Here is a 65,205-nt window from a genome sequence, read left to right on the forward strand (position 1 = left end):
GGCGGCGTCGCCTCCTTGTGTTGTAACCCAGGAGATCGACCACACTCAGACTCCATTTTTCAGTTTTGGGGGATGTTTTATTACCTGCGCAGGGACTGCAGCCAACCTACACAGAGGAGAACTGTAGCCCCGAGCTCAGGGGGAGGGTTGCTTATATAGGGCAGGGGTCATTCAAGAGTTTTGCAGAGCACGCAAGCTGCTTGTACAGAAGCGGAGGCAGTTAGCGATAAGCAGGAGGGAACGGAGGGGGGAGGGAGCTGAGGCGAAAGGGAACCGGGTGAACTGGGTCAGCATACATCTGTCCTGCTATTCATTCCATTATCCAAGTTTTAAAAACTAACAAATTCGAGACAGATATCAGCGGTAAGTCAGGTGCAATACACACATGTTGAACAGTTACAGTTTTATGGGGTAAAGGGAGCTTCAGTTTCTCCCTATCAGTTTCTTTACAGAGCATGCAGGACACTCTGGCCTTGGGGCCGTTTCTGTCCTCCCTTTTCTTGAAGGATGTTGCTTTTCAAATTCCCAGTGAAGGTCAAACTCTAGTTAATTTTTATGGGGCTAAAGCCCTCTATAACATTCCCCATTGTTCGTCTTGCTGTCTCTGAGGTTGTTAATTAGGGCAGCTTAAAGACAAGTTGGATTCTAAGGACAGTGAGCTACAACACTTGCTTCTCCTGAGCGGAGATGGGTGTTATCTTGGCCCTTGCCCCACCATTTTCCCAGGTGTCTGCGGGCCAGGCATGTTGCCCCGCACTTCCCAGGAGACCGTCTCCAGCCACACCTGGGTTCCCTGGAGGCCTGGACTCTGAGCTGCACACCAGCAGTCCAAACACAGGGAGTGAATAGGCTCTGACGCTCCCTCAGGGCTAGCGGGACACATCCGGTGACCCTGAAATCCGCTCTCAGGATCAACAGCTCGGGCCAAATGCTTGGGCCCCTTCTTGTACCCTACGTCCTCCAAGAAAAGCGGCAGTCGGTAGAAACCAGGTAATTTTGCAGTGCGGAGAGTTGAGTGCTTAGATAAGCCAAACAAAAGACATCCCTTTTCTTGTCCCTCTGCCTGTCTGTCTCGTGGTCCAGAGGTACACATGAAGCAGTGTGTTATTCACAGCAGTTGCACAAGGTGACTGGGGAACATTTAACAATTCATATCACTCTGAAATGTATGTATTTGTCTGTCTCAGTGGAACAGGATGAAGCACAATGCTGATTCTTTGCATTGGCAACCGGACAGCTATTGAATACTAGATTATGAATACTTTTCTACAAAAATAAGATTTAATTAAATTTTAACAAATTTCTATTTCTTTAAATAACACTTTGAACCCAATAACAAAAAGACAAACCAATTTGGGTAAAGAATCGGGTAAAGAATTGAACAGACATTTCTCTAATAAAGACTTACAAATGGCTAATCAGCACACAAAAAGATGCTCAACATCATTAGTCATTAGGGAAATGCAAATCAAAACCACAATGATATACCACTTCATACCTATCAGGATGGCTATAATAAAAAAGAGAGTCAATGCTAAGTGTTGACGAGGGAGTGGAGAAACTGGAATCCTCATACACTGCCAGTGTAAATGAAAAATGATGTAGGCACTTTGGAAAACAGTGTGGCAGTTCCTCAAAAGTTAAACATAGAGTTACCGTATGAGCCAGCAATTCCATCCCTAGGTATACCCAAGAGAAGTGAACACACGTCTACTAAAAAATTTGTACATGAATATTTATAGCAGCATTATTCATAATAGCCAAAAAGTGGGGGGAAATTGTCCATCAAGTCATGAATAGATAAACAAAATGTGAGATACACATACAATGGGTACAAGAGAATCTACACTGGAATATTATTTGGCAATAAAAAGAATTGAAGTGCATTGATACATGCTACATGCTATGATGTGGATGACCTTTGAAAACATGCTGAGTGAAAGAAGCCACACAGTGCATGACTCCATTGATATGAAATGTCCAGAACAGACAGATCTATAGAGACAGAAAGTGGGTTAGCAGTTGCCAGAGGCTGCAGATGAGGCCATAGAGCATTGTTAAAGGGTAGGCAGTTTCTTTTTGGGGTGATGGAAATGTTCGAAGTTTGATTATGGTGATTGTTACACAACTCTGTAAATATACTGTAAAACAGTGAACTGTATACTTTATTTATTTACTTTTACTGATTTTTTTTTTTTTTTTATCCTCACCCAAGGACATTTTTTTTCATTTTTTTGTTTAGATAGAGTGGGAGGGAGAGAGAGAGAAATATCGACGTGAAAGGGACACATTGAGTGGCTGCCACCAGCACAACCAACCAGGGCCGGGGACAAACTGCAACCGAGGTATGCGCCCTTAGCGGGAACCGAACCCGGGTCTTTGAGGACCACAGGCCGACGCTCTAACCGCTGAGCCAAACTGGCCAGGGCTTTACTGATTATTTTAGAGAGAGGAAGGGAGAGAGAGATGGAAACATCAATGTGAGAGAGGCATGGATTGGCTGCCTCCTGCATACCCCCCATCAGGGATCAAGCCTGCAATCTGGGCATGTGCCCTGACAGGGAATTGAACTGGGAACCTCTCAGTCCATGGAACCATGCTCAATCCACTGGGCCACACAAGCTGGGCTGAACTGTACACTTTACATGGGTGAAATGTAGTTCAGCTAGTGTGGCTCAGTGGTTGAGTGTTGACACATGCACCAAGAGGTCACCGGTTTAATTCCCGGTCAGGACACATGCCCAGGTTGTGGGCCAGATCCCCAGTGCAGGGCATGCAGGAGGCAGCCAATCGATATTTTCTGTCATGGATGTTTTTATCTCTCTCTCCCTCTCACTTCCTCTCTCTCTAAAATCAATAAGGGAAAAAAATTTTAATGGGTGAAATATATGGTATGTGACCTCTAATCAATAAGACTGTTTACAAAAATTAACAGCCTGATTTATTTAAGCCAAAGTTGAAGTTCCTAAACAGGCCTTTGTAATCCCTTATCCTGACCTTTACAGGAAAAGGAGGGGAGATGATGGACCTGGAGGAGGTGAGAAAGACAAAACCCGAAATCTTTGAGGCTGTCCCAACTCATGGGGATACCAGGTGCCTGGGGTGGAGTGTCATCCAATACCTTGACTGGGGCTGGTTGCTGGGTGGCCACTGGCCAACTGTAAAGCCAAACACATGACGTTGGGTAGTGTTAAAGGTGACAGAGCCAGCCAATGGCTCAAGGACAACAACACTGCCATTGAAAGGTGTGGCAGCAGCCACCAGCCACACGGAGAGATGTCTAAGGTCTGATGCAGCCAGTCTGCCTGGAGCAGCCAAAGACCATGCAAGCAGGTCTCCTTTGCTGTGGGACGAGCACACAGAGGTGTCCCTCACAGTCCCACAGGTCCGTGCAAGGTGGCATTGTGCTGTCAAGTCAGGGACAGTGGGCTGGGCCATGTGGGCTCTACCAGGAGGTTGATTTCAGGGGTCACCCAGAGCATACCTGTGAAAGACCAGAGACCAGTGGCCAGTTTGTAGATCTTGGGACCCCAAAGAGTCTTTAATCTTCCAGCTGAAGTGGTAGACCAGTGGTAGACCACCGGTGGTAGACCAGACACCTGGGACATTGGCAACAGCCCAGTGACTCCCCTGGACTTCAGCTTAGCTAAATGTTGGGGGAAAAGGGCCCAGGCCTGTAGGAAGAGGGAATCCTGCTCAACCAGAGACTGCTTCAGACAGTAAGGGATAAGTTTCCCCCAAAGGGAGGTCTGCCCCTCTGCAAACAGGTGACACTAAGGCCAGGGTGGCGGCACTCCAGAGAGCTGTTTCACTGGATCACCAGCTGGCACCTCCTCCTTAGTTTGGGGATTTCAGGCTGAATGAGAAAGCAAGGGGTCAGGGGCATCTTGGAGAGCTGGTCCTAAGCCCAGTGCTTTAGCTGGGAGATGGTGTTGCTGTCCAGGGACCTGCCTCCAGATCTCAGAGGCCAGACCCTCAGGTTTCCTCCAGGGACTTTGTGCTGCTTTTGCTCTTGCCTGATGACGTGCAGCTGTGGGGTGAGCACCTCCAGACACGAGGTGCACCTTGTGGGACCAGCATATGCCACCCTAGAAGCTCTGGCCACTCTGAGTACAAGCCCTGCTCTTCATCCTGGTGCTTTTCTTGCAGGACCACAACTCAGCTTGACACTGGAGTCACCAATGAGCTCCTGCTGAAGAGGGAGGAGTGCAGGATGGGGAGTGAGGCACCCAGGGCCATAGGCCCAGCTAGCAGCAAAGCTTGCAGCACACCAGCCACCTTCCCCCCCTGCCATTCAGGGCAGCGGGCCTTACTGGTGGTCACGCCCTTGGGCACCTTGACCTGTTTGGTTGCCTATGTGACCAGCTCTGTAAACTGCTCAGTGGCCTGAAGTCTGAGCATTCTGCAGGCATTTTCAGACTGCTTCAGGCACATGGCAACACCTCTCCCAACATCATTCTTTGAAAGTGCACACATCCCTTGCAAGCACATTTCACTGGAGAAAACATATTTGTTGTCGGTTTTCTGCCTCTGCCCAGTGACCTCCATGAAGGCTGAGATTTTGTCCATTACTCAGGGCGGAGTCCTCAGCACTATGAATTATCTGAATCGGTACCTTATTCCCAGGTTTAAGTACTCAGATTCCTAAGCCCGCATCCACTTCCAGCCGGGGCCCCGCCCCTCGGCCCGCCCCGCCCCCCGCCGTTCGGCCCGCCCCGCCCCTCGGCCCGCCCCGGCCCGCCCCTCGGCCCGCCCCGCCTCGCCCCGCCCCGCCCCGCCCCCGGCCTCTCTGGTCCCCTCTGCGCGGTCTGAGCCTCTAGCTGTGAGAACGCGCGGGGACAGCCCGGGACGGCGCGATGGAGTCGAGTGGCGGCGACGCGGAAGCTCCGCGCCGCGGCCCGCGGGTGCTGGTGGTAGGCGGCGGCATCGCCGGCCTGAGTGCGGCGCAGAGGCTCTGTCGCCACCCGGCCGCCCCGCACCTGCGGGTTCTGGAGGCCACAGCGCACCCCGGAGGCCGCATCCGCTCGGAGCGCAGCTTCGGTAACGGCCTCGCCCATAACTCCTTCCTTCCCGGAGTTCATCCCCGGGTCCCAACCGGCGCCCCCCGTCCTCTGCCGCCTTCTGGCCCGTCCTGCCCGCCCTGCGCCAGGTTAGCCAGGGGCTAACCGACCCGGAAGCCTTATCCGCCCCTGAATGAATCCCTGCCGCGCCCCAGTTAATCAAAGTGCAATGTTCCCCGAAACTCTCCCTAGCTGGCAGGGCTGTCCCTTGCGGGAAGTTAACCCTTGACTGTACTCGCTGCAGCCAGGCCTGGCTTCTGCTCCCAGGGCATCCCTCCAGTGTCCTCCCCAAGCAGGTGCAGGGCAGCACGCCCCCTCCTCAGGTGTTCCCTTAAACTAGGTCTGACCAGGCCCTCCGGTGAGGGACTGTGGTCCTTGGGCTGGTTTTCAGAACATATTTGGGAAAGGCAGATCTGGCTGTGGCTCAGGAGAAGAGCTCAGGGGTTATCTCTGGGGGGACAGAACCTCAAGGTGGCATCTCTCTCTCCTCCCAGGTGGTGTGGTGGAGATAGGCGCTCATTGGATCCATGGGCCCTCCCAGGGAAACCCTGTCTTCCAGCTGGCTGCCAAGTACCAGCTGCTGGGGGACAAGGAGCTGTCAGAGGAGAACCAGCTGATCGAGACTGGAGGTCACGTGGTCCTGCCCTCCGTGTCCTATGCCAGCTCCGGGGGAAGTGTGAACCCTGAGCTGGTGATGGAGATGGGCAATCTGTTCTACAGCCTCATAGATAAGTCCCGTGAGTTCCTGCATGAGGCTGAGGCCCCCGTGCCCAGTGTTGGGGAGTACCTCAAGAAGGAGATCAGTCAGCATGTGGCCAGCTGGACAGAGGATGAGAAGACCAAAAAGCTCAAGCTGGCCATCCTGAATAACTTCTTCAACATAGAGTGCTGTGTGAGTGGCACCCACAGCATGGACCTGGTGGCCCTCCAACCCTTCGGGGAGTACACCGTGCTGCCGGGGCTGGACTGCACCTTTCCTGGGTATGTGTGTGCTGTGCCTACTCAGTCAGCCTTCCATGCTCCTCAGGCCCCTCCAATGACCTCAAGTGGAGCTTTGGGAGGCAGGGCAGTGGTGGGAGGGACAAGGGGCCTTTTGTCTTCTCTTTTTAGAGAGTTGGTCATTTGTTTCCCTGGTTTTTCTCATTTAAGAAAAAGGAAATACTTATTTTCAAGAAAAAGTGATAAAAGGAAATGCATCTTGTAATGCTTTCTTCCTCCCATGTTTATGAGGCCCCTTATGTGCTAAGCACTGTATGAAGGGCCCTTCCCTGGAGCAGGGTGGCTGTCCCCCCACCAGGCACTAGTGAGACATCCCAGGGCTATTCCGGTGGGCTCTCCCAGGTGTCCCCCCAGGCTCCTGCGCAGGGGAGGACCTTTGTGACTGAATGCTCACAACCAGACCACTGGGCAGACAGGAGGGGCCCTTGTTCACACCTTGGGAGCTTTGAGTCCATTGCTCATTTAATCCTCCCATTAGCCAGGAGGCAGGTATTAACATTCCTGTGGTGGATCAGAAACCACAGGGTGGATCCTGGCACGAGGCCTCCCCTGCCCTCCTTGTTCCCTTCCCAGCCTCCTTCCGCTGAGCCTGAGCCTGAGCGGGGACCAGCGCTGCTGCAGCTCCTTGGAGGGCTCTTCCAGGGTCTCACCTCCAGGCTGGTCCTCTAATCAACACTAACATCCTGTCTCTCCCAGGGGCTACCAAGGACTCACAAACTGCATAGTGGCCTCGTTACCCCAGGATGTGATGGTTTTTAACAAGCCAGTGAAGACTATTCACTGGAATGGGTCCTTCCAAGAAGCTGGGTCTCCTGGGGAGACGTTTCCAGTATTGGTGGAGTGTGAGGATGGAGGCAGCTTCCCAGCACATCACGTGGTCCTTACCGTGCCCTTAGGTAGGTCACTTTCCAGTCCGGTTTTTCATTGCGGCCCACCGAGGCTGTGAGTCCTGATGGCCAGCCTCTTGTGGGTCCTGAGAGGCACAGTGTGTTGGGAGGCCTCTTGCTGACTCTTCTGATGGGGTCAGTGTGGGTTCCTGTGGTTGTTGATTCCCATTTAGGAGATATATGTGGTGTGAGTCGAGTCCATTATGAATTCCAGGTTTTCTTAAAGAACGTCTGGACACCTTCTTCGAGCCGCCTCTGCCTGCTGAGAAGGCAGAAGCCATCAGGAAACTAGGCTTTGGGACCAATAATAAGGTCTTCCTGGAGTTTGAGGAGCCCTTCTGGGAGCCAGGCTGCGAGTACATGCAGGTGGTGTGGGAGGACACATCGCCCCTGGAGACCAGCGCCGCCCCGCTGCAGGACGCCTGGGTCAAGAAGCTGATTGGCTTTTTAGTCCTGCCTGCCTTCGAGTACGTATACTCTCTGTTTCTCTGGGGAAGCCTCAGGCATGAGTGCTGAGAGGGGCTGGCCCCCGGCCTCGCTTTGGCTGAGGGTCTAGCATGTGTCTGGAGGGTTTAAAGGTAGGGCATCAATGGGAACAATGCCGGGCCACCTGCTCCAGGCCCGGCTCTGCAGCCTGTGCTCTGTGCTGAGGACATCAGTGGAATGATGGTCCTGAGTGACCCTGGTGGTTGTCATGGGACATTCTGCGGCCCAAGACAGTGGCTTTCACACTTTGTACTTTCAGGACCCACAACCCCCTTTTGTTTTCTTTATTGATTTTAGAGAGAGAGGAAGGGAGAGGGAGAGAGAGATAGAAACATTGATGAGAGAGAACATCAACTGGCCGCCTCCTGCATGCCCCCCACTGGGGATTGGGCCCACAACCTGGACATGTGCCCTGACCAGGAATTGAACCAGCGACCTCTTGGGACATGAGTCAACACTAAACTGCTGAGCCACACTGGCTGGCCCCCCCTCCCCTTTTTTACAAGAATTTTTAAAAACCCTCATCCCAGGATATGTTTTCATTGATTTTTAGAGAGAGAGGAAGGGGGAAAGACAGAGAGAGAGAAACATGATGTGAGAAACATCGATCTGCTGCCTCCTATACCCGCCCTGACCAGGGATTGAACCCACAAGCTGGGTATGTGCCCTGACCGGAATTGAACCCACAGCCTTCTGGTATTTGAGATGATGCTCCAACCACTGAGCAACTCAGCCAGGGCAGGACCTCCTTAAAAGGTATCTAGGATCCTGAAGAGCTTTTGTTTCTGTGGGTTGTATCTACACATTTACCACATTCGAAATTTCAAAATATTTATTCTTTATGATGATAGTAAACCTCTTCCATGTTAGCATAAATAATATTTTTTAATAATAAATAACTATATTTCACCCTAGCTGGTTTGGCTCAGCAGTTAGAGCGTTGGCCTGAGGTCCAGAGAGACCCGGGTTCGGTTCCCGCTAAGGGCACGTACCTCGGTTGCAGTTTGTCCCCGGCCCTGGTTGGTCGTGCAGGTGGCAGTCACTCGATGTGTCCCTTCCATGTCGATCTTTCTCTCTCTCTCTCTCTCTCTCTTCCTCTCTCTCCCTCCCACTTTATCTGAACAAAAAATGAAAAAAATGTCCTCGGGTGAAGATAAAAAAATAAAAACATAACTATATTCCTAAAACAAAACAGTGAGAAGACAACCACTGCTCTGCTTTGCAGATGGCTGAGTGTCTCGGGTGCAGTCCATTCCGGTCGAAGTGGTGCGGAAGGTCTGGACTTGCACACACCTGTGGGGAAGGCGTGGCGTTTAAATGCCTTCAGATAGTTGTGGGTCTTTGACTCGGCACCAACACCCAGCCGTCGTGTACTGAAGGTCGGCTGCCGTGTGAGGTCAGCAGCCCCAGCTGCGGACTTTCACTCCGTCCCACTGAAACCGTCGGCCTCACACGGGATCTCTCGCCTGTCTGTGCTTTGGGTCGTTCTGAAATGATGGTCATGCAAGGTTCCAGATAGCGACGCATTTCACCGCACAGTATCAAAAATTAATTGTCACCACTGATCTCAGAAAAGTCTCAGTATTGGGACCCTATCCAGTTGTTGGTGGCCGATATAGGTTTTCTAAAACGCTAATTTGTGCTTGAAAGCTTAAATTTTATCACCTGTAGTAAGTACTTGTAGTCGTTTACCTGGTGACAGACTCTTTGCTCGTTTTCAAGAAAACATCTGCCCACGCCTGGGCCGAATGCCACAGTTTGTCAGTCAGTTGTTCTAAACCGTGTCCATGAGAGATGTGGCCTGTTCAGCCGGCAGCTCAACCCACCGCACGGGGACCTCTGGCAGGACGGCCGTCGCACATCCCCCCGCGGCAGAAATGCTTTATGCTGTTTTTCATTTTGTCACATGGAACATTAGAAAGACAAGTACTCCAGAGTCATTTTGTTTTTAATCCTCACCTGAGGATATTTTTCCTTTGATTTTTAGATAGAATGGAAGGGAGGGAGGGAGGATGGGAGAAACATCTATGTGAGAGACACACATTGATTGGTTGCTCCCATATGACCCTGACCGAGGTTGGGGATCAAACCTGCAACCCAGTTAGGTGTCCTTGACTGGAATTGAACCCGTGACACTTTGGTCTACAGGCTGATGCTCTAACCACTGAGCCAAACCGGCCAGGGCCAGAGTCAACATTTAATACAATTAATAACTTACTGCCTCACCAAGGACACTCTCAAGTGACTTTGGCACTTTTTTTACCGCACGTGTGTGGTGGGGAACGTTGCTGTACTGGCCGTCATGGCCTCGGTGCTGCCTCGGGTCAGCAGTGTCCCCACTGCTGCTCTTGCAAGTGGACACAGAGGTGCTGTCCAGTGTGATAAAAAGGCCCCCAGCAGTTTATGGCCCACACTTGCAGCACCCTCACCTGAGGACTGCCCCCTGGGGACACTGTGTGTGGGTGTGGTTGGCTCCCTGTACCAGGGCTGGGTCCTCGCTAAGAGACCCTGTGACAGGCGCAGGGCCCAACATGGGTTGTCTCTGTGGTATATTCTCCATGTAGGTCTGCCCACGTCCTCTGCGGGTTCATCGCTGGACTTGAGTCTGAGTTCATGGAGACACTGTCGGACGAGGAGGTACTTCTGTCTCTGACCCGCATGCTTCGCCGGGCGACAGGTACTGACCACCCACGGCCAGGGCTCTACTTGTGCTCCTTGTTGGCTGATCTCGAAACAGGAACCAGACTTCCTAACAGTGAAGAACTGAGTTTGCCTCTATGAACCTTCAGGGACTACACTTCCTTATATTGGTGGGGTCACTTATCTGAGTTCTTGTTTCTGAGGAACTGAAATGGCTTTGCGTACACTTTCCACTTTTTTTCTAAAATATGCCACCAAAATAAATACAGCTGTCCGTAATCAGGACTTTATAGATGAGGACGTGGAGGCTCAGACAAAGCAGGGACCACCACGGTCACGTGGGGTGAGGGCAGAGTCGCTGTGCAGTGGTGGTGTCCCCAGTTGGGCAGAGCAGATAGGACAGGGAGAGCCTCTTATTCATATGCTCCATGGCTTGGCTTTCTTCCCGGGTAGTTTCTTTCATTTTAAACTGTTCAGTCTTGAAAATGAAGGCCCCATTGCAGATATGCAGACAGGAGTCCTGGCTTCATGTGGGGGCATCTCTGTTTCAGGGAACCCACAGCTTCCTGCGCCCAAGAGTGTGCTGAGGTCTCGCTGGCACAGTGCCCCGTACTGCAGGGGCTCCTACAGCTACGTGGCTGTGGGCAGCACTGGGGACGACATTGAACTGCTGGCTCAGCCCCTCCCTGCGGACAGAGAGAAGGCCCAGGTATGATGTGGCCTCTGGGCGGGAAGGCACCTGGGGTCCCGCTGCAGGTCCACGTCCCTGGGAGCCACTGGAACACAAGGGAGTGTGGGTGGGGCTGGGACCCCTGAGACTCAGAATCCCTTCTCTTTTTAAAATTAAGAATAATTTTTAAATGCATGATTTTTATCAGAATTATACATTCACATAGCTTAAAGCATCAAAGAATTCTGTAGCCGTCTAACACAATAGCAAAGTGCAGGGGACTGGTGGAGGGTGCTCCAGACTGTTCTAGCTGACTCTGTCTAAAGAACAGGTTCTGCCAGCACTTTTTATAAAACATTTAATTGTGGAAAACGTCACAGGTCTACAAAAGTAGGCAGCATCTCTGGTTTCCTGGAGTGTGGCTCCTCCTCCCCACTCATGCTGCTGTTCAGCTTGTCCCACGGTTGACTTTTTAAAAAAATTCTCACCTGAGGACATTTTCCCACTTTTGTTCAGATAGAATGGGAGGGGGAGAGAGGGAGAGAGAGAGAAACATTCTTGTGAAAGGGACAGCTGCCTCCTGCACGACCCCAACCAAGGCCGAGGACGAATTGCAACCGAGGTACATGCCCTTGACCGGAATCAACCTATGACTCATTGGTCTGCGGGCTAACGCTCTAACCGCCAGGCCAAACCGGCCAGGGCGACTTTTTAAAAAAAAGCAAAACATGTTTTTATTGATTTTTTAGAGAGGGGGGGGAGAGAGATAGAAACATCGATGCTAGAGAGAAACATCAACCGGCTGCCTCCTGCACGCCCCCCACTGGGGATCTAGCTGGCAACCTGAGCACGTGCCCTGACCGGGAATTGAACCAGGGCCTCTCAGTCCATGGGATGTCGCTCAGCCTACTGAGTCACACTGGCTGGGCTACAGTTGACATTTTATTTGCACATATTTCATCTCTAAAAGGTAAAGGAAACTTCTTAAAATATGTAACCAAAACACTGTCATCACACTTGAAATGAACAATTTAATAATTAAAGTAAACACATTACCCAACACTCAGTGTTGAGTTTTCCAAGTACTGTGTTATCACTTTTCAGTTTGCCTGACTGATAGCGTTACTTCTGGAATTTCTAATTCTGGCAATACTGCCTGGCTTCTCACACTGATACACAGGTTTTAGGTTTCTTCCACCCAGCGCTCTGATGGGGACTTTTGGTGAGATCGCTACTCATGTTTACTTTACTTTGTCTGCTCTGGACACTACCCACACCTGAGCTGCCACAGTGGTTTCTCTCTCTGCCCCTTTGCAAATGTCAGTGTGTGGATATGTGTGCACGTGTCTGTGAGTGAGTATGTGGATGTGTGTGCACGCGTCTGAGCAAGTGTGTGGATGTGTGTTTGTACAAGTGAGTGTGACTGCATGTGTGTCTGTGTGTGAATGTGAGTCTGTGAGTGTGAGTATGAGTGTGTGTACATGTGAGTGTGTGAGCGTGTGCAGGGCTGTTTTCTGTGCAGTTCTTTGCCTGGGCTCTGCTAGCTGTCATCTCTCCCTTCCTTCCCGGGCACTGGTGACTGTCAGCTTCAGCTTCTGAGACAAAGCTGGAGCCTGTTCCCACCTGCCTCACACCCCTGCTGCCCGGCACCCCTCCCACCCTGCACCCCACCTGTCCCTGTTACTCCTGCCCTGAACCCTGACTCGCTCATGCCCTGTCTACCCCATGCCCTCTGTGCCCACCTGGGCCTCACCCAGGTGCTGTCTTCCACCATTATCATCTGGCGCTCCCTGTGCCTCCCTCCTGTTCTGGACCCTATTTCCTGTGCTCTGCATCATCACTTGGTTTGCTCCTTTGCTTTGTTGGAGCGTTTAATCCAGCAGCTTCCTGAGAAAGGGGTGTGTGGAAGGTGAACTTAGAGAAAGTTGGCCTGTGTGAAAATGCCTTTTTTCTGCTCTTACACTTCAGGTGTCCTGATCTCTATGTGATACACCAGCCCAACACCTAGTGGTGGAAACGACAGATTCTGTAGGTGGGCACTGTGGGGTGGCTTGTGTCCGCCCCGTGGTGTCTGGGATCTCAGCGGGAAGACTTGATCTGCTGAGGGTGACTCAGGTCCAGGGTTGGGGTCATCTGAGGCTCCTTCTCTCCCATGGCTGCCCTGGGTTGGGATGACCCGAAAGCTGAGCTTGCAGCATGGTGGCCCCAGGGCTCCAGCACAGGCATCTCAGTGGAGTGGGGGGCTGCGTCACCTTATGTGATCAAGCTTGGGAGTCAGAAGGCACCATCCAGGGGCAGGACACAGACCTTGTCTTTCTATGGGAGGAGTCTCGGCAGGTGTCCACTCACTTCACATGACTTGCCCTGAGCCCCTCAGTCAGCTGGGAAGTTCTTGTGAATTATCTCATCTTCTCTCTGCTTTTTTTCCTTTTTTAAAATCCTCATCCTTCACCTGAGGACATTTTTGCATTTATCTTCAGATTGAGCGGGAGGGAGAAGGGAGGAAGAGAGAGAGAAACATCGATGTGAGAGAGACACATTGAGTGGTTGCTACCCACACGACACCAACCAGGGCCAGGGACAAACTGCAACTGAGGTACATGCCCTTAGTGGGAACCGAACCCGGGACTCTTCGGTCCGCGGGCTGACGCTCTAACTGCTGAGCCAAACCGGCCAGGGCTGCTTTTTTTTCTTTTCGTTCTTTTTAAGATTTCTGTCGTTTGGATGGTGGACTTCTGGACTGGTCCTCGGAATGTTCTTATCATTTTCTCTCCTAATTTCTATCTCTGTTTTTTTGGTCTGCATGTTGGGGGATGTTCTCAATGATGTCTCCTAGACCCTTTGTCACATTTTCCATTGTGTGATACGTTTAATCCCTAGCGCTTGCTGTCTGAGGCTGGTTTCTGTGCGAGCACCTGCTCTTGTTTTGTGGCCACACTGGTGTGGGGTTAGGTGAAGAACAAAGCCACACTTTACCATCAGCTCTGTAGCTACAGCTGGAAGGTGTGTGGCTTGCAGCTTGACCCCTGGCACCCCATTCTAACCCCACCGTTTTCTGCAGCTCCAGGTACTGTTTGCAGGAGAAGCCACACATCGGACTTTTTACTCGACCACACACGGGGCTCTACTGTCTGGCTGGAGGGAGGCCGACCGGCTCATCGCTCTGTGGGACTCCCAGGCACAGTTGCATGGGTCCAGCCTCTGAGCTGGCTCCCTTCTCACTTGCCAGGGGAGGCTGCCACCATCCTTTCCTCTGTTCAGCCTGGCTGGAGACTTGGGAAGTGTTGTAACAGGGGTCAATGCTCTCATTTTCCACGATTGTCCCTGGATCTGGCCAGGGCTGAGCTGGAACTGAGTGGGAAGTCTTCCTGGAGAAGTGAGACACAGGAGCAGCCGGCTGCTGAAGCTGATGGCTTCCACATAAAGGTCTTGAAGCCTCTGTGTTCAGAGTTGTCCTTACACCTCAGGGCTGCAGCATCTCTGCCTTCTGCCTTCGATTTGCCCCAGGCCCAGGCCCAGGTCATTGCAGAGCTCTGTGCTCCTGGTAGTGGCCTACCTATCCCTGGGTCCTCTGGATTCTGGGTGCTGTGATTGTCTCTTGTCCTGGGCATCTTCAGGTGTTTCCAAGGGCCAGCGAGTGGGGAGACAGGAGGCACAAGAGGCACCCCATCCTGAGGATTTCTGGAGAAAGTGAACAAACAAACGAGTGCAGAGGGACAGAGTAGCCAGGTGTGTCAGGGTGAGCTAGGGGAGCGTGTTGGGGGAGCGCTGGGTGGTGTTGGGGTGAGTGTGTTGGCATAGCACCTTATCCTTCCTGTTTTGAGTCAAATTGCCCCTCCAAGGGGGTCTTCCCTGCCCCCTGCCCCCTGCCCCAGTCCACTGCTTTGTGTTACTGGAGTGGTTTTGCTTGGACAGCTGCCAGTCAGAAATCTGGGAGAGGAGTCCAGACTTCAACAGGATTTTGTTTTAGTTTTATGGTCCTAGGGCTATGAAACAATGCAGCTCTGGTCAGATGCACAGATCTGTATTTTTGACACCCACAGTTTCATCAAGCCATGCGCCTTGGAGAGACATTTCTGTATTTCCAGAGGCGAAGGCAGGGCACAGGCTGCCCTCTGGGTGATAGGCGGATGAAACCACCTAGCAGACCTTATCTCCGGTGGTGGACACTTGTCTCGGCCCCAGGAACAACGTTTAACGCTGAGTGTTAGGAAGTTTAAGACCATCAAGACCACCGCAATGATGTTTTTGTGCTGAGAATCTGAGCATGTTGAATTTTAGGAGCTCGTTTCAAAAATTCCACCAGGGTAATAGTCTTATTGCCCAGTGTGCCTTTGAGTAGTTGCTGAGACTTTGGACTGAGGACTTCAGACTTATTGTATAACTGCAGTCAGTATTTGCAGAGGGTTTATTTGTTACACTAAAACCCGGAGTACTTGAAAAAGAAAAGGAGGATAAGTAAATTTAAAATACTGGAAATTTTTTTTTTCTCACCTGAGGACATTTTTTCCACTTTTTGTTCAGATAGAGTGGGAGGGAGGGAGAGAGAGAGAGGTTGCCACCCCCACGACCCCCGGCTGGGGTCAAACCACAGTCGAGGTACTGCCCTGAGCAGGAACCGAACCCTGATCTCTCTGGACCACAGGTCGACACTCTAACCGCTGAGCCAAATCCACCAGGCAAAATGCTTGATTTTTTAACCAAATGTGTAAATAGGGACCAAACCTGACTGCAGAAGTTTCTTATCAGCTCGAAGCCCCGCCCCAGCTCGCTCCGCCCCGCCCCGCCCCGCCCCTGGCATCCGCTGGACTCCACCCGCCGTTGGAGGCAACTTTTTGCACATGCGCGGGCCGCGGCGGAACATTGGAGTGCCGGAACCTTTGGCCGGGGTTACTGGCCCAGCGGAGAGGTCCGTAGACGGAGCGGTCCCGCTGCGCGGCGCGCGAGTACGCGGCGCCATGAAGCTGATTCCACTGGCGCTGTGCAGCGCTGCCCGGGCAGCTTGGCGGGAGAGCTTTCCCTTGGGCGGTCGCGATGTGGCGCGCTGGTTCCCGGGCCACATGGCCAAAGGTGAGGTCCGGGCGGGACAGGGCAGGAGAGAGCAGGGGGCAGCGGGAGGGCGCGGAGTTCCCGGCGCCCAGCAACTCTCAGGTCACCCGCGAGCGCGTCGGGGATGCGGCAACCGGGATGACCCGGGATGACCTGATCCCTGATTCCTAGCACGGCCTTTCTGCCACTTTAGTCCCGAAGCCTCGGTTTTCACATCTGTTTTCAAAAAGAAGCAATATTCCTGCAAACTGTTGGAGGACTAAAGGAACTAGGGGTAGTGAAGTACTTTCCCAGTGTTTTCACTGCAGCACCTTAAAGCGTAGAGTCACTTCTTGTCTCTGCCTAAACCTCTCTGGGAGTTTCTTAGTGTTTATCTGTCAACATTTGGCCCTAAGAGACGTCTAGGACCAGCCCAGCCTTCGTCCATATCGTGGTTGCCACTGTCCTTCCTGATCCAGCCCTCGGAGTCCCTCAGATTCACCCTACATAGTGACCCAGTGCTCGCCAGGCCAGGCTCCTGCCCAATGCTGTGCGCGTGTTCCAGGGGGGCACGCGCGGGGGGCGCGGGGGACCAAGGGGCGAGGTGAGATGTTTGAAGTCGTGCGGTAGTGACAGGGCTGGCTGTGTGTGGGGAGGCTGAGCGGTGGTTGTCACCATCACTGGGCGGAACACTGTGAGGACAGTGCTTTGTTACTTTTACTGTGTGTTCCTAGTTAGGGGTGAGTCGGGTGCGGTGTGAGTGGAGACGTCCAGGGTGAGTGGCTCAGGTCGGTTCTTACAGCAGCAGCATCTCCACACACAGTATCAGGGCTCAAGAAGGAGTTGGTTATTTGGCTATATCTATTTTATAACCCAGACCAAGACCCATGGAGGTTGAATCCTCCACCCTGAATCACCAAAGTGTCAGGTGGTGGAGACAAAAGTCTGGCTGCCCCTTACCCAGGGCCCTGGTGTTGAACTTGGAGAGACCCAGCAGATGGTTATCAGTTCTCATTACTTGGAGCATATCGCTCAGATACATTCTTTTTATGGTGATTGTGGTGGTGTGTCAGCTTAAATGTTCTAGCGCTCTTGCAGGGCCATGGACCCCTTGCCTTAGGTGTTGTGTTTTCCAGGGCTGAAGAAGATGCAGAGCAGCCTGAAGCTGGTGGACTGTATCATCGAGGTCCATGATGCCCGGATATCCTTTGCTGGTTGTGATATTGGAATTTATAATAAATACATATTTGGCCTTTGTTCTCATTCCTGGCATGGAGCCCCTAAAACCCTTGGAATTTCCTACGCATAGGAGAGATAAAGGAGTCTTTTGTTATGTTAACGAAGTGACTTTTGAAAAGCCCCTCTGGATGGGGCTGGTGCCAGGAAACCCACCTGATACCGAGGGATGGAACTTTCAGTTCGACCCCCTAACTTCCAAGAGGGGATGGGGCTGGAGGTTGAATTGCTCTCCAGTGGCCAATGATTTCATCAGTCTTACCTGTTTGTAATGAAGCTGCCGTAAAACTGGGAGAAGACAGGGTTCAGAGAGCTTCTGGGTTGGTGAACACATGGAGATTTGGGGAGAGTGGTGCTCCCAGAGAAGACATGGAAGTTCTGTGTCCCTTCCCCAGACCTCCGTCTTGTGCATCTCTTGCATCTATTTGTCCTGAATGTATATATCCTTTTACAGTAAACCAGTAATCTAGTGAGTGAAATGTTTCTCTGAGTTCTGTGAGCCACTCTAGCAAATTAATTGACTCTAAGGAGGTACATTGGAATCTCCAATTTACAGCAAGTCGGTCAGAAGCACAGGTGACAATCTGGACTTGTGACTGGAGTCTGAAGGGGGGTTGGGGACACAGTCTTGTGGGACTGAGCCCTTAACCTGTGGGGTGTGATGCCATTTCCAGGTAGATGGTATAAAAATTGAGTTAAACTGTGGGTCACCCAGCTGGTGTTGGAGAACTGCTTGTAGTGTGGGGACTCCCCTCCCTCCCACATCGGAATTGGGTGCAGAATTGTAGTGGTGCAGGGAACACCCTTCTTCATGAATCAAGCAGTGCTCAAGGCTACAGGAAGCATTCCTGGTTTCTTACCTTGTTTCCATCCACGTCCCTGCTCTGGTCCAGTCAGCCACCACAGTGGCCAGTAAGCTCATCTGTCAGTTACTGGCATTTAAAGCAGTGGTTCCCATCCCTCCTTACACATTAGAATTCCCCCAGGAGGCTCTTAAAAAGTACTAGACTGGGCTCCTTTCCAGACCAGTTAATCAGAATCCCTGCTGTAGGGTCAGGCCCTGTGCTTTCTGAAATTCCCCATTGATACATAGGTAGCATAATCTGTTTCAGGCCTCTGCCTAGGGTGCTCTAGGTAGGATATGACACCCTGATTTCCACCTGTGCCTGGGGCACAAATCAGCAAGATGTGATGATCTTGTTTACTAACGAGTTTACTTTTCAGACCCTGTGTTTTTTCTGTTTGAGCTACATTTAGATTCTACTTATATGATGAAGGGTTTGGTTTGAGAGTTATTACCATCTCTAGATTGGAGGACAGGGGACCGTTTTCAGCATTTCAAAGGCTTGTTGGAACTTCTGTAATACCTGGGTATCAATGGAGTTTCTTTATTGTAGGTAAACATCAGTTCATACAATATCTCATGCTGGTCAGAAGTGTTTACTGGCAATTGTATGTTTAATTATAATAAAACCTGTAGTTATTAATCAGTACACTGTGACGGGAAGACATCTCCTTTGGTCTCCAGCACTGCCTTCTTATCTAGGGTGTGGCAAGAAGTTGGTTAACCTCTGAGGGAAGAATGTGGTTTATGAGAAGTCTCTTTGTTGTGTGGGTGAGGACACAGTGACTGATTGGGTGTCTAGACCCGGGGCACACCAGACTGGGTCAGAGATGAAGCACCAGGAAGGGACTGAGTGCCCAGGGATAAACATAAAGGCCTCCTGTCCTGCCTGTGTCCCACAGGTAGAAGAAGGGTCTGGCGATTGTAGTAAAGAGGCAGAACCTTCAGTGACGGTCTTCGTGGAGGGGACCCTGTGTCCTCTGTGGTCATCAGTGATGGCAGTGGTATTTTGAGATGCGCTTATTAGGACTTCATGGGTGGCAGTTTTTTGAGTGATCAGATCATTCATTTTGAACTTGCATACCTTGACAACCAAACACCGGTCTGGTTACAAAACCTCCCACTGAGCTTTTGTTTTTATCACCATCATTCCTGTTTGAGAAGCTACGTGAGAGCCACTGCCCTGCCTGTCGCCTCTCCTCTGCTGGTAGTGTCAGTGGCTCTGTGGCTATAGGGGAGGGCAGCACAGGGGTTGGTGTCACAGCTCCAGGAACGTGCGGCTGGGTGTGCGCTGCCCCTGAGACTCAGTGTCAGTTCCTTCTAAAAGTTTCTCTCTGAGGTGGTGCGTCTGGGCAACAGGACAAAATATGTTAATTGGCTAGTGAAAGCTCTGAAGAATTTTTGCCTTAATTTTGCCACATCCCACTTTCAGGCCGCAATCCTCTGTTTCAGGAAACCCTGGGGATTAAGCCTCACTTGCTCATCCTCAACAAGATGGACTTGGCGGATCTGAAGGAGCAGCAGGTGAAGTCCCTGTCGCCACGTCGGCACCGGGCTTGCTCGGCTCCCATAGTCAGTGCTGAGACAGACCGAGTTTGCTCACCAGGCGGCTCACTTTGGCACTCCACCCTTTGCACGCTTCCTCCGATGTTTACTTTGTGGTCCAAATCATTCCCAGGGGAGTTGCCAGAATGTGCTGCTAGAGCCCACTGCCCACATGTGACTCAGGACTAGGAATGTGGCTCCTGTGGCTTTAGAATTGACTTTCACATTATTTCATTTTAATTAGTTAAGATTTCAGTGGCTGAATGAGGCTGTTGGCCACAGGCCTGGACAGCGCTTGCCTGGAGGTCTGTGGTTGCTGCCTTCCCCTCAAGGGAACTCCACCAACTCCACTGCCTCTAACATCCCCGCGCCTGGCCTGCAGGTTGCCTTCTGCCTGCTGTGTGATCTGGAAGGTGGGGGAGGCCCAGAGTAGGGAATGGATTTCTCCAAAGCCAGGCAGGCCCGGGGAACACAGGTGATCAGGTGCAGGGCATTTCTCGTGGGTTCCAGAGGCAGAGAAACATGGCGATTCTGGAATGCTATTTGTGGATGTGCATCTCCACTTTTAGTGCTCTGCCGTCAGATCCTTTGCAGAGTACGTGTTAGAATCTTTTGAATTCCATTTGTTTCCAAGTTGCTAGCTGCAGATCTTCCTTTCACTGCAGCAACAAGAGTGCATTTCAGGTTTTTTGTACATTTGAGTTAAACCCCAGCCACAGCCTCCACTGTAGGTTTCCAGGGAAACATCACATGCTGAACCACAGGAGGTCTTTGTTCATTGAGAATCCCATCCTGGCTCCTACCCACTGCACAGCCCAGGAACCCACCTCTTCATTCTGTCCTCTGCAAGGCTCATGGCTTCACGGTTTTCCATGGCTTTAGCAGTGAGACTTGAGGCTTATCAGCGATTGCTTCTGCCCTTAGAAGCTAATTTTTGTAGAGTGCCGGGCACTCTAAGGTTACCTAACACGGGAGGGACACAGCAGTGTTTCACCTGGTTGAGAGGCAGCAGGAGTGTGTGGTCGTAGGTGCTGCTGCTTGGAGATCAGGGTGGGGGTGGGGGGAGGCTCCCAGTGGTGGCCCTCTGTGCAGTGTGTGTGTGGGGGGTACCGTGTGATTTTATGTACTTCAAAGTGTGGCTTCAAATGTATCTGTTTTGGCTTGTATCTTAATCTGCATTATTATGACAACTGAAATAAATTGGTGTGACTTTTTTGTTCATTTAAATATCAGTCATGTTTAGGTCAGTTAGCTGATCAAACAGTACAATGCTGGTTTTAACAAATATGACTTATATGCTGTTTTCACTTAATGTTAAGACCAATAAACTCATATTAGCCTTAGTTTAAAAGCCCATCCACCAAGAGATCACAGGTTCCATTCCCTGTCAGGGCACATGCCCAGGTTGCCAGCTCCATCCCCAGTAGGGGGCGTGCAGGAAGCAGCTGATTGGTGTTTCTCATTGATGTTTCTGTCTCTCTTTCCCTCTCCCTTCCTCTCTCTCAAAATCAATAAAAGCATATTTAAAATAAATGAAATAGTCCATATACTTTGTAATCAGATTGGGTTCAAACCTTAAAGTGGAGTTCACTGTGTGAAAGCTGTCAGAACACACAGGGGCGAAGAGAGTACTAAACGAAGACAAACCCGTATATTTCAGTACTGGATGTGGCTTCACAATAACCTAGTTTAGCTTCATTTTATAAGAAGGTCCTGGAGTCCCAAGAGGACAGGCCGTGTCTGAGACCAGGGCCCTTCCCTCCTGTCCTCACATGGAGCCGGCTGCTCTGGACCACTGGTGGGGCCAGGCCACACTCAAGTCCTCTCACACAGTCCCTACGGCTGTGGTGCCGTCACCTGTGTCTGCCCCACACGAGCCTGATCCTCCCTGCATCCCTGGCCGCAGTGGCTGAGCCCAAGGGCATGCCTGGGCATCTCAGATCCTTGCACTTTAGTGTGTAACACCATCCCTATTTTTATTTAGTGTTTGAAACAGAAATGTCTCTTTCAGAAAATTATACAACACTTGGAAGGAGAAGGCCTAAAAAACGTCATTTTTACCAACTGTATCAAGGATGAAAACATCAAGCAGGTGGGCTTTTCTCTTTTTCACTCAAATGCTTCTGCTGAAGGACATTCAGGAAACACTACAAAATGTTCTATGCTTTCGTAAGAAGCAGAGTTTTGGAGGCAATCCACAGATTTGCTGGGGTTTCTGGGGCACACTTGTCTCCTGGTGCCCAGAGCAGAGGAGACTGGATAACCTGATGGTCTGAAAGATCAGAGTCAGGCTGTCAGCTGTGCTCTGGGTTAGAAGTAAGAACAGCCTTTGTAGCGTCTAGGACCTTATTTTTGCCAGTTGTGTTTGGAGAATTTCACTGGCTGACATGCATTTTTGTTAGGAGTTATCACCCTCCTGGGACGGGACAGGACAGGGCACAGGTAGTCTCCACCCCCCCCCCAAGTGAGTCTAAATCTATGATGTGGATAGAACCCGAGTATGCCACCAGCAGAAACCGAGGGAGAAGCTGGTTTCCCCATTAAAGCACCTGTGTGGTTGTGTGTTGCAGGTCATCCCAAAGGTCACGGAATTGGTTGGGAGCAGCTACCGCTACCACCGAGGAGAGGTGGGTTGGGTGCCCTGGGACAGTCCCTCCTGCGGAGGAGCCCAAGGTTCACTTGCTAAACACCGTGGGGCAGACTGAGCCCTTGGCACGAACATAAGCCTCTCACCTCCGTGCTCTGCTGCAGGAAGGGTGGAGGCTGTGAGGGTGGGCAGGGCCTCAGCAGTGCCCTTCCCCCTCAGCTGGCTGAGGCTCCTGAGTCCCCTGGCATAGGCCATTGGAGTTCCCGGTGGGGGTCTGGGTGTTCCCCTGACGGCCAGTCTTCTGCCTCTGCAGAATGTGGAGTTCTGCATCATGGTGATTGGTGTCCCCAATGTGGGCAAGTCCTCACTCATCAACTCGCTCAGAAGACAGCACCTCAGGAAAGGTATTGCTAGTCACGCTGGCTGATGTGATGTCCTCATCTTTCCTACAAAGCAGCGGCTCTTGTCCTGAGAGCAAAACTCAGCCCTTAAGTCCTCGGGCACAGTCCTCGGGCTTATCTCTTTCTACCAAAAGGACCCAGTTAACAGCCTGATGTGTGGTTGCACGGTGAGACAGTTCTCCCGGTGACATTTACACTTAATTTGTTCTCTGTTTAATATGTGGAGGACTTTTCTAAACTTTGGTGATTTTGCCTTTTCATTTATTTATAAGTTTTTGATCCATTGTACCCAAAGCTTTTCACAGCCAATGGGGTCTGATGTCAGGCAGGAGTGTCCCCTTTTTTCTTAAGTATTTGAACATTTAAACCATGTCTGCATGGGTGTTGCCCTCACGTCGGTGTGTGGTCTTTACTGACACTGTTCCCCGTCACACCCCACAGGCTGTGAACTGCACCGAGACGTGATCGAAGGGCGCCGCGGCCAGGGCTCTAGGGAGAGTGGTCACAGTCACCTGCTTTTTAAAGTTCATTTTGCTTTAATTGTGGCTTTAAAAATATCGGTGGCATTAAGTTGAATAACCAACCCTCCCCTCTCCCGGCCCTGGGAATCTGGAATGTCCTTCCTGTCTCGGGGAAGTGAAGGTGGCACTTCCTGTGAGTGGAATCACACAGTACTTGTTCCTCTCTGGCCGAAGTCACTGAGCATAATGTCCTCCAGGTGCATCCATATTGTGGCAGGTGTCAGACCTTCATTTTTTTGTCGGCTGAATAATATTGTGTTGTGTGGATGGGCCATATTTGCTCACCATTCATCTGCCACTGGACACGCATGTCTCTTACGCCCCAGTTGATTGGCAGAGGGTGCAGAGTCTACTTGGAACAACCCTGAACTGGGCCCCAGAGCAGCCAGTATTTAGAGCACAGGCTGGACCCTCAGTCAGGTCAGCCCCACAGACGGCGGTGCCATGGGGCATATTCACGGGGTGCAGGCTCAGCTCAGGGGCGCAGGGTCACGTTCAGGAGGGAAGGAGGTGACTGCTGAAAGAGCAGCTGGGGTCTGACCTTCACAGGCAGGTCCTTGCCTCTTCCGCAGCAGGTCTTGGAGAACCTTTCCAGGCAGTGGGGGGCGCTGCTGGAACCTGGTCGAACCATTGCCGTGAGCTGGTTTGGCGCTGAACCCTGAACGCAAGCTCATTTGGGCCTTCGCAGGTTTCCACGTGCTTCATGGCGTGTGCGGTGCCTGATAGGCCAGGCGTGTTGAACGTGTATTTGACAGCCCTGTTTGTCCTGCAGGAAAAGCCACCAGGGTGGGCGGCGAGCCTGGGATCACTAGAGCTGTGATGTCCAGAATTCAGGTAGGGACCTCGGCTCCCGGGCCCAGAGCTCCACACACAGACACCTGGCACCTCCTGAGGGCTTGCAGGGTGGTGTGCCTGTCTCCGTCCTTTCCCTCAGTCTCCGTCCCTGCGAGTGCTCGCCCCTGCCAGGCACTGCACTGGCCTCACACCAGACTTATGGGGAAGACACGCTGTCCCTGTTTACAGATGAGCAAACTGAGGCACAGCGGAGTCGTGTCACCTGCCCAAGGTCACCCAGTGGTCAGGGCAGAGCCGAGCTGCACTCCTCTCAACCACAGTTCAGCGTCCCTGTGCCTTCTCTTCCTTCCGGGAAGAGAAGATGGGGCTGTGGGGCTCTGGCTCTTATCTCCAGATAACTGGGAGTGGGTTCCTGCGGGGAGCCAAGAGCTTGTGCAAACGACCCCATCGGGGCAGGTTCATGGGGACATCCTGCTTGAGGGGCTGTCCAACAGAAGGCCTGGTGGGAGGGGACGCGCGACACTTCCTGAGCGGTGAGCCAACTGCCCTCTGTGCCCGCAGGTGTGCGAGCGGCCGCTGATGTTCCTGCTGGACACTCCTGGGGTGTTGGCTCCTCGGATCGAGAGCGTGGAGACGGGCCTGAAGCTGGCCCTGTGTGGTGAGCCACCCTCAGGGCCCATCTTCAGTCCGGTGCAGCCCTAGCCCTGTGGGTTGTGCCACACTTAACCCTCTGGCCATGCTAACCTCAGCACTCCCTTTTACAGACAGGCAAAGTGGTCAGGTCTGGGCATGGCCTTCTTGCAGCCTCTGGCTGAGACCGAGGGTATCGCTCACCCTCTTGCCTGTTTCCAGGAACCGTGTTGGATCACCTGGTTGGGGAGGAGACCCTGGCCGACTACCTTCTCTACACCCTCAACAGGCACCAGCTCTTTGGGTGAGTGTGGGACACAGGGCAGGTGGCCCATCCTCCTATGCAGACAGTTAAAAAAGTGGCACCGTTAGGGTATTGTAGACAAATGACAGTCTACACGTCGTTCAGAGTATATAGTTGGATGTGATTGACACAGGAATACATCTGTGCAGCTGCTTTGTAATCCCTCTTGCCCCCACCCCGCACCCCAGGGACCATCTGCTTTCCGTCCTTTTTAGGATTTTCCTATGAATGGATCATATGGCATATCAATTGTTTCATACTCATTCGTGGTATAACATGTCCACGGGTCCTCCCTGGTCACCGGCGAGCAGTACCCGTTGTACAGACACAGTTGTTTATTCTCGCCTCTGGGTGTGCTGGGAGCTGTGGGCGTTTCATGCATCAGTCAGGCTAGAGGTTTATCAGTTTCACTGGTTTTCTCCAAAGAACTAGTGTTTAGTTTCTGTGACTTTGTCTGTTGTCTTCCATTCTTTTTTATTTCATTTTTATTACTCTTCGGTCATTATTATTTCCTTATTTCTACTTTGCTGGCGTTCTATTTTTATTACCAGTTATTGGGAGAGGGTACTGAAATCTCTATACGTGGGTTTTCTGTTTTTATTACCAGTTATTGGGAGAGAGTGCCGAAATCTATAACCGTGCCTGGGTTTGTCTGTTTTTCTGTGCTTTGTGTTAGCTTTTGCTTTGTGTATTTTTAAAGCTCCATTGTCAGGTGCAGAAACCTTTCGCAGGTGACACCTATGTGATTGATGTGACCTGTTTACCCTTCAGAACATTCTCTGCCCTGACAGCTGCTTGTCTGATACTCACAGAGCCTCTCCAACCGCGACCAGTGCTGGACCTTTGACTTTGAGCAGTTCGTGTCTTATTTTAACCCCCATGCACCTCCCTCTCTTGCCCACTCCCTCTGTGTCTCTGTCTGTCTCTCTTTGGCTGGGCTTTTGATTAATTGGACAGTTTTTTATCCCATTTTGTTGGGAGCAGGTGCCTTGCAGTTCACAGACCCTGCTGAGTGCTGTCGATGACACGCCACATACAGTGGGACGTCTCACTAGGGTCTGTTTTCATTTTTCATCCTGACCTTTGGGCCACTGCTCTGTGTCTTTTATGGAGTTTGTAAACCCCAGGTACACTGTGACCGCTTTGTTTATACAGAGATTTAAAGCGTAAGAAATAAGTGAGCTGTTTGCCTGTCGCTGTTCTGCTCGTGGATGCGGGCTGCCAGCTGGGATTACTTCTGACTGAGGATGTCCGTGAACACTCACCGCGGTGCTGCGACGAAGTCTTTCGGATTTTGGTTGTCTGAAGAGGGCTTTGTTTCTGAAAGATGTTGGCCCTGTGTGTGGAGCCCCCCTGCCCCCAGCCTGTGTTTCTGATGAGAGGTCTGCCGTCACGTTCGTCCATTGTTAAGATTTTCTCTGGGTCACACTCCTGAGCACTTAAGGCAGTGGGTCTGGCGTGTTTTTCTTCAGCTCGTTGAGCCCTTGGATCTGTCTGTGGTTTTGTGGTTTTTGTCAGACATGGTGATTTGCAGCCGCTGTTTTTCCTGAGTCGTTCTGCCTCCTCGGGACAGTAGTTACCACATGCTGGCTCGACTGTCCCCCCTCAGCGAGGCTCGGTCAACCCCTCCCAGCGTCTTCCAAGTGCTAACCTCGAAGTTCGATGGGGGTCATGTTTTATAGCTTCTGCGTCTCCCCTGTGTAAGCGCTGTGGTCCTAGTGACCAGCTCGATGTCTGTCGGCTGATCCGAGGTCTGACTGATTTGCTCATGGCAGGTCTGTTTTTCTGCTCTGAGCCTGCTCATTTTTGTCTGGATGGTGAACGTTCTGAGTTTTACCTTTTTAGTGATGGGTATCTTTATGTTGTAAAAACCATGGACTTTGTTCTGGGACAGTTGTTTGGAAACAGCGTGGTCCTTTCAAGCCTGTGGGTCCAGAGCGGTGCCCACCCCCCCCCCATGGCACCCGTGGGTCCCTAGGCTCCGTCTGTGCCTCTGCCCTCCAGCCTTGGGGACTCCTCTCATGTGCTGATCCCTCCTCTGCTGCGCTGACCACGCACCTGCTCAGGGTGGGGTGGACGATGTCCATGGACAGCAATTGTTTTGCAGCCAAGGTCTCCAGTTGGGGAGCTGGCCATGGTCACACAGGAGGATAGATGTCAGCAACTCTACTGTGGGCCCTCATGAGGTCCAGCCCCCACGCCCACACCACAGCCACTCATACTCATGGCAGTGTCACCCACACCTTGGTCACCTGCACTAACATCAGTCACCCATACCCACAAGGGTCACTGTGGAGCTGGACGTGACCTCGCTGGCTGGCCCTGGGTCCTGGCTTACGGTTGCTCTGTGCAGGTACGTGCAGCACTATGGCCTGGGCGAGGCCTGTGATGACGTGGCAAGTGTGCTGAAGCGTGTGGCCGTGAGGCTGGGCAAGACGCAGAAGGTGAAGGTGCTCACAGGCACAGGTGAGGCGTGGGGCTTGGGGACCAGCCATGAAGCAGGCCTGGCTGTTGAGGGGAGAACATCGTGGGGACATGAGGCTGTCCTGGGAGTGAAGGTTCTTGTCCAGCCTCCATGCCGCAGGCCTGGGCGTGCTGGGTGCGTTGTGCCCACCCCTTCCTCTCCAGCCTCTGTGCCCACCCCTTCCTCTCCAGCCTCTGTGCCCACCCCTTCCTCTCCAGCCTCTGTGCCCACCCCTTCCTCTCCAGCCTCTGTGCCCACCCCTTCCTCTCCAGCCTCTGTGCCCACCCCTTCCTCTCCAGCCTTAGGAGTGTGTCGCTCTGCCTTCTTTCTGAGAGGCCCTGGTGTCCAGGCTCCACAGATGCCCACCTTAGGGTCGCTGTCCCTGAAGGAGGGCTAGGTGGGGTCCCGGGCCCACCCTGTGTGGAGACTCCTTCCTCACCAGACCCTCCTGCTTTCCCCAGGCAACGTGAACGTCATCCAGCCCAACTACCCCGCAGCAGCCCGTGACTTCCTCCGGACCTTCCGCAGCGGGCTGCTGGGCCCCGTGATGCTGGACCGGGACATCCTGCAGAGCTCCCCCCAGGCAGACCCTTGCCTGGCCCTGGGCCCCAGGGACGTGTAGTGTCCAGACCTTCGCATCTGGGTTTTGACACTCGGGGCTCCCTCTCCAGAAGCTCCGTGCCGGTCCCTGTGCACTAAGGTCTCTGCCCCAGGAGGAGGCCGCACCCCTGCTGCTCCACAGCCAGGCCAGCTCCTGGTTCCAGGGACGTGCCTGGGTTCTGGGCGTCAGGGCACTGACATCCCTGAGCCTGACCTGAATGGCGAGGACATTCCCTTGTGCTCACTTCTCGTACGGAGAAGCTGACCTGCTCTGGAAGGAGTGAAGCTATAATCTGTCATTTAAATGTTTTAAACTGAAAGCCTCATCTCTTGTTGGCCCAGTCACTGTGCACCCTCAGCACCTTGGGCACCTGTGTCAGGGCCCCGTCCGCGGGAGAAGTGGGAGACGCGTTGGTAGCAGCCGAGGGCTGTGGTGTCATCCGACGCAGCGCCGTGGGTCCCGCAGTGAGGAGGCGGCGTTGCCAGTACAGTGTTTATTTCACAACACTACTGAATGTGCACACAAACGTGAACAGGAGGTTCCAATACTCGTGGCAGAACCCAAGGACTGGCCTGTCCCCTTGGTACCATGTATTGGCCAGGAGGGTCCCTGGTGTGGTCAGCAGGGATCCAGAGCTTTTGAGCACCTAGCTAATGGGACAGTGGCACTTCCCAGAGGCACCTCCTGGCATTTGTCATTGCACCTGAAGGGGTCCTGGGGACAAGGAAAGGGCAGAGGAAGGATGGGGGGTGGGGTGGGGCAGGTTCTCTGGTCAATAGCTTTAGCTGCTCTGTGTTTGGGGGTGACCTGACCTTGGAGCTGCCAGGACCTCCCTTCCTGAGGTCCCACTACCCGTGTGGGTTTCCCACACCTCACAAACACCCGAGCACCCTCTGCATCCTGCGGAAACCTGAGCTGTGGGGTGAGGTTCAAAGATTCGGGCCCACTCCCGACGCCAGGCGTGCTCCCAGAGTTGGGGATGAAATGAGCTCTTGAGTGCCGTCTCCTCACCTCCAGAGCGGGCTGATGGCTCACCCTGCCCCACGGAGCCTGTCATCTGAGTGCAGCCGGGCTGGGCCCATGTGTCCAGGCCCTTGGGGAGAACAGCTTGCCCCGGGAGCTGAAGGAGCTGTTTTCACAGGTCTCCCTGTGCAAGACGACTTTCCTGTCCCCTGCGCATAAAGTAGCAGGACAGTCACACTGTCTCTGAGGCCCCAGGCAGGGCTTGGCCATGGTCTTTGGTAGCATCGAGCTTGGTCCGGAATGGACAGAGGAGCATCTGGGCTTGCTGCACCCCGAGAATACTGGCAGTGTGGACACAGGAGGCCACTGAGGCTTCATCCTGCTGTTTAGCGCCCTGTTTTTGGAGAAAAACACTCGGTCTGGAGTCCTGTCAAAAGCCTGGAGATGCCCCTGCCTGCCCCACCAGAGCCAGCTGTGGAGAGCAGAGGTGACGGGCTCCCTACGAGGGACTGGTCTCCGCCCTGCTGTCACAGTCCAGAGGCCCCGTGGTCCAGGGGCGAGGGCACATTCTGGGAGTCTCCTGCTGAGCACTGGGAGGGTGAAGTCCCGAGGACCCAGGCCTAGGAAGCTGTCCTGCCTTGGGATGCGGTGGTGGGAGAGCTGGAGGATGTGGAGAGCTGAGGCCCCCGGGGCTGAGCTTGTGTGCCCAAGGGGCTAAGGGTCACCCTTATACGTAGGGCTGTTGGTGCCACAGGCAAACCCTGTGTTTCCTTAGAAGTTCCTTGGCATCAGTCCTGCTCTCAGAACACCTGGGGTGTTTGGACACCCCGAGATGCTGTTGGAGGAGCTCCACCTTCTGGGTGCTTCCTTCTACGAGCAAGGCTCCTGTGTCCGGTGTACGTGCTGGGCCCAGCCATGTCTGCCTTCCTCCAGATGTGGGCTTCCCTAGAGCTCCCAGCCTCCTCCATTTGCACCACAGCCTCACCTTCCGAGGGGGCGCTGCCCGCGGAGGTTGCTGCCGCCTGCCACCTGTGCCCGAACAGCCAGCTGGGTCAGGGAGGGCTCTTCAGTGGGAAGGGCAGTTGCAGCCCCTGAGCACAGGCCAGGGCTCTGGGCCTGGAATGTGAACCTGAAGTTCAAAGGGAATAGAGAGCTCTTGAAGTTTAAACAATGTTTTTCCAACGTAGGTCCCAAGAAGAATGTAGTGACTTGTTTCATGTCAGGGCACTGGCTCCAAGGGAGTCCCTGGCAGTGGGTCTCACAGAGCGTCTGTGTAGAGGGGCACACGGCCAAGGGCCTGAGGGCAGGGCAGCCCCAGCGGGCAGGGGGGTTCTCTTGGGAACCATCCGCAGAGCCAGGACTGGGCATGCCTGGGCTCTGACATCCACAGACAGGGTCAGCACCTCATATTCTCCAGGCTTCAGCTTGTGAGCAAAACTTCTCCCCACCAAATCCTCAGTTCCTTTGGCCCACTCCGGCAGCTTCTGGAGGGGAAGCCACCACAGTCCCCTGCGTGTGCCTCTCTGCCTGGAGGTCAGCACTGTCTGCACCTGTCAGGTGTCCAGGGCGGGTTCGGAGGAGATGGAGTGGACTGGACATCCTGGCCTTGGCACTGGTCTGAGGCAGCTCTGGAGAGAGATGGTAGGCAGCTGGCCAGGATGGTGCAGGAGCCACGGGCACCTGCCTTTCTGGCGGGAAGGCCCCTCACCTATAAATGGTGGGTGGGACATCCTGGAGCTCCTGGTGGGGTGGGAGTGGGTAGGCTCTAGAGGGACTTGGGCAGGGTGGTGAAGAGGTGGCACCTGGCTCACAAGTAGGAGAGGGTGCAGCTCCTGCTGGCAGTGGCAAGAATCACCCAGGCAGCCGCTGGGCTCTGGGGCTCCATGGGCTGCGGCCTTCAGGGAGGGCGCGACGGGGGCCGATTTGTCGCAGGGCCCTGCCGTGGCTAGGGCTGCAGGAGCCCCAGGACGCTGAGGGCGCCGCCAAGCAGCAGGCAGAGGCGCAGACTGCACAGTGGCCTTGCGTCTGACGTCCAGGCGCGGTAGCTGTAGACGCCGGTCCTGTTGCCGCCGGATGCAGTGTCCTCGTCGTCTAGGCCTCTCTCCCAGGGCTCCGGGGCCCTCCTCCAGCCTGCGGACGCTGCCCCCGCCATGCGCAGAGAAGAGGAGCCCGAGTATCGGGGTGCTGGCTTTATGCGCACCCTGGGGACCCCACGTGCGCCCCCGCGCAGCCCTCCACGGGCGCTGCCGCGAGCCCCTCCCCGGCCACCCTTGGTCTCGCCGCTGTCGCAAAGGAAGGTGGCGGCTAGCAGCAAAGCCCAGCACGTCGCTGCCATCCAGTTCATCTCTGTGGGGCAAAACCTGTGGGAAGACAGAGGAGAGGACCTCAGCTTCTGAGGACCAGCAGGCTCTGCGCCTGGGGACGGGGCCCAGGGCCTGTAGTCAGGGACTCCACCTTTTAGAGGCCTGCCCCCTAAGGGCTGGGGTGAACAGGAATGAGGGTTTTGAATGCCCGAGGATTGGGGACTCAGGCCTGAGGATTGGGGACTCAGGCCTGGGGAGGGGGGGCACGTCTTGTTCAGTAACTGGGAAGGGGGGGGGGGGAGAGTTCAGCACCTGGGAGTTATTTTGTGCCCAGGAGGGGAGTGGGGGTAAAGCTGGGGGGTAGTGTGCACCCTGCGGTGGGGTGGAGGGGCCGGGAGGGGGCTCCATATTCTGAGCTGCTCTGGAATGACCCGCCCAGGCCCGCGCTGGGGTGGGGTTGTGTTGGGAGGCTGCAGTCTCAAGGACCAAGGGCCCCCAAGGACCCAGATCGGGGTCTGGAGAAAGGCCCCCATGTGCCTCTGCCTGGCTCTCCCGGACACTTCCCACTGCGTGCAACCGTCGCGGGCCAGAACCGGGAGGAACACGCGGCTGGTGACGCGGGGCAGGCTCCGCCCCCTCAGGCCGGGATCTAGGGGGTGGTCCCCTCCCCCCAACCCCGGCCCCGCGCTCCACCCTTCCGGGACCACCTGTCCCCACAGCCGGGACCGGGACCGGGACCGGGACCCAGGCAAGAGGCAGGCCCGGTTTCCTGGCGCAGCGATCTGGGCGGCGGCTCGACTCTCCTCCTGGGCCCGCGGGTCCCCCCGTGGCGCCTCCTTCCCTGGCCCTGCGGCGCCCACACACCCTTACCCTCTGCCGGCCTCGATCGGAACCGCGGGCTGGGGTGGCCGCTCCAGGGGCTGCGGCCGAGAGGAAAGACGCGGACTGGGGGGAGATCCTTCGCCCAGACGCGGAGCGGTGGAGCCTGGATCCTGAGCGAGATCTCCACCCGAGGATTGGGGCGGGCAGACCCGGAGGCTCGTCCCTTGGGAGACAGGAAGGGAGGGGATAAAGGCAGGCTCCAGGAGCGCGCATCCCCTCCCCTTTCCCAGCACCCCGTCCTCGCTGCACCCCGTCCTCCTCCCCACCTACCGCACCTCCCTCAGCAGCCCCCATCAATTCCGCATTCCCCCCAGGTCTCCATCTCCATCCCCGCCGTGCTCCGTGCCCACATCTGCCTCACTTCATCCCCCTCCTGCACACCCCTCCTCCCCCCATTCCTCATCTTCCCCCCGTCCCAGGTGGATGTCCCCCACACACAAACCACAGAATGCTATGGCACCCTGAGCCCCAGGTCCTGGCGTCCAAGGCCCAACAGTGGCCACGGTGCCAGGACAGCAGGCCCAGGTCTCCGATATGGCCCCCTCCTCCACCTGCAGTGGGTATTGGTTAGATCTCTTGGGGTGGCCTCTTCATGGCAAGGTCACCTGTAACCTGACTGCCTACGCCAACAGGCTTCCCCAGTCGCTCCCTGGTTGGACCCAGGGACCACTTCCTGAAATGATGCTGTCTGGCCTCTGGACCCTCTTCACCTCTCACCTTGGACAGTAGGTCTCCGTCCCAGCCATTCTGCTGGGAGCTTTAGGAGTGGGTGTGGGACCTCGGCAGCTGCACACCTTGTTTATGTGTCTAGCATCTCTCTGCTCCATCAGATCCTATGATCCCAAAGGCTTAGACCCCGCTTCACAAGAGCTCCGAGGCAACCTCACTTCCTCTCAGTTTCAGATGCCAGCTGGGCCAGCAGTGTCTCCTGCCAGACACCCCTGCTGTAACCCAGAGTCAGCCAGCAGGTGAGCTCTCAGCTAAGGGCACTTGGTCTTGAGAGCAGGGACTACTCGGTGACCCCCGTTTGTCCAGAACTTAGCCCCACGTGGGAGTGCCCAGCAAATATTTGCTCAACAGATGAATCAATATTCACCTATAATAACTGTCTGGACAATTTAGAAGAAAACATCATGGGAATAAAAACCAAACTTATTCTTTTAAATTATAACTATTGTTAAGAACTGGTGAGGATGCTCCTTGTATCAGCCTTTCTGGGTGAGGTGGGACAACGAGGTTTCTTGAAACCCTGGCAAGTAAGTGCTGTGAAAAAGAGGTTTGCTGGCCCCAGGTCCCCCGAGTTCCCCTCTCCCGAGACCTGATGGAAATCACAGCAAAGAAATTAACAAGGGCCCTGGCCGGTTTGGCTCAGTGGTTAGAGCGTGGGCCTGTGGATCAGAGTCCCGGGTTCGGTTCCCGCTAAGGGCGCTACCTCAGTTGCAGTTTGTCCCCAGCCCTGGTTGGGGTTGTGTGGGTGGCAACCACTCGATGTGTCTCTCTCACATCCATGTTTCTTTCTCTTCCTCCCTCTCTCCCTCTCACTCTATCTGAAGATAAATGCAAAAAAAAAATTAACAAGGAAAACAGAGGGGCCCTTCGGAGGTTTTCATCAGTTTCTGGCCTGAAGGTGGGTGGAGGGCTGCTTGGGAAAATTGCGGCAGGAACAGAGCCCATGGCGCCTGCTGTGACATGCCATGCGGTTCTTCCCATGCAGGGAGAGAAACCATGTCCTCCCTGTGACTCTGAGACATGAGGCTGAGTGTGGCGTTGGCACACGTGGGACAGAGCCAGAAGGATGGGCAGGACCAAGAGGAAATGGGAGGGGGGTCCTCACCATTTTGAGCTCCTGGATCAGACCGTGCCAGAGCTGACCTCTTAGACCTTATTTAGACATGGGCTTTCTGTCACTTTTAATTAGGAGGCTCTGCAGCCCAGTGGTGGGTTTCTTGCCAAACCCAGGGAATGCCAGGCAGCCATGATCAGACATTCACAGAAAACTGCCACGAGACAGAAAAAGACTAAGGTAAAGAAATAGAAATGCCCCGGCCAGTTTGGCTCAGCAGTTAGAGAATCAGCATGCGGACCAAGCGGGTTCCATTCTGGTCAAGGGCACATACCTCTGTTGTGGTTTGTCCCCGGCCCTGGTCGGGGTCATGCAGGAGGCAACTTGTCGATGTGTCCCTCTCACATCGTGTTTCTCTCTCTCTTGCCCTCTCTGTCCTTTCCTCCCACTCTATCTGAAGATAAATAGAAAAATATCAGCAGGTGAGGATTGGGAAAGAAAGAAAGAAAGAAAGAAAGAAAGAAAGAAAGAAAGAAAGAAAGAAAGAAAGAAAGAAAGAAAGAGAAAAGGAGGGAGAAATGGATCAACAAATTTGAGGAATCGAAGGAAAACTTAAACAGACATTAAAAGAATACCCCAATTCATAGACTCAGAAAGACTGAGGGAGAGGTTATATTTATATAAGAACAGGATGCTGTGAAAAAGGAATCGAGACTAAGGAAGAACCTTTGAGAAAGCATGATTGCAAAAAACAAAAACCAATAGTAGAACTGAATTCAATGTATTCCCTTAAAATTATTACCCCGAGCAGGTCACCTGCTCTCATCATCGTAGTGTCACCAGGAATTGGCAGAGCTGCAGACAAGAAGGAAATGGTGTTGACGGTGCAGCTGACGTTGGGCACTGCTGTCCCCAACCCACAGCGGGGGAGGTCACAGACCAGGCAGAGCCAAGAAAACCTTCAGCACAGTGTATTCTGGGAGAGCTTTATCTCCCCTAAAAAGAGGGGCTATGTGTGCTCACCATTTCTTTCCCTATGTGGATTGTGGACTTGAGCCAAGTGGCTGAATATGCAGGCTGAGCAGATGGGGTGCAAGATGGGTCCCCAGCACATAGGCTGGCTCATGGCCCCTGCACAGCCAACTGCCTGACCTCTTGTCCCTGTTCATTTACAATTGCTACCTGGCTATTCTGTGACTTGTGTATCCTAGACTTGATAAAATAAAGTTTCTTTACCAGAACAAGAAACAGCTAGAAAATATAAAGTAAAGATGCCATTCATAGTAGCAACCCATACTATAACCATCCACAAGGCAAAGGATCTCTATGGCAAAGATAAACCATTCATGACAGAATGTAAGAGATAGGTATAAACAGAGGCATAGATGGGACAGCACACCTTCAGACTGTGATGGTGACCATTCCCCACAATTAATTCATAAATTCAGTGAAATTCCAATAAGAATCTCAGCAGACTTTTTAGAGGGACCCTTTCACCTTTACAGGCTGAATTGTGTCTCCCTCCTCCACCGCCCAGGTCATATACATTGGAGTCCTGACGCCAGCACCCCAGGATGTGGCTGTATTTGGAGTCGGGTCTTTACGGAGGTGGATAAGGTAAAGCCAGATCACCAGGGTGGGCTCCACTCCAGTCTGACTGGTGCCCTTATAAGAAGAGGAGATGAGGACACAGACACACAGGGACAACCATGTGAGGACACAGGGAGAAGGTGGTCGTCGGCACGCCAAGGAGAGAGGCCTCAGAAGCAACTCACCCTGCTCACACCTTGTCTCAGACTTCCAGCCTCAGAATTGAGAGCAAATGGATTTCTGGGGTTACAGCCGCCCAGTCCGTGGTACTTGTTATGGCAGTTTGCACAGACTAATACAGAACTGAAGGGTTTCTAACGTCCATGTGGGGAAACGAAGGTCTGATGTGACTAAGCGTGGAGAAGACCAAAGCAGAGGGACGCGCCCATCAGAGATTAGAAAGCCGCGGTAAGAAGACAAGCCAGTCTTGTCAAGGAACAGAGATCAGAACACGTGAATAAGGGAACAGACTCATGTGGGGACCGCACACATCTACAGGAAGCAAACAAGACTGAGAATTTTGATAGAGAGTAGGAAACTAAGAAACACCAAATAGAAATTTTAGAACTGAAAAAGATACACTTAAAAACACACATTAGCTTTGGCCAGAGAGAATCAGCAACCTGGAAGCTCAGGAGAAAGCACAGAGGAAAAAAGAGAACACAGCCAGCTGCACACCCCGAGGCACACTGCACACTGCCCAGCGTGCATTGCACACCCCGAGGGCACGCTGCACACCCTGAGGTGCACTGCACACTGCCCAGGGTGCACTGCACACTGCACACCGCCCAAGGCACACCACACACTTCACACAGCCCAGGGCACACTGCACACCACCCCAGAGCTCACTGCACACCCTGAGAGCACACCACACGCTGCCCAGGGCACACCACACTCCCCCCCAGGGCACACCACACACCACACACCGCCCAGGGCACACCACACACTGCACACCACCCAGGGTACACCGCACACCCCGAGGGCATGTTGCACACCCTGAGGGCATGCTGCACACCTCCCCAGACCTCACTGCACACCCTGAGGGTACACCTTGTACCCCGAGGGTATGTTGCACACTGCCCAGGGCACACTGCACACTGCTGTTTGCCTCCGCCCATGCTGGAAGGAGAGAAAGACCGAGGCTGATCATTTTCAAAAACTGATGAGCGGAGGCAAGTCATGAATCCCAGAGGCATTGCAGACTCCAAGTGTGACAAATACAAAGGAAACAGACCCTGGAAACCAAACACAAGAAAATCTAAAACACTTCCAGCAGTGAGGGAAACCCAATTACCTAAAAAGAGTGAAAATAAGACCAAGAGCTGACTTACCAACAGGGACAGGTAGCAGCTGGCAAAACAAGAACACAGTTTGTGGAATTCAGCCCAGCATTACAGAGCTGACCATAGAAGTTTAGAGGCTAAGAGGCAACAGATTAATACTTGATGCAGATAAAAATGTACATCATACAAATGCTAATGGAAAGGATTCTGATGTAGCTATATTAATGTCAGACAAAGTAGACTATAAGTCTTACAGATTATGGCAAAAAGCATTACTGGAGGTAAAGTAACACTACTTAATGATGAAAGGTTAAAGCTACCAAGATGATAAAACAATTCTAAATTCACGCTCCTAATGACATAACCTCAAAATATATAAAGCAAAATAGCAAGGAGAAGGTTTTCAGTGCAAAGTCACTTTCATGAATTTAAACTGTTGCCACAAAGCAGCGTGACACACTGCTGACAATGTCTGCATGTCTCCAAGAAGACACACTCAGCATGTACACGGAGCTTCAGTCAGTGTGAGCAAGTGAGAGGCCTTCACCCGACCACACGGTGGCCCAGGGAGCGGGAGACGCTGGATTAGCCCACTTTCTGTCCAAGTGCTAGAGCAGAAAGAAAGGCGGAAAACCCAGGCACGGACATTCACTAGGCCCAGCAAGTTTAAAACAAAATGACATTCTCGTTTCTGGGAAAGATGGCAAGTATGTGGCCGATGGTCACAGGGTCTGAGAACACCACCCGGCTGGGCTCAGGTATGGGGTGTGTAGGGGCCAAGAGGGGCACAGGGGCTGGCTGCCTCAGACGCTGGCCAGATCCCAGGTGGTCAAGGAAGGATGATGGAGGGGGATCTTCCTGTGACTTGGGCACCGAGCTCTTTCTGGGCTGAGGAGCTGTCCCCTGCTCAGGTGCTGATGCTCCCTGTAGAGGTTGGCGTTTCTGTGGCTGGCATTGTGCTCTGGTCGCTCTGTCTCAGGGTGCGGTGGGGAGAGGGAACTGGCCAGCTGCCTGGGCAGGGTGGGGGGCAGCGGCTGTGAGCAGGTGGGAGGAGAGAGATTTGGAAGTTCTCCCTCCTCTAGCTGGTGCTTAGGAAGGCCTGGGGGCCCAGAGGAGTTTGGTCAGGGCCTCCCTGATGTCACGGTTCCGCAGGCAGTAGATGATGGGGTTGAGCAGTGGCGTCACCATCGTGTACACCACAGACACAAGCTTGTTCAGGTGGAAGGAGCTGACAGCATGAGGCCGGGCATACATGAAGATGGTGGTGGCGTAGAAGATGGTCACCACCACCAGGTGGGAGGCGCAGGTGGAGAAGGCCTTCTGGCGGCCGGCCCCTCCTGGGATCCTCAGCACCGTGTCCAGGATGTGGGCGTAGGAGACCATGGTCACCAGCAGGGAGATCAGGAGTACAGACAGGGCTGCCAAAAAGTCCAGCGTTTCGATGGGGGTGATGTCAGAGCAGGACAGCTGCAGGAGGGGTGAGATGTCACAGAAGAAGTGGTTGAGGACGTTGGGGCCACAGAACCTGAGGTGCGAGATGAGCACTATGGACACAAAGGAGGCCAGGAAGCCGCTCATCCAGGCACCAAGGGCCAGGCGCAGGCAGAACCTTGAGTCCATGATGGCCGGGTAGTGCAGGGGGCGACAGATGGCCAGGTACCGGTCACAGGCCATGGTGGACAGGAGGAAGCACTCGGAGGAGGCAAGTGAGAGGAAGAAGAATAGCTGGATGAGGCACCCAGAGAAGGAGATTGTCCCGTCCTGGGCCAGGAGATCAGCCAGCAGCTTGGGGACGGTGACTGAGGTGTAAAGGGTCTCGAGAACCGACAGGTTGGCCAGGAAGAAGTACATGGGTGTGTGCAGTTGACAGCTGGCTCGGACAGTCACAATGATGACCAGGTTCTCCAGGACAGTCACCACGTAGATGGTGAGGAATGACCCGAACAGCAGCCCTTGAAGGTGGTGCAGCTCCGGGAAGCCCAGCAGGATGAACTCTGTCACCAGGGTCTCGGTAGAGTTGCTCACGGCCCTCTCCGGTGGAGAGGTCACTTCTGAGCGCCCTGGAATGGTGGGGAAATACAGGTGTGATGTGTGTTGGGCCAGACCTTCTGCTTCCCTGAGCAAGAAGGCTGGGTCATGACAGCTGTGTGGGTGTCCTGTAACCTCTTCTCTTTAAAAAATAATTTTTTTTTCCTTTATTGATTTTAGAGAGAGGAAGGGAGAGGGAGAGAGAGATAGAAACATTGATGAGGGAGTGTATCAATTGGCTGCCTCCTGCATGCCCCCTCACTGGGGATTGAGCCCACAACCTGGGCATGTGCCCTGACTGGGAATCAAACTGGCAACCTCTTGGTTCATGGCTTGATGCTCAACCACTGAGCCACACCGGCTGGGCATGTAACCTCTTCTTGAAGGGATCTCAAAGTGCTGCAGTACTTAAAAGCCCCCCCCCCCTCAGTCCAACATGCAGTTACCCAGAGCTAACACCTGGCAAAGGGGCCTTGAACCTTGCACCCACCAGTATGTGCAGATACATGCCTGTAACTTGCACACTCACTTAGACACTCTCAGGTGCATACTCTTCCCTGCCCAACACACAGGTAAATGGCCAGGTGTGTGTGTGCATCCCCCCTGCATGCACCCAGGTGCACTGTGCACACAACAGGTGCACACACACACACCACCAGGTGCACACACACATCCCTTCCCCAGGTGGTCACACATTCAGCATAGGGAAGATCCATTTTGCCCAGAAAACCTCCCTGCCCTCATCCATGTCGACACCCAGGGGACTGCACTTTCACGCTGCTGTCTGCCCAGGAACCTCCACCCCGGGGAAGGACGCCACTTCCACCGGGTGGTCCTCTGGCCCTCCAGGCTGAGCGACACCTCCAGGGGATTTGCAGAGCTGGGAGGCTCATCCTCACCTTCCATGTCCCCAAGTGGACAGGGCCTTGGCCAGGTTAAGTAGTATTTATACGTTGTTTTCTCAGCAGCAAAGTGGCGTTTGGGGTCGGGTGGAAGAGGTCCACTCAGAGTCCCTCAGGGGGCCACACAGTGTGGGACTCCTGTGCCAGGACATCCTGGAGCCGGTGTCTGAGGACAGGCAGGCCTGGGGAGCGGCTGCGCTTTCCCGCCGCTCCCGGAGCGACTGGAGCCTCGGGGTCCTTCTCCGCCCTCTCTGTGGGGTGTTGGAGCCCCGCGGGGGCCAAGCTGAAGGCGGAGGGAGATTCCCTTGGACAAGCGTAATTCTCGGTTGCGTCCACGGGCTCCGGGCTCACCCGGGAGGGGCTGCGCTCAGGGGACCGCGCGGCTCCAGACCCTGCCAGAGACGCGGGCTCAGCCCTGCGGGGAGGGGGATACAGGGAGCTCTGCCCCAGAGCTCAGAGCTGGGGTGCGCACAGGGAGCGGATGGGACCGAGCCCTGTCCCCGCTGCACAGGGTCTGGGGCACAGGGGACGGGACCTCGGTCGGAGAGCCAGCTTGGAGCGCAGGGTGCGGGGCTCAGCGCGTCCGGGCAGGGATTCCAGGAGCCGGTGCCCCGCCGCTGGTGCCGCGCAGCCTGGCGGCCGTCCTGGGGACATCCGGGAGGTGCCTTTTGCTTCAAGACCGAGTTCACCACGAGTTCCCCTGCCCTCGCAGAAGGTGCGGGGCCTCGCCAGGCTCTGCGTGTCTCCGCAGGAGAGTCTGGGGGAGATGCGACGCGTGTCATTGGGTTCCTGCTGAGTGGATCCCGCGGCTTTTATCAGGCTTAGGGGTGGCCTTGCCCTCATCCCCTGCGGCTGGAGTCTGGAGGACGCGAATGCTTACCCAGGGGGACTCGGAGCAGCGTGTGGAGGGGCGCTGGCTCTGAGGCCTTTCTAACTCTCCTGGGGGCAAAGGAGGCTTTGCGTGCTACTGGCCCTCCAGGGGCCGAGGATAGGGGTGAGCCTGTCCTGAGACAGCTCCCTCCCCTCCCCATCAAGCCTCCCTGAGATTACACCAGGAGTGCATGCTACCCAGAAGCTTCCAGAAAACCCACTTCATTTTCTTTATTTGTGCAGGGCATTTATTTATTTATAAAATAATGTCATGACCCTTGTACACCTGCTAATGAATGATCTCTGCTCCCTTTTCTCACTATTATCATTAACTCCTTGTTTTGTTACTTTAGTGATTGTTTCAGGGTTAGAATCCCTTTTGACCTGTCTCAGTCTCCCCTCAAGGGCTATTTTTTCTCTGCACTACCAGCGCCATGGAAGTGTGAACGCCCATCTCTGTTCTCGCCTGTGTGTCACTGCCATGCATTCTATTTTCTCATATTGAAGACTCCACAATACATTGCTATTTTTGTTTATACTGATAATTATCTTTTAAACAGACTTAAATAATAAGGAGTATATGTATATTTATCCATGAAATTGCCATAATTCACTGTGCTCTTCATTGCTCTGTATGGGTTCGTGTTTCCATCAGACATCAATTTTTTTCTCCCTGAAATATTTCCTTTACTATTTCACTTAGTGCTGGTCTGCTAGTGTTGCTTTGGTGTGCATGAAAGAGTCTTTTGTTTTTGAAAGATATTTTTCCTGCGAATAGGATTCTAGGTTGACAGTTTTTTTCAGTGCTTAAAGGGTGTTACTCCATTGTTATCTCACTTACATTGTTTCTGACGAGACATCTGCTGTCATATTTATCCTTGTTTCTTTTTGCTCTGGCTGTTTTTAACATTTTCTCTCTATCATTGGTTCTGAGTAAATTGATTATGATGTGCTTTGTGTGTGGTTTCTTGTTTTGGGATTCACTGAGCAACTTGGACTTGTGGGATTATAGTTTTCATCAAAGTTGGCAACATTTTGGCCATTGTTCCTTCAAATATCTTTTCTCTCTCTCCTTTGGGGATTCAGTTACATGTACAGGGTGGGGTAAGTAGGTTTACTGTTGTGAGTATGCAAAACAGTTTATTCTTGTATTATCATTTCTTAATTATTGTATTATTTTCCATATGAACAACTGTAAACCTACTTTTGTTCCACCCTGTATGTTAGTCTCCTGAAGTTTTCCCACCACCTACTGATAGTCTATTAATTTAAGAATTATTCTCTCTCTGCTTAACTTTTAATAATTTCTATTGCTGCCTTAAATATCTCTGATCTTTTCTTCTGCAATCTCTAATCTGCTGGTAATCCCATCCACTATATTTTCAACTCAAATATTGTAGTTTTGTTTCCAGAAGCTTGATTTTGGATCTTTTTCTTTTTTTAAATCCTTACCTGAGGATATTTTTCTATTGATTTATGGATAGAGTGGAAGAGAGGAAGGGGGGAGAGAGAGAAACATCAATGTTAGAGAGACACATTGATTGGTTGCCTCCTGCATGACCCCTACCAGAGCTAGGGATCAAACCTGCAATCCAGCCCTGGCTGGTTTGGCTCAGCGGTTAGAGTATCGGCCTGTGGTCCAGAGAGACCAGGGTTCGGTTCCCGCTAAGGGCACATACCTCGGTTGCAGTTTGTCCCTGGCCCTGGTTGGGTCGTGCGGGTGGCAACCACTCGATGTGTCCCTTTCACATCGATGTTTCTCTCTCTCTCTCCCCCCTTCCCACTCTATCTGAACAAATAATGGAAAAATGTCCTTGGGTAAGGATTAAAAACAAAAACAAAAACAAACCTGCAACCCAGGTACATGCCCTTGACCAGGAATCAAACCCATGACCCTTCTGTTCATGGACCAATGCTTTAACAGCTGAGCCAAACCGGCCAGGGCTGATTTGGGTCTTTTAAAACATTTCCCATATCTTTACTTTATTGTTGGAACATGTGGAATACAGTCATAACAGCTTTTTGAATGTCTTTGACTTCCAATTCAGTTCTGGGTTGGTTTCAATGGACAGATTATCCTTATTATTATGGGTTGTATATTCCTGCCTTTTGCATGATTGATAATCAAACTTCTAGAGACAAAAACTATAAAGACTGATAATTTTTTTTTCATGCCCCTAGCAGAAACCGAACCCGGGACTCTCTTGTCCACAGGCCAACGCTCAACCGCTGAGCCAAACTGGCCAGGGCAAGACTGATAATTTTTTACTGGCTTCGCAACACTGTACGTTTTATCTTGTTAGGTGCTGGGTCTCTTATATTTCTATAAATTTCTGAGCTTTGATCAGGGACAGTTAAGATATTTGGAACCAGTTGATCCCTTCAGGTCTTCCTTGTAGGACTTTTCAGGCAGATCTGGAGCAGTGCTCATCTGGGGCTAATTATTCCTGGACTTAGGCAAGGCTGTCTGTCTGCCTGCCCAGTGCCTGTGGACCACGAGGTTGTGCAGGCTGGCTGGTGGGCAGGCGCTACTCCTGGCCCTGAGCGAGACCAAGGCACAGTTGTTTTTTTTTCTAATCTTTTTGAGATATCCTTTTCTTGAACCCAGAGTTTTCTCACCTGCATGGGATAATCAATACTCTGATGAAGACTTGAGGGCAACCCTCTGCGGGATTCTCTCTTTGTGAAACTCTGCCCAACCTTTTATTTTGTCCTACAAACTTGGTCTCTCATCCCCATGTCCTCAACTTATGGGCTCAGGTTGCCTCGCCTGGCTCCCCTCCCTTTGTGGTGGCTTGAAAGACAATAAGCTGGGACAACTGTAGGTTGCTTCCAGATTTTGGCAATTATGAATAAAGCTGCTATAAACATTCATGTACAGGTTTCTGTGCGGACATAAGTTTTCAACTCTTTTGGGTAAATACCAAGGGGCATGATTGGTAGATTGTATGGTAAGAGTATGTTTAGTTTTTTAAGAAACTACCAAAATGTCTTCCAAAGTGGCCGTACCATTTTACATCCCCACCGGCAATGAATGAGAGTTCCTGATGTTCCACATCTTTGCCAGCATTTGGTGTTGTCAGTGTTTTGGATTTTAGTCATTTTACTAAGTGTGCAATGGTATCTCATGATTGTTTTAATTTTCAGTTCTTTTTTTTTTTTTTTTTTATCCTCACCCAAGGACATTTTTCCATTTTTTGTTCAAATAGAGTGGGAGGGAGAGAGAGGAAGAGAGAGAGAGAGAGAAACATCGATGTGAAGGGACACATCGAGTGGCTGCCACCGCACGACAAACCAGGGCCGAGGACAAACTGCAACCAAGGTACACGCCCTTAGCGGGAACTGAACCCGGGTCTCTCTAGACCACAGGCCGATGCTCTAACCGCTGAGCCAAACTGGCCAGGGCTAATTTTCAGTTCTTAAAATGCATTTTCTTTTTCTTTTCTTTTCTTTTCTTTTCTTTTCTTTTCTTTTCTTTTCTTTTCTTTTTTCTTTCCTTTCCTTTCCTTTTCTTTTCTTTTTAGTTTAATGTATTTTAATAGCAAACTTACAGGAACAGCACAGAAGACAGACAACATTAAAAACATGTAGTTGCGTGTAGGACAACTTAGTTAGAAAAGTATAGTGAATGGATGGAATCTACTGTATGATAAAAATGCTACAAACACCATTTAGTTGCCATTAATAAGAAATTTACTTGTTTTAAAAAATCCAAATGCTGGCATTGTCCAGAAAAATTTAACAGGTTTATTTATATTGTTATAAAGTTGAACTGCTGAAACTTGTTCACTGAAACATTTTGACTTGTAGTAATGCCTTATGTCCCCGCATTTATATTTTAAAAATTCACACACAAATGAAAATGGAAAAACTGCCAATACCTGATTTCTGCCCCCTATTTTCAACTTGCAATCATGTACTTAGGTACTTTTTGACACCGTGGGAAAAAAATATCTAACGTTCAGAACTACCAATAACAGTAAGAAGAGGACTTTTTTTTAAAGAATGAAATGTTTCCCATCATAGTGGATTCTTAAGCACGTTCTCCACGTATGCGGCGTGCTAGCTGGGTGTCTTCTGGCATAATTGTTACACGTTTGGCATGGATAGCACACAGGTTGGTGTCTTCAAAAAGGCCAAACAGATAGGCTTCACTGCCTCCTGCAAAGCACCAGTAGCTGCACTCTGGAAGCGCAGATCTGTTTTGAAGTCCTGAGCAATTTCTCGCACCAGACACTGGAAGGGAAGTTTGCAAATCAGAAGTTCAGTGGACTTCTGATAACGTCTAATTTCACCAAGTGCCGGGGTACCAGGCCTATAACAATGAGGTTTCTTCACCCCTCCAGTAGAGGGCGCACTCTTGCAAGCTGCTTTGGTAGCCAGTTGTGTCCTTGGTGCTTTACCACCGGTGGATTTGCAGGCAGTCTGCTTTGTAGGAGCCATGGTGTAGAGACCTCTTTACTGACCCCCCTTCTCCTTCAGCTGGAGCTCCCCGAGCTGGAGGCCACGCAGGCGTTAGAGAGCGATGGCGACTGCGAACACAATTTTAAAACGCATTTTCATATGATTATTTGCCATCTGTATATCTTTTTTGGTGGGGTGTCCTGCTCTCTTGCCCGTTTTTGAATATAGGGTTGTTTGTTTCCTTATTGTTGATTTTTGAGTTATTTGCGTATATTGAAGGCATTAGGGAATGTAACATTCCAGCTGAGGCTGGGAGGAGGGGCATGGACTAGTAGGGGCTCTGAGTGTTCTGCAAACCCCCCTTCTCTCATCACTTTGGCCATGTCAGCATGCACACGCAACATAATGTGGCCATCTGAGTCCTGCTTCCTCTCTATGTCCTTGGCATGACGTTCCCACTCTTGGAAACACCCTACCCTCCTCTGCTGACTCCACATCCTTCTTTAAGTCTCAGTTCTTGGGTTGCCTTCCTCACCCTGTGCTCCTAGGAGCCCCGTGTTCATTGCCTGGGCACCCAAGGCACTCACAAAGCTCCCCACCCCCCACCTCAGGGTCACTCATGCTCATGCCTGCCCACTGACTCCCCAGTCATCCCAGTGGTTGGCTGTGGCTGCAGGTTGTCACTGCCTTTTGAGGTACCATGCCTGTGTCCCTCCCAGTACAATTTGGTGACTCTTTGTCTTGTGGACTTGGCTGCATCTGGACTTGGTTTCTGCTTGGACCATCTGGTCAAGATGGCCATCTCTGAGCTTATGACAAAGAATCCCTGTCTCCTGAGCTGTTCTGGTGATTCCCAACTCCATCCCAAGCCACCTAAGTAGAGGAAAGCGACTCTCAATGCATTTTCCTGGCAAGAGGATTCCACAGTGTTTATCTGTCCGTGTTGATTTACCCTTGTGAGGCCCTTGAGAACAGAGGCCAGTGGCTTTTATCTGTGATCCTACCATTAGCACTGTTAGCTCGCTCACCAGCCTGATTACCCACCCACCCGTCTGTCCGTCCATCTACCCATCTGTCCATCCATCCACCCATCTGTCCATCCATCCACCCATCTGTCCATCCATCCACCCATCTGTCCATCCATCCACCCATCTGTCCATCCATCCACCCGTCTGTCCATCCATCCACCCATCTGTCCATCCATCCATCCACCCATTCATCCACTCCTCTTTTTCCTCCAATTTTTACAACTCTCTCCCTTCCCCCCTTTGCTCCTCCCCATGGGGCAGGAGTGTTTCCAGGGTGTCTGAGGAACAGTTGTAAAGTCTGTGTGTCTGGAGTGAGGTGGTTGGGGAGTTAGAGGAGATGACGTCAGCATGGAGGGGACCCAGGTTGTGTAGGACCTTGCAGGTCATGATGAGGCCCTGGCTGTGCTCTGGATAGGATGTGAGCCTTGGGGTTATGAGTGGAGGGGTGATGCGATCTAACTTGTCTTTGGAAGGATGCATCTGGCAGCTATGTAGAGAAGACCCTGTAGGGAGCCCAACTGGCAGGTCATTGCAATCATCCAAGTGACAGGTGAGGATGGTGTGGGGTAGGATGGCGGCAGTGGAGGAAATTAGCATGTATTCTCAAAGCAGATTCAACACAACTGCAGGTAGGTTGACTGTGGTGTGTGAGGCAAAGAAGAGCCAAGAACGACCAGGGTTTGGCCTGGGCAACCAGAAGGATGGATTCCATTCATAGGAATGGCAAAGCTGTGGATAGAGCAGGTTTGGGGGATTTCAAGATCTTAGTTCTGAATGTCTGACGTCTGCGAGGTGAGGGGACATCTGAGTGTGGATGGTGAATGAACAGCTGAACATGAACTGGACTTTAGCAGGGAGCTGACTGGTGGCACTCATTTGAGAATGTCACAGTGGGAATCACAGGACTAGGTGATGAGCCTGGGTACTCTGGTGCTACGAGATTGGGAACGTGAGGTGGCATCATCCCAGGAGAACAGGCAGAGCCACCAGCGAGGTGGAGAGCCAGTGCTGCTGATGGCCCCTTCCCAAGAAGGTGAGTGGAGAGAACGCACAGATACCTCACCTAGGAGCCAGGAAGTGGGGTGAACCTGCAGGCTAGCATTGCATTTGATGGGAATGCCCAGTGAGGAGCATTCCCACGCTTAGCACCATGAGAACAAGAGGAGACAATGCCGGAGTGACCTCGTCTCTGGTGACAGCAGCCATCAGAGTCACCCAGCCTTGGGTTGAGGGTTAGACGTTTGGACTATTTTAGTAATTCCTTGAGGGCCAGGGGACATGTGGAGCCATCCTCTTGCATCAGCAGACACAGCACCCCCATGCTCACCGCAGCGGGACCTGGAATGAGCAGCTCCACGCCCACAGCTGGAACTCAGCGCAGCCTCCTCCCCGGGCAGGTACTGGACCAGGAGACACCAGCCCTTCACTGGCAGCTAGGAGGCTGGGCACCCTGGCTCTCTGCCCGTGACCCATTTTCCTGCCTTGGAACCTCAGCCTTCCTGGCAGACGGAGAGTCCTGACAGGAATCTCTAGGCAGCGATTTCTGCCTTCAAGGAGCTGAGGTCCAGTTCGGGTCTGTTCCACTGGACTGATTTCCAGTCCAGCTCAGCTGCTCAGCCGCCGTGCCAGGGCCCATGCCCATCCTCTGCCTCTTCCCTTACCTGCTTCACCCAAGGGAACGTCTTTTATTCTGAGCCTTGTTTCTGAGAAAAAGTTTGTGTTTCAGGCAATTGGGAATTGTTCATAAACCTCTTGGTGCCCAATCAAACATACAGTTTACAAAGTTCCAGCCGACTTTGATGGGAGAAGTTTTAAGAGCTGGGAGCCGAATGTGCGCCTTCCCTGGGGCATCATTAAAAAGAAGGTGGGCAGGGCTGGGGGAGGCTGAGCAGCCTCTCGGGAGAGGCACCTTGCCTGGCCCCGTGGGGAGGCACAGGGACACTCCAGGGAGTCATCATGAGGCTGGTGAGGATGATCCCAATTAATAATGACATCAAATTCACTATGAGGTTCAGCTCAAAGGAGTCAATTAATTTCAAACAAGCAATTATGTATGGGGTGATATGCCCTCTGCCCTCCAAGAGTTGGGCACCGGCAGCTGGAGGCGCTGGTCAGGAGGAGAGATTGAAGCAGTCTTTCTCCAGGGGCAGGTTTCCTCCTCTGACCAGGGCAGGGGCTGAGCAAGGTGACGCCGCAGCAGACACCTGATTTCCTGGCCTCTGCCATTTTCCTGCATCTGCTGGCTGCACCAGGGCTTACTGTGGAGTCTGATTTCATCATGGGACTGAACTGAGAAGCAGGCCAGGCCGTCAACATTCCCCCACCTGGAACTGGGATGCAGTCACGCCACGCGACGGCCGCTGTAGTGTATTCCTTTTCCCTTGTTTCTGCATCCTGTCATTGTATTTCAAAGGGATTTCATGCTTTTAAGGAGTGTGTCAACTTAAAATTTTTTTTACTAGGCTGTATATTCTAAGCAAGTATATGACAACATAAAACTTTGCCAGTCCTTTGCATTTTTAAAACTTAATTAATTCATATTGAGATATAATTGACATAAAACATGAGTTCAATATCCAAAATGTGTAAGGAAGTCATACAACTCAATAGCAAAAAGCCAAGTGACCTGATTATAAGATGAGCAAAGGATTTGAACAGACATTTCTCCAAAGAAGCTATAAATGGCCCACAGGTATATGAAAAGATGTTCGACATCACTGATCATTAGGGAAATGCAAATCAAAACCACAATGAGAATGGCAGTATTTAAAAAAAACGAAAACAAAATAACAAGTGTTGATGAGGCTATGGAGAAAAGGGGACCCTTGTGTACGGTTGCTAGGAATGTAAATTGGTGCAGTCACTATGGAAAACCCATGGCGGTTCCCTGCAAAAGTAACAAGAACTGCTCTCTGACCAGCAATCCCACGTCTGAATATTTATCTGAAGACAATGAAGTCAGGATCTTGAAAAGATACCTGCACTCCCACCTTCACAGTATGTTTCTTGCAATAACAAAGGCCTGAAAACAACCTAACTAAGAAATGGAAAAAGAAGAGAACACACACACACACACACACACACACACACGAATATTATTCAGCCTTGGAAAAGGAAATCCTGCTGTAGGATACCACCCAGATAGATCCGGAGGATATTATCCTAAGTGAAATAAGCCAAACATAGAAGAACAAATTATTGCACTTGTATGAACCCTCTAAAAGAGTTAAATTTATAGAAACAGAGCAGAGTGGTGGTTGCCAAAAGCTGGGGGGAGGGGGAAATGGGGTTTGTGGTTTAATTGTGGCTCTATACCAGGGACAAACCTCTTCTGTAAAGGCTCAGATAGTATATGGCTTTGGCTTTGCAGATCTCTGCCTCAACTACTCAACTCTGCCTTGTCATGTGACCAAGACAGAGGAAGCAAAAAGAGACAGGTGTGGCCACCACAGGACCAGTTTGGCCGGTGGTCATGCTGTTTTTCTTCCGAGTCTCTAATTACACGTGTTAGACCTTCTCGCTCTGTTTTTTTACACTATTCTGTTTTCCATCTACTTGTTTCTCTGTGTTTATTTTGAGTATTAGATAGAAAACTGAAGTATAGCCCTGGCCGGTGTGGCTCAGTTGGTTGGGCATCAACCCATACACCAGGAGGTTGCTGGTTTGATTCCCAGTTATGGGCACATGGCTGGGTTGTGGCTCAATACCTGGTAGGGAGCACAGAGGAGGCAGCCCATTGATGCTGATGTTTCACTCTCACATCCATGTTTCTCTCTCTCTCCTTCTCCCTCTCTCTCAAAAAGTCAATACACTGTTCTTTATAAAAAAGAAAAAATTGAAGTGTAAATGACATACTGTGAGTTACACATATTTAAGGTATACACATTGATAAGTTTTGACATATGTACCCACCTGTAAAATTATCACCACCGTCAAGGTAATGAACATATTATTTCCTCCCAAAGTTTAATTGCGACCCTTTGTAACCTTTTCCTCCCTGCTCTGCGCACCCCCCACCCCCAGTGTGTCCCAGACAGCACTGATCTGCTTTCTGTCGCTACTGCTCAGTTAACATCTGGAATTTTAAATAAATGGAAGCATGCACTACGTACTCTTTCATACCCAATTCATGACTTTTTTCTTTTATGCATTTTGGTTTTGCTTATAGATCTAAATTTTTACCTAACGCACGGTAAAAAAAAAAAAAAAAATCATATTTATTTTCTAAAAGTTTTAGATTGTATAATTAGGTCTATAATTTCTTTTGAGTTTTTTATATATAGTGTGATGTATGGGTCCAAGTCTATTTTTAGGAATCTGGATATCCACTTTTTACAGTACTCTTTGTTGAAAAAAATCCCTTCTTTCTCCACAAAATTGCCTTGGCACCTTTGTTAAAAAACAGTTGTCCTGCCCTGGCTGGTTTGGCTCAGTGGTTGGAGCGTTGGCCCTCGGACCAAAGAGTCGTGGGTTCGATTCCGGTCAAGGGCATGTACCTCGGTTGCGGTTTGGTCTGGAGCCCTGGTCGGGGTCATGTGGGAGGCAACCAGTCATGTGTCTCTCATCTCTCTCTCTCTCTCTCTCTCTCTCTCTCTCGTCTCCCCCCCTCCTCCTTCCCTCCCCTCTATCTGAAGATAAATGAAAAAATACCCTCAGGTGAGGATTTTTTAAAAAACCAACAACCAGTTGTCCTATATGTGTGGGTGGGTCTAGTTCTGTACTCTCTCCACTCTACTCCCTGATCTATTTGAACACCCTGATGCCAACACTAACTTTATAATAAGACTTGAGCTCTGATGGTGTTGATTTTCCAATTTGGTTGCTCTCTTGCAAAGTTGTTTTGACAATTCCAAGTCCTATGCTTCCCATACAAACTTTAGAATCAGCTTGACAATTTCTAAGAGAAACCTGCTCAGATTTTGATTGGCATTGCATTGTATCCACAGATCAATCTGGGGAGGATTGGCATCTTAACAATGTTGAGTCTTTCAACGAACGAACGTGGTTTATATCTCTATTTCTTTAGGTCTTTTACATTTTTCTCAGCAATATTTTGTAGTTTCCAGTACACAACTCTTGCATAAGATTTACAGTTGGCTGTTTTATATTTTAGAGACTACTGCCAATGGTGTTTTAAAAATATCTGTTTCCTATTGTTTGTTGCTGGTATATAGAGATACAATTGACTTTGAATGTTGATCTATACCCTGCAAACTTGCTGAGTGAGTGTATTGCCTCTAACAGCTTTATTGTAGATTCCATTAGCATTTCTCCTTTGCTGATCATGTCAGCTGCGAAGAAAGACAGTTTTATTTCTTCATCTCCTATCTACATTCTTTTTACCTATTTTTTAGCCTTGGCGGACTGACTAGGACCTCCAATACAATGTTGAGTAGAAGTAGTGAGAGCAGATACCATTGTCTTGTTCTTGACCTTAGAGTGAAAGCATCCAGCCTCTCGCGGTTCCGTGTGATGGTCCCCAGCCTCTCACGGCTACTTGTGAGAGTCCCCAGCCTCTCATGGCTACTTGTGAGAGTCCCCAGACTTTCTGTACATGCCTTTACCAGACTGAGGAGCTTCTCTTGTGTTCTGAGTTTGCTGAGAGCTTTTTTAAAGAAAAAGGTTGGACTTTGTCAAATGCTTTTCTGCCTCTACTGAGATGATCATATGGTTTGTCTCTTACAGTCATGTTATGGTGAATTATACCGATTGGTTCTCTCCCCCACCCCCTTTTTTATTGAACTTACTCGGGTGACACTGGTTAACAAAATTGCAGAGGTTTCAGTGCACAATTCCACAACACATCATCTGTACACCGTGTTGTGTGTTCACCACCCGAAGTCAAGTTTATCACCATTTACCCTCCTCTCCCACCCCCCACCACCCTCCCCCCGGCAATCACCACACTGTTGTACGAGTCTATGAGTTTTTTCTTTTTTGCTCAATCCCTCCACCCCCATCCCCAACACCCCCTCCCACAGCTGTCAGCCTGTTATCTATGAGTCTGTCTCTATTTTGCTTGTTAGTTCATTAGATTCCACATAGAGTGAAATGATATGGTACTTGTCTTTCTCTGAATGGCTTATTTCACTTAGTATAATGCTCTCCAGGTCCATCCATGCTGTCACAAAGGATAAGATTTCCTTCTTTTTTACAGCCAAGTAGTATTCCATTGTGTAAACGTACCACAGTTTTGTTTTTAATCCACTTATCTACTGATGGGCACTTGGGCTGTTTCCAGATCTTGGCTATTGTCAATAATGCTGCAGTGAACATAGGGGTGCATATATCCTTTCGAATCAGTGTTTCGGGTTTCTTTGGATAAATTCCCAGAAGTGGAATCACTGTGTCATAAGGCAGTTCCATTTTTAATTTTTGAGGTAACTCCATATGGCTTTCCACAGTGGCTGCACCAATCTACATTCCCACCAGCAGTGCACCAGGGTTCCCTTTTCACCACATCCTTGCCAACACTTGCTTGTTGATTTATTGATGGTAGCCATTCTGACAGGTGTGCGATGATACCTCATTGTAGTTTCAATTTGTATTTCTCTCTTGAGGAATGATGTTGAGCATCTTTTCCTATGTCTATTGGCCATCTGTATGTCCTCTTTTGAGAATTGTCTATTCGTGTCCTTCGTCCATTTTAAAATTGGATTGTTTGTTTTTTTGGTGTTGTATTTTATAAGTTCTGTATAAATTTAACCTCTTATCAGATGTATTATTGGTGAATATGTTCTCCTATTCAGTGGGTTTCCTTTTCATTTTGTTGATGGTTTCCTTTGCTGTGAGTTTGATGTAGTCCCATTTGTCTATTTTTTTCTTTTGTTTCCCTTGCCTGAAGAAATAGATTAGAAAAAATATTGCTATGATAAACATCCAAGATTTTACTGCCCATGTTTTCTTCTAGGATTTTTATGGGTTTGAGTCTAACATTTAAGTCTCTAATCTATTTTGAGTTAATCCTATGCATGCTGTCAGAAGGTGGTCTAGTTTTATTTTTTCTACACGTATATGTCCAATTTTCCCAACACCATTTATTGAATAGACTATCTTTACCCCATTGTGTATTTTTGCCTCCTTTGCCAAATATTAATTGACTATAAAGGCATGGGTTTATTTCTGCGCTCTCTATTTAATCTATATGTATGTTTCTATGCCATTACCACGCTGGGTTGTTTTGTGTGTTTTTAAATTTTTTGAGGTCCTTAATAATTTTATTAATTTTTGTTTTTTTTAGAGAGAGAGGAAGGGAGAGACATCAATCAGCTGCCTTCTGCATGCCCCCTACTGGGGATCGAGCCTGCAACCCAGATATATGTCTTGACTAGGAATCAAACCTGTGACCTCTGGGTGTATGGGACCACACTCAACCAACTGAGCCACACCAGCCAGGGCTAGTACCATGCTGTTTTGATTATTGTGGCCTTGTAGTGTAGTTTGATATCAGGTAGTGTGATTCCTCCAATTTTGTTCTTTTTTTCCTCAAGATTACTGTGGCTATTCGGTGTCTTTTGTGGTCCCATATAAATGTTTGGAATATTTGTTCTAGTTCTGTGAAATATGCCATTGGAATTGCATTGAAATTGCATTGAATCTCTAGATTGCTTTGGATAGTATGGACATTTTAATGATGTTAATTCTTCTTATCCACGAACATAGTATATACTTCCACTTATTTATATCTTCTTCAATTTCTTTTTTTAGTGTCTTATAATTTTCTGAGTACAAGTCTTTTATATCCTCAGCTAAATTTATTCCTAGGTATTTTATTATTTTTGAAGCAGTTATGAATGAGATTGTTTTCTTAGTTTCCCTTTCTGGTAGTTCATTATTGGTGTATAAAAATGCAACTGATTTCTGAATATTTATTTTGTATCCTGCTACTTTATTGAATTAATTTATCAGTTCTGGTAGTTCTCTATATACAATATCATGTCATCTGAGAATATTTCTTCCTTTCCAATTTGGATGCCTTTTATTTCTTCTTGTCTGATTGTTGTGGCTAGGATTTCCAGTACTATGTTGAATAAGAGTGGTGAAATCGAACATTTCTGTCTTGTTCCCGATTTTAAGGGAAATGCTTTTAGATTTTTCACATTGAGTATGATGTTGGCTGTGGGTTTGTCATATATGGCCTTTATTATGTTGAGGTATGTTTTCTCTATTCCCACTTTGCTGAGAGTTTTTATCAAACATGGGTGCTAGATTTTAGCAAATGCTTTTTGTGCACCTATTGATATGATTATGTAGTTTTTTGTTTTTTTTTTTGTTTTTTATCCTCACCCGAGGATATTTTTCCATTTTTTGTACAGATAGAATGGGAGGGAGAGAGAGGAAGGGAGAGAGAGTGAGAAACATCGACGTGAAGGGACACATCGAGTGGCTGCCACCCGCACGACCAACCAGGGCTGGGGACAAACTGCAACCGAAGTACGTGCCCTTAGCGGGAACCGAACCCGGGTCTCTCCAGACCGCAGGCCGACACTCTAACCGCTGAGCCAAACTGGCCAGGGCTGATTATGTAGTTTTTATCCTTCATTTTGTTTACATGATGTATCATGTTTATTGATTTGTGGATATTGTGCCAACCTTACATTTTCAGAAAAAAATCCCACTTGATTATGGTGTATGATTTTTTAATGTATTGCTGGATCCAGTTTGCTAATATTTTGTTGAGGATTTTAGCATCTCTGTTTATCAGGGCTATTGGCTTATAATTTTCTTTCTTTGTAGTATATTTTTCTGGTTTTGGAATTAAGATAATGCTGGCCTCAAAAAATGAGTTTGGGAATCTTTCCTTCTCTTGAATTTTTGAAATAGTTCAAGAAGGGTAACTGTTAGCTTTTCTTTGAATGTCTGGTAGAATTTACCTGTGAAGCCATCTGGTACAGGACTTGTTGTTTATTGGGAATTTTTTTATTGCTGCTTCAATTTCCTGATCGATTTTCAAATGTTAACTTGGCCATGATGTATTTGCTTTGTAAATACTGTTGGATTTTTTAGGCCAACGATTTGTTTAGAAAATCTGCATGTATATTTAGGAGAAATATGATCTGTAGCTTTCTTTTTAGAAATAATCTCTTTTTTGCTTTTTGAATCAAAGTAATTCTGGTTTTATAGAATGAGTTGTGAAGTACTTTATTGTCTTCAGTTTTGTGGAATTCGCCAGTGAAACCATCTCTTCTGACATTTGTGTGTGTGTGTCTGTGTGAGGGAAGGGGGAGTTTTTATTTACAAATTTAATAGATACAGGCTATTTAGATTATCTATTTCTTTCTGAGTGATCTTTGGCTGTTGGTGTCTTTCAAGCAATTTGTCTATTTAATCTAAACTGTCAAATCTTTTGCTATAAAGTTGTTTATAGTATTTTCTTACTATCCTTTTAAGAGCTAATGAACCTATAGTGGTGTCACCTCTTTCATTCTTGATATTGATAATTTGTTTCTTAATTTTTTCTGATGAGCTTGACTAGAAATATATCAATTTTATTGATACTCTCAAAAAAACAGCTTTGGTTTTATTGATTTTCTATATTATTTTTTCTGTGTCCTATGTCATTGATTTCTGTTCTGATTTTTATTATTTTATTTATTCTACTTATTTTGTGTTTAATTTGTTATTATGTTTCTAGTTTTTTTCTTTATTTCCATTTTTTAATGGAATTTATTGGGACTTTGGTTAATAAAATTATGTAGGGTGTAGGTGTACAATTCCATAATACATCATTTGTAATTGTATTGTGTGTTCACTATCCCAAGTCAAGTCTCCTTCCATCACCATTTATCCCCCCTTTACCCTCTTTTACCTCCCCCAAGCCCTCTCTTCCTCTAATAATCACCATACTGTTGTCTGTGTCTATGAGTTTTTTTGTTTGTTTGTTTTTTGCTTAATCTATTTTACACAGACCCCTCCCCTCTATGTTTCTAGTTTCTTAATCTGTAGGCAAATGTCATTGATTTTAAGGCTATAAATTTTCCTCTAAATACTGCTTTAGTAGAATCCCACAGTTTTTTATATGCTGTGTTTTCATAGTCATTTAAAAAAATTTTCTTATTTCTCTTTTGATTTATTATTTAACTAAAGGTCATTTAGAAGTGTATTGTTTCCAAATATTTGGAGATTTTTCAGAGATCTTAGTCTTTTAATGATTTCTATTTTAATTTTATTATGGTCAGCATACATACTTTGTATTACTTTTAATTATTTTAAGCTTGAGACTTAATTTATGGCCTAGAATATGGGTCTCCCTTATTCCATGTGCTCTCTGTGTTGGCAGAGTGCCAGTCAGTCAAGTGACAGTCTGTCTATATCCTCCCGACTTTCTACTTGTACTTGTTTTCAAGTCTGTTTCTGGAAAGTGCCACACCTGCTGTTGTTCCTGACCTTGTATTTCTTCATGTGCCTGCTCATCTTTGATTGTGTGCTGAATACTGTGATAGAAGAATTACTTGATTGGAGCTTACTCTCAGATGTTACCTTCCTCTGGAAGGGATTTTGTTTGTTTGTTTTTACTTCTTGCAGACACATGGTGGTGCCAGTTGTCTAGAATCATGTGACTCCAAGTCCAAAGTCTGTGCATAGATGATCCACTATGACGCAAAGTCTCAGGGAGGGTGGAGTTTAGGGTGAGAATGTCTGGGGCAGAGTCCAATGAGCCCCAGGGAGGGGTTGTCACTATGGGGCAGAGGGGCACTTCTTACAGCTCTGCAGAGTCTGGTAGGGAGACCCACCAGGATCTCTGGACCAAGAGGGCATCGTCCCCTCAACAAGAGCCATTTGAGGGCTGGGCCCCCACCCTGGGGGCATCTTCCTTTCCAGCTGAGTAGTCCTGGAATGTTTCCTGCATCTCATTCCCACCTAAATTGGGGTCTGTCCCTTTCATCTCAAGTCCTCCTCTCTCCAAGTCCTTTCTGGTCAGCATGTAAGTGGGTACACTGAAGTGAGGCTGTCTTCACAGAAGGAGCAGGCTGTCTGCCACCCCTCACCTCTCCTCCTCTCACACCACCTCCTCCAAGCCTGTCCCCACGCCGACATCTGGCCCATCTGTTGACAAACCCAGAGGCAGTTCAGCCCTCATTTCACTGGGTGTTTGCCGGGCTCTGCTGAGCACCCTCCTGGGTCCTGTCCCCACCCCACACTCACCACACCCTTTTCTGCCTCACGCTTCTCTGGCCCCTGCTTGCTCAATCTCCCTCTTCCCTGGCAACCTCACTCATGCTGCTGACTTCATTTACGCTCTATGTGCTGGCAAGTCTGCAAGTTTTATACCCAGCCCACTTTTCTCTCCGGAGCTCCAGGTCCCGGTGTTGGACATTTACAGAACTGAGCCCAGCATCTTCCTCCCCAAACCTGCCGTCTGGGTGGGTGGCGCCCACCCTCAGGGGATGGGGTGCTCACCTGTTCTTCCCCGACCTCAGAACGTTGACGATCCTGGGTTCTAATCCTGAGTCTCTCCAACCCTGCACAGAACTCTCACTTACTGTCACGGAGGTCGAGGCGTCTGGACTTGCGCTTTCATTCTTGTGTTGCTGTACCCACGTCCGCTCCAAAGTCAGAGCAGTTTTTCAGAAACACAAGTATGAGTCAGCCTGCCATGCTCAAAGCCTTTCAGGGGCTTCCTGTTGCCAAAAGTTCATGAACCCCACCCTGGCTCCTCATCAGACCCCTGCCCTTCCCCACCCCATCCCTGTCCAGCTGTCCTTCTGACGTCACTTTGGGCCACCCTGGGTCCCTGGCACCTTGCAGACCCCACTGTGTGGCGGGCACTGACAGCTGCACCTGTCGCTTCCAGGTCTCCAGTCAGGCTGGGAGGTCCCTGCCCCGCCTGTCTCGGCAGGGCTGAGCAGCACCAGCTTCAGTCATGAAATGAGAAATCCGGAGCCAGCATTTCCCTCTGCATTTTTAAACGATGCATTTACAGAAGTTTGATTTGGAAGTACAGTTTCTGATTTAAAGGCACCTCTATGGGACATGTGTCCGGTTACAGTGGCTGGGACTCTCAGAGCCTGTCCAGCAGGGGGCCCCTGGGATTAGCTCTGCCCACAGTCCTGGCCCTGCAGCACCGGGACTGTTCCCACTGTCCTTCCTCCCGAGAGACCTTCCAGCAGCCCAGCACCACCTCCCCCCACAGGAGATGGGCTTCTTTGGCTGCCCACCCACACCACATGCATCCTCGCCCTTGGTAATGCCCTTTTGAGGGTGGGGTCCAGTGTCCCAGTCTTGGGGTCATTGGTCAGCACAGGGCTTGTCACACCCGCTGAGCCCAATGTGTGGATGCTGCTTGAGTGGCCCTGAGAGTGAAGCTCAAAATCCCACCTGTCCATCGGTGGGACAAATACTCTCGTTTGTCCCCACGGTGCAGGCACGGTTGACGATTATTACCTGCAAAGGCATTGTTCGTTTCTGACCCCCACACAGTCTGCCTCTGCAGCAGGGTTGGGGCCGGGCCTGCGGGACTCTGGGAGCGACAGGAAAGCAGTCGGCATGATTGCTGCTGCCCTCCAGCTTGGGCCCTGCGTGTCCGCAGGTGGCCGGCATGCTCTCTGCAGCCTCAAGGGGAGCACCTAAGGATTCCCCCAGGGGAGACCGAGGCTCCCTGGTCAGCTCCCAGAAGCCAGGCCTTTGGTGGGTGTGGACAACTCCATGCCAGTCTCCTGTGGGTGACGTGTGGGGGGCCACGGCCAGGAAGGCTCCTTGTGCCACATCCACGTCGCAGTGAGGCTGCAGCCGGGCAGCCGGTTGGGAGGTGGCTGGAAGGGGCCGAGGGTGTGTGTCCCTGGTGGAGGTCTCCGGAGCCTGGGGCAGAGGGGGGCAGGGCTGTGGGCACAGGTCCTACCTGCGCTTTCAGGCCTGGGACTCGTTTACGTCACCCACTCCTAACAGGGTAGAAGTGTGGTTGTGGGCGGGTAGCTCCGTTTTTGTTTGGGGATGTCCTCCATCCCCCTGGAGTCTTACTTCCTCTGCTGTGTGGTCAACATGCCCACTCCTTCTCCTTTCCAGTTGGGAGTCAGCCTGGGTGGCCCAAGACTCTCCCCTCATAGGCCCCCTCGGGTCTGGCTGAAGAGGGAGCAGCCAGCAGAGGCTGTCTGGAGCCTCCGCGGGAGGCAGGGACCAGGTCTGCACCCTCATGTGGGGAGCCGGAGGACACTCCTGCCTGGGTCAGAGGGAGGGGGCTCGTCTCGCGGTGCCTGCTCCAGGTACTGAGAGGGGTGAATCTGGTCAGGATGATCACCCTGTGTGGTCCCCAGCAGGCCTGTGTTCTGGTCAGGCCTGCTTGGACGAGTGGCAAGGACAGGGATGATGGTCTGACTGCTACCTTCAGCCCCTCACCCCGGCCACTGGCCACCCAGTGGAGCCAGTGAAGGGACACAGGGCACAGATACAGGGTTGCAAGGATGGGGGACTGGGGTGGCACCTAGGAGGAGGCACCCATGGCTTGGGCTGCCCTCTGGACCACCCTGTGCAGGGCATCCTTGACCTCCCGATTGCGCAGGCAGTAGATGATGGGGTTCAGCAGGGGCGTGAGCACCGTGTATACCACAGACACCAGCTTGTTGAGGTCGAAGGAGTAGAGGGCGCGAGGCCGGGCATAGATGAAGAGGGAGGCGGAGTAGAAGATGACCACCACGGCCAGGTGCGAGGCGCAGGTGGAGAAGGCCTTGGAGCGGCCGGCGGCGGAGGGGATGCGCAGCACGGCCCGGATGATGGCTGCGTAGGAGAAGACCGTGAGCAGCAGCGGCCCCAGCAGGATGAGCAGCGCCAGCAGGAAGTCTACGAGCTCCGCCACGGACATGTTGGAGCACGCCAGGTTCAGCAGGGGGGACACGTCGCAGAAGAAGTGATTCATGACATTGGGACCACAGTAGCCCAGGCGGGAGATGAAGAAGACCTTCCCCAGGGAGATGGCAAAACCCGAGAGCCAGGAGCCGGCCGCCAGGAGGCTGCAGAGCCCGGGGCTCATGACGGCCGGGTAGCGCAGCGGGCTGCAGATGGCCACGTAGCGGTCGTAGGCCATGACGCCCAGGAGCGCGCACTCGGTGCAGGCCAGGGCCAGGAAGAAGTACAGCTGCGCCATGCAGCCTGCGAAGGAGATGCGGCAGAACCGGGGCGCAGCTAGGCTGAGCAGCATCTTGGGCACGGTGACCGAGACGTACCACACCTCCAGGAAGGCCAGGTTGCTGAGGAAGACGTACATGGGCTTGTGCAGTGGGGGGCTGGCGCAGATCACAGCGATGATGACCACGTTCTCTGTGACCGTCAGGGTGTAGGCCAGCAGGAACAGCACCAGCAGGCACACGTGGAGGCCCAGCGAGCCCGGGAAGCCCACCAGAATGAACTCTGTCACCTCGGAGCTGTTGTCCCCTGCAGACATGTTTCGCACAGCCTGCCTGGTGCAGAGGTGTAGGCTTAGATGCCGGCAGGCAGAGGGGGGATAGAGGGTGGGGGATGGGAGGTAGAGGCCATGGTTCCCCTTCTGCTGTGTGTGAGCCAAGCTCCCGGGAGGTGGGAGGGGGCCCCCTCCTGGTCTGTGTTCCCCAGGACGGTCCACGGCCTGGCCTAGGGCCACTGGGTGGGAGCTGGGCAGATGTGGGCCCTGCCCTGGCAACGCCAGCCCGGCCTGGCCAGACTTTAGACAAACACTGTCGTATTGCTGGGGAGACATGCAGGGCGCCATGAGCATGCCTCCGAGGTCCCACTTAGGAACCTGGCCCAGGCCTAGTTCAGCCCCATGGGGACGCAGGGGGAGGCCACGGCCAAGGTCACCTAGGTCAGTGACAGTGGGTGGTGTGTGTCAGTGGGGGATGGGCCAGGCCTGGAGCAGCTCCTGCCGTCTTTGGGTGAATCTCCACTGCCTGAGACTTGGTTCCTGTCTGTACTCCAGACGACAGCCATGCAGAACTTACCCGACAGCTTAAACCTGGCCACACATGTGCTGTTGACATCTAGACAGGGTAGTGCCTGTTTCCGAGGAGAATTCAGGGTCCTGGGGATTCCAAGTCCCCTTTACAGACCCTCAGGGCCCAGCCCTCCAGTCAGAACTGCGTCACTGAAGCCACAGCTGTGCTGGGAGTTTCTCAGGACTGGGGTTCCCTGTGCCCCTGATCCCAGCCCCCTGCAGTGATGGTCAAGCCTCTGAGAGGGGCTGGACTGGTGGGCAATTTCCTTGCTGCCAAAAGGAATTTTTTTCATTGGCTTGAAGGTACCAGATCCTGAAGACAGAAGTCAGCTTCCTCCAGCCCACCCTGGCCACACCGTAGCAGCCCGGGTCCCCTCCTCCCTGTTGTCACACGGATGTGCTGGCTCAGGTGCTCTTGTCCAGCGCCTGCTGCACCCCTACCCCACATCAGTCTGAACTCTCTCCCAGGAACGGAGCCCTCAGAATGTCCCAGTCGCCTCAGGCTGTGTTTCCAGACGTACAAATTGTTTAAAAACTAACCCCCTCCCTTGTAGTGTGGTTGGGCTTTTAGCTTCTTATCTGCACTCAGAAGGTGGCCCTGAGTGGGTCACACACTCGCGTTGAAGTAACATCCAGTTGATTTGCTAAACAAGCTGGGTAAGTAGCTGAGTAAGCTCAGAGAGTAGAAGCCAGGACTCCCACAGGCCCCTCTGCCCCCACGGAGTGCTGCTGAGCGGCTGCTCAAGGCAGGAACATGCCACTTCCATCAGCACAGACTTGGGGGGCAGAGCCCAGAGCGCCAGGGTTCAGTTCACATTCCTCACCTGCCTGGACAGGACAGCTGCCCTCTCTGGCCTCAGATCCCCAGCCAGGGTTACGGCAGGACCCTTGCTGGGCTGTCCTGGCCCTGGCGGCTCACAGGAGGGGTGGAAGGGCGCACAAGCTCCAACGGCTGACTACACCCCCTCTGGGGCCCCAGCGACGCTCGCTGTGCAGCAGGAGGGAGCCTGGTCAAACCTCGCTGGGGTCAGTTGCCGGGACCCCAGGTAAAAAGACCTCTGGGTCCCTCTATCTCCTCCTACTGTGGTTCCTGGTGCTCCTGACCCCTGGTGTCAGCTGATAACTGCCACTGGCCAACTGTGGGACTGGGAACAGATGTCTGTCCTGTCCACTCTGTTTCTCTGAAAGGCGAAGTGAAAGTGTCCTTTTATCTGGTAGATGGGACACTGGCATTGCAGCTGGAGCCCTTTACTTTCATCACACGACACAAGGGGACCAGTGGAAGGTCCCGAGGTCCACTGTGCTGTACCAGTGAACACACATGCTCCCAGCCTGATCCAAGTGCAGTCACACACATGTCCCCAAACTCAGAATCACGCAGAGGCACCCAGGCACTGTGACTCAAAGCCTCACCCCTCCCCATCCAGGCCCCCAGGCCAGCACAGGCCTTCGCACTATACCATACTCCACCAAGTAGACAGACACACAGACCCACATGCCCCAGCACATCCAGACCCAGCCCACAGGCCTCACGCATGAAGTCCAGGCACACTGCTGCCAAACCTCAGGGGCCACGTGCTCTGCCAGAGAAACACATGGACAGACATGGCTCTGACAGAGACGAACCCCAACCACAGACATCTGCCCTTTACACCGAGGCTGGCTCAAGACACAGGCATATTCCCCACAGACCCCAGACATGCTCGCTGCCCAGTGCTGTTTCACACATGGACACACACAGGTACACTTATTCATGAACACAAGTGCACACAGATGTGTACACAGGAGCACACAGACACAGGTGCAGACACACACAGGCACATACACGTGCACAGGCTGACAGACACACAGACACACAAGCACACAGACACACAGGCACACACAGACACACAGGTATACAGATATACACAGACACACAGGCACACAGGCACACACAGACATACAGGTATACAGATATACACAGACACACAGGTATACAGATATACACAGACACACAGGTATACAGGCACACACAGACACATAGGTATACAGATATACACAGACACACAGGCACACACAGACATATAGGTATACAGATATACACAGACACACAGGCACACAGACACACAGGTATACAGATATACACAGACACACAGACACACAGGTATACAGATATACACAGACACACAGACACACAGGTATACAGATATACACAGACACACAGACACACAGGTATACAGATATACACAGACACACAGGCACACACAGACACACAGATATACAGATATACACAGACACACAGACACACAGACACACAGGCACACACAGACACACAAGCACACAGGTACATAGGCACACATGGACACACAGACACACACAGGTACACAAATATACAGACCCACAGGCACACAGACACACAGACACACAGGTATACAGATATACACAGACACACAGACACACAGGCACGCACAGACACACAGGTATACAGATATACACAGACACACAGGCACACAGGCACACACAGACACACAGGCACACAGGCACACACAGACACACAGGCACACAGACATACACAGACACACAGGCACATAGGCACACACAGACACACAGGCATACAGACATACACAGACACACAGGCACATAGACATACACAGGCACACAAACACACAGTCACACAAATACACAGACCCACAGGCACACAGGCACACACCTTCAGCTCTCACCTGTGCAGGGACTGAGGAGGTTTTAGGTGACAGATCTGGGCTCCAAGTCCCAGCCCTGCCCCCCCCCAATCTCTGCTCAGACCAGCTCTAGTCCTCGCTTGCCGTGGGGAGGGTCTACCAGTTCTCTGGTTTTCCTGAGACCTCAGTGCCCCTCTGGGGCAGGGACTCAGCAAAGGCGGTTCCTTACCTGGTCTTTGTGCACTCAGAGGGGCTCAGTGTGAGAAAAGGGGTGCTCGCGGATCTGCAGGGGTACGAGGGCAGGGTCAGGGCTGCTGGAGGCTGACATGGGCTCCTCTCAGCCAAAACCAGACCTGGGTGCTGGCCCTGAGGTACTCTCCCTCCCAGAGCTGCTCCTTCCCTGTGACCATCCAGGTCCCTTTCAACAAGGACAGAGCTTGAAGGACTGAAAACAAAAGGTGGCTCCACGTCACAATAAGAGACCCAGGTGGCTATTTCGTGGGAGTCAGGTTTGGGGGAGGGGGAGCATAAGGGATCTGAGACCCCCTGTTGGGTGTGTGCCCTCTGCGTGGGGACAGTGATCAAGGGTGGGCAGCGGGGAGCTGATGCCTCCCACCATCCCAGGCCTGAAGGGTGATCTGTGGCAAATGGGAAGCATCCTTGGCTTCACCACTCCCTTCTCACATGCAAAGCACTCACAGGAGACAGAGGCCGAGGAGGAACTGAGCTGGTGGATGGAGCCAGGCTTCTTCCCACCTGCAGTCCCCGGGGCCATGCACACTGACACCAATTTAGGGCTGCAGGCCGCTCCTCAGGGAGACAGCTCACACCTCTGCCCAGGGACCTGCTCTCCCTGTGACCAGCTCATCAGCTAAGTGGCCAGAATCAGAGGCCAAATGGAGATGTGCCCTACTTCTCCACTGTCCTCATGGGGACTGGGCAGGTGTGAACTGGGAGACAGGGTGTAGGTACAGGTGGGCACCCTCATCCGCCCAGCAGCCCCCAAGCCTCCAGAGCTGAGGGTAGGAGCCGTTCCAGGCGGCACCCCAGACCTTGCTCTCCTGGCTGGGTTCCCACGCTGCCAGCCCAGAGCAGTTGGGGCTGAGGCTCCAGCCTGTCTCGTGGTCACCCACCTCCCTGATCTGACAGACCCACTGCCAGGGTCACACAAAATGGACAGAAAAACCCCTCTGTGAGCTGTGAAGGGGTGCAGACAGCAGGCCCCTCTGCCATGAGGGAGGTTAGGGGAAGGCAGGGGCCCACCTTGGCTCCTCTGTAGCACGTGGGGCACAGTGTCTACCCACACTATCCAGAGAGTCTCTGGTTCAATCAGAGAAGGGACACCGCAAATCTCCCCACTCCTGCACACACACACACACACACACCCCAGGATCCTGGCACCTGGCACTGCAGCCCCTGCGTGTGGCCAGTGGTCCTCCCCAGCCTGTGTCCAGGCACCATGTGTCTCAGGCTGCGGGGACTTCTCCCCTTTTGTTGAAGACTTTTTTGCATGGTTGATGTTCTTCTGGGAACCCAGCATCCATGGGCAGCCCTCCTGATTGAGGTGCTAGGGCTCTGCTCCCCCAACCATCTCAGACTCATTCCCATAGACCCAGCTTCCCGTTGCCCAGAGCGTCCCCTCCAGGTCCAGGAGTGGAGATTAAGGTCTTGTCCATTTCTCAGTTCACTCCCACAGCGCCCCTTGTCACCTCAGTGAGTGCCCGAGACCGGGGCCACGACCCCTCCCTCACTTCCAGGTCAGCGTTCCCAGCCCCTGCAGAGCCCACCCCTGCCTGCCGCAGGACCTTCACCGCAGGCTTCCTAAACTGCACCCCTTCTCGGAAAACAAGCCAGGGCAGGGGCGCCACTTCCTGCCTTGTCTGCAGAGACCTTATTTTTATCTGCACCCTCC

At 51.5% G+C, this 65,205-nt stretch overlaps 5 protein-coding genes and 1 pseudogene across 8 annotated transcripts; 2 read left to right on the forward strand and 4 right to left on the reverse strand.

Annotated features, from left to right (window-relative positions):
• The first annotated feature begins 4,856 nt into the window (after positions 1–4,856).
• PAOX (polyamine oxidase) lies at positions 4,857–14,508 on the forward strand. The gene is made up of 7 exons (XM_036265142.1): positions 4,857–5,040; positions 5,555–6,041; positions 6,756–6,955; positions 7,161–7,413; positions 9,997–10,109; positions 10,624–10,781; positions 13,804–14,508. Exons 1-7 carry the CDS (start codon positions 4,857–4,859, stop codon positions 13,945–13,947), a joined length of 1,539 nt encoding a protein of 512 aa, XP_036121035.1. The 3' UTR covers positions 13,948–14,508.
• A 1,169-nt stretch (positions 14,509–15,677) lies between these two features.
• MTG1 (mitochondrial ribosome associated GTPase 1) lies at positions 15,678–27,989 on the forward strand. 4 transcript variants are annotated; one of them, XM_036265670.1, is made up of 11 exons: positions 15,678–15,812; positions 16,907–16,971; positions 19,270–19,374; positions 21,407–21,487; positions 21,966–22,022; positions 22,296–22,386; positions 23,677–23,738; positions 24,261–24,357; positions 24,552–24,633; positions 26,987–27,099; positions 27,559–27,989. In XM_036265670.1, exons 1-11 carry the CDS (start codon positions 15,701–15,703, stop codon positions 27,717–27,719), a joined length of 1,026 nt encoding a protein of 341 aa, XP_036121563.1. In that variant the 5' UTR covers positions 15,678–15,700; the 3' UTR covers positions 27,720–27,989. The 4 variants fall into 4 exon arrangements, with proteins under 4 accessions (XP_036121563.1, XP_036121566.1, XP_036121565.1 ...); XM_036265673.1 differs by having other exon boundaries at positions 26,987–27,077; positions 27,559–27,591; XM_036265672.1 differs by lacking the exon at positions 27,559–27,989 and having other exon boundaries at positions 24,464–24,633; positions 26,987–27,088.
• Positions 27,990–30,606: 2,617 nt separating this feature from the next.
• On the reverse strand, positions 30,607–31,005 carry SPRN (shadow of prion protein). Its single transcript, XM_036264594.1, has one exon. It carries the CDS (start codon positions 31,003–31,005, stop codon positions 30,607–30,609), a length of 399 nt encoding a protein of 132 aa, XP_036120487.1.
• Positions 31,006–37,591: 6,586 nt separating this feature from the next.
• Positions 37,592–39,436, reverse strand: LOC118632683 (olfactory receptor 6B1-like). Its single transcript, XM_036265915.1, has 2 exons — positions 39,430–39,436; positions 37,592–38,562 (listed from the first exon to the last, which is right to left on the reverse strand). Exons 1-2 carry the CDS (start codon positions 39,434–39,436, stop codon positions 37,592–37,594), a joined length of 978 nt encoding a protein of 325 aa, XP_036121808.1.
• Positions 39,437–44,302: 4,866 nt separating this feature from the next.
• Positions 44,303–44,745, reverse strand: LOC118632291 (annotated as a pseudogene).
• A 14,406-nt stretch (positions 44,746–59,151) lies between these two features.
• Positions 59,152–60,108, reverse strand: LOC118632602 (olfactory receptor 226-like). The gene has a single exon (XM_036265838.1). The coding sequence runs from the start codon at positions 60,106–60,108 to the stop codon at positions 59,152–59,154; it is 957 nt and encodes a 318-aa protein (XP_036121731.1).
• Positions 60,109–65,205: the final 5,097 nt, after the last annotated feature.

The sequence above is a fragment of the Molossus molossus genome, unplaced genomic scaffold (assembly GCF_014108415.1).
Source record: "Molossus molossus isolate mMolMol1 unplaced genomic scaffold, mMolMol1.p scaffold_m16_p_17, whole genome shotgun sequence".
Classification (NCBI taxonomy): domain Eukaryota; kingdom Metazoa; phylum Chordata; class Mammalia; order Chiroptera; family Molossidae; genus Molossus; species Molossus molossus.

What these genes read in the sequence shown, in the direction of transcription:
- PAOX (XM_036265142.1), top strand. Translation starts at nt 4,857, where the DNA reads ATGGAGTCGAGTGGCGGCGACGCGGAAGCTCCGCGCCGCGGCCCGCGG. An exon ending in GGTCCTTACCGTGCCCTTAG is followed by an intron (nt 6,956 to 7,160) that starts GTAGGTCACTTT and finishes TATGAATTCCAG; the next exon opens with GTTTTCTTAAAGAACGTCTG. An exon ending in CGGACAGAGAGAAGGCCCAG is followed by an intron (nt 10,782 to 13,803) that starts GTATGATGTGGC and finishes CGTTTTCTGCAG; the next exon opens with CTCCAGGTACTGTTTGCAGG.
- MTG1 (XM_036265670.1), top strand. Translation starts at nt 15,701, where the DNA reads ATGAAGCTGATTCCACTGGCGCTGTGCAGCGCTGCCCGGGCAGCTTGG. An exon ending in CCCGGGCCACATGGCCAAAG is followed by an intron (nt 15,813 to 16,906) that starts GTGAGGTCCGGG and finishes TGTGTTTTCCAG; the next exon opens with GGCTGAAGAAGATGCAGAGC. An exon ending in AGGATGAAAACATCAAGCAG is followed by an intron (nt 21,488 to 21,965) that starts GTGGGCTTTTCT and finishes TGTGTGTTGCAG; the next exon opens with GTCATCCCAAAGGTCACGGA.
- SPRN (XM_036264594.1), bottom strand. Translation starts at nt 31,005, where the DNA reads ATGAACTGGATGGCAGCGACGTGCTGGGCTTTGCTGCTAGCCGCCACC.
- LOC118632602 (XM_036265838.1), bottom strand. Translation starts at nt 60,108, where the DNA reads ATGTCTGCAGGGGACAACAGCTCCGAGGTGACAGAGTTCATTCTGGTG.